Consider the following 72,089-nt stretch of genomic DNA (forward strand, 5'->3'; position numbering starts at 1 on the left):
ACTCACTCAAGTACAATATAAATGATCTTGGGCTGTCCACTCTTATGGTTAGAGCCGGTTGTTATTTTGGGCCCTGTTACTTCTACATGGGCCGGTTACAATAAGGGGGGCCGGTTACAATAGGTAATTTACTCACACCAAGGGATACGTGACTAGGTAGGCTACATATACCCATCTCCCTATCAGTTGCGTAGCACTCATAAGACACCCCAATATCTTGCAAACCCTACGGCAGCAAGATAACCATCATCTCACCGTCGCAAGTTCCTTTCCTCCCTCGAAACCCTACGATAAACCAGCCATCACCATCGTCTTCTCCAGCGAATTCAGTCTTCGCCGAACACCGGTAAGATCCCCTATTCCCCCACTCGCTCGTAATTCTAGTTATAAGATTCGTCACGGTTTCGGTTCGAGTTGTAGTTAATGTTCACATAATTCCCTGGTTATATGGATATGATGGTATATAAACAACAATGGATTGACAGGTTATGAAATTATGCATGAGGAATACCATACCTATATATGAATGTTTTTGTGAAATTGTTTAGAGAGTATGAATATAATTGTCTGAACGTGATCTGTGAACCTGTTGATATGGATTTTCTTTATGTAACCAAGCCGTAGGCGCGTAGACACGAAACGGGTTAACGATGTCGACATATATGAACGAACTAGGAATGTTATGTGTCCTTACTTGGGTGATTTCATGCAACCGTCGACATCATGCTCGGTCGATCGTTGAAAGTTATGGAGAGCTTGGGACCTTAAAAATTGAACAATATGTACAAACACATGTGAGGTGAATGATGTTTTGGGTCTAATTTGATTGATGTTCTCGGGTAGCTATTCAAAAGTCAATTGAGTACCTGTTATGTGGTTGAATTACTGATACATGGGACTTGTGTAAGATTATAAATAATAGTGAATATTATTCATGAGTTGCATGATGTGAGTTTTGTTTAGAACTGCATGATTATAACAGCAACGTGATACATGGTGATATATGTCTTGGGCCCTTGTTAATTGTATTTGAATTTTCACAAATATTATGGGTGGGTTGGGCCGCATTACACGCTGGATCACGAACTGGGTACAAGGACTTCATGTTCTTGGTTAGTTATATATTGCTTGTTGTGAACTTGTGTTGACCAAGCATGTACTACATGATTGGTATGGATGGATGGTACTGATTGAAATGATAATTTATGATGCTGATGATAACATAGGGATTGAACCGACATGATTTAATAATGTTCGAATTATTGTTTGGGATTATTAGAGGAACTGTTAGTTGGTTTAGTAGTTACCATGATCATAAAGCTTATAGAAGTGTCATGTATGACTTTGACTTCATGTTAATATGTTAATGATAAATTACCCAGTATGCTATATTTATGAATGTAAGGTGATGGATTTGTTGATGAACTGATTAGTAGATTGTGTTTACATGTGTATAACATGCATACTGTTGTAAGTTAGATTATATGTACGCGTTTTGTGAGCAATCTACATGTTTGGTGTAAATCATGAGTACATGGATTAGTCGTGACTAACTGTATCGATAACCCTTTTAGGGCGTGGTTGATCAAACGGTTAAACGAGTAAATAACCTTACCGAGCAAAATCAAGGTGAGTTCACTGCACTTTTCTCAAGCATGCGTCCCGGTGGTTTGGGACAACTGGTAAACATTTGGAAGGGAAACATTGGGTAAACAACTTAATCGGTTTTGGTTATTGCCTGGAGGGCAATGGAGGTATTTAGTTGATAGCGCTATTAGGTGGGAAACCTCACACCGGGCCGTAAGGACGGGCGTGAACTAATTATCTGGGTATGGCTATGGTTGTTAGAGGCACACTCCTCGGATACATATGGGCACTCTCCCTAGGGTATCTAACGAAGGCAACATAGCAAACGGTCGTTAAGGGGTACCCACTCCCCGGATACTTATGGGCACACTCCCTGGGGTATCTAACATGAGCAACATCGTAACGCAACATTAAATCGCATTAACATACATATGGTAACATAACTTGTTAACAAAACCTTGAACTCACCAGCGTAGTCTGACACACTTGTTGCATGCTTGTAGGTAATTACTGAAGGAACTTGGGAACTTGCTGTCTGATGCTGCTGGAGTGGTTATGGTCATGATAAACATTTATATTGATTGGGTTACGACACATTTATACATTTATACTTTTATGCTTCCGCTCAATACTTTGGTTTTGGTTAAACTTTTCAAACGTTATATTTATTCCAATTGGGTATTTCAATACATTATGACTTGTGTTTGATATGATTGGTGGCTCTTTGTTGGATCGTTGCACCTCCAATAGGGACATACCCTAGGTGGTAATTTGGGGGTGTGACAGTTTGGTATCAGAGCCACTGGTTATAGTGAACTTGGTTTTAAAACGTTTTCATAAAACCAGACTATAACCGAACAGTTCTGAAATCGACCATGACACTCAGCTTCAGATTGCAAGGTTCGTTTTTCATTTACCTTATGCATTACGTGCCTAGCGTACACCTACTTATGACATTGCATATGGCTACACACTCAGCACTATAGTATGATTGATTACATGTAATTATTTGTCTACCTTATGATGCATTGTTAGTATGGCATAACCTCTAGACTTTTGTGATCTTTACTATCTTGACAACGTTCGTTTTGCTACTCGAATCTAAGGAACCTTTTGACACAAGCTAAGAGGAACTGAGATAAACATGCAAATTACATTATCATTATGGGTGCACACATAATAATAATGTGGGGTGCATGTGAGTCCCAGTGAGGCTTAGCAAGTGTGAAAGGGATTCTGACTCATTAATCGACATAACTGGGGATTCAACAATCTGTTGGGGTTATGGCGATGATTGACTTCTATTCAATCTTGATCCTTATTCTTTCCACCATTCTTGTGGATGCATGTGAATCTTTGTGTAACCTGTGATATTTTTTTTATTTGCTTATAACTTCCGTAGCGCTAGTAGAAGTTCTCATAAACCACTCAACGACTAACTGGAACAGTTAAACCCATGCGGTAGTTGATAGGCGCAACTATTAGACCGAAGATGTTCTCGAACACAATGAGCTATCATCACGGGAATCCCTCATTATTTTTCTTTTACTCATGTAAGAAACTTGGTGAAACTAGGATTCTCATCAGAACCTGTTATCTCGATCTAAACCCTACAAGACTCTTAGTGTAAGCTCTTCGACATCAGCATATCAACATAGTATGAAGAATCCCTCGTACACTAATACTTTACCCCTTGCATTTAACTATAAAATTCCCTTTGGTCCCATTATACTGCCTTGTGACTTATCGTTAGTCTAACCTGGTTTTCATCCTAACATATCTAACTCTGCAAACGGATTTCCATAAGAACAGTTCCATCATTTCAATATTGAACTCTGAAAATGGTGATGTATTGTTATCATCACCATACCATTTTGAACGCCTTTACACACCTTTGTAATGAAACCTCTTGGCGACATATGTGATGTCCCCGGTACACCCGTCTTAGTTCAAACCTTCAAACTTGGTTGCATACATGTTCGACTAATTGCATACTCAATTACTTACATGGATCTTAGTGAATCTATTCTTATTCGCATACGAGCAGCTCGACGACTGTAGAGAACGCTCTGATTTAACCGAGATGCTACAGACTTAGCCAACTATCACCTTCATAGATAATTCTTCTTGCGCCAACACCCTCAAAGTAACGCTTCCATCGACTGGTACGTCACTTTATTTCCATTTATACTTCTTGTTTGCGACCAGCTACATCCTCATCATCGGATTTGCTACTTTACTCATGATTCTAAAACAATTAGATGGAACAGATTGATGATAACCGCGTTTTGGTATATTCTTCGCGTCTTATCTTGTTGTGCTAAAATGAATACCATAGTTCTTGCATAGCCCCGTTATACGCTAATCCTCGCTTGGCTAAATCACTCTCTACGAACGTCACTCGAGGAATGAGTCATACTTAAGATCATCAAGTGCAAGAACATAAAAATAAAATTATTACTTACGTAAGGTATGCCAAGGTCAAAATTCCCTCTTGTGTGAAAGCACCATACTCATGTATAGCTTCATCGACCTCTTTGTTCCATGCTTATCTCTCTTTGACCGAAGGCTGGTCATCTTCTACAACCAACTACGACCAAAATATCACGATCAATATCAACTGAAAATCTCTTTTCCCCTCTGAATGAGCGAGTCAAGACGATACCCGTCTGAATTAGGGATTAATGCCTAACTTGAGTTTTCATCCAATCGATTGATTGAATTGCTTGAATCACCTGTTCCAAGAAATTATAATTTGTTTCTCGAATTCTCACATACGATGGCATCACCTTTGATCTTCGATAGGGGTGACTACACCAGTTCTGATCGCCGGTAGCGATATCATATATAAACATATATCTTTTACACTCACTTTATCACCTTCACATACTTTGCTTCGAGTAAATCTTGGTGGTGCACCCAACACACGTGATTTTAAGGTTGAGCATTTTAGCCTGTAGCAAACTACCTTAACACATTTCCGGTTCGGTTTATTTCGTCGACCCTTCGTTTATGATGTACGACATTCGCCTCAATTCTGGTAAGCTCTAGATATACATTAGATACACTTGCTTCGTGAAGTGTTGGTTACTTAATATACAACATCCATGATAACTAAACATTGCCTTTTTGCAAGTCCCCAAATTCGAAGGCGTATAGCTCACCCAAGTTATATTTAGTGCAACAACCCCCCCCCCCCGGTCGCACATGTTAAATGCATCAGGCAATGCCATACAGATGTATGACACACTCGTATTTCAACTTTTGTGAGCATCTCTTGAGCTTAGCATAACTTGTCACAACATTCTTCATTATCAAGCTCCTATTAACTCAACTTGTGTTTCTTCTTAAGAGCAAGACATTTTTAGTTTAACACAATTAACACAAACTCTATTACCTCAAACACTCATTCATGCATAACACTCACATAACGGTAATTCGGGGAATTACGGAATTACACATGGGTTGTACTCGAACGTTGATGAACAATTAGAACACTATTCCTGAACACATAAAGAAATATAACTTATGTGAATTTATATGTTATCTGACTTTATATGCTATAGGACTTATATATTATTTAGTGAACTTTCGTGAAACCATATTTAACTACGTGTTTAGTGAATTATTGACAAACTCATAATTGGAGCCTAGAGTATAATATAGCCTAAATTTCGAGGACGAAATTTCTGTAACATGGGGAGGATGTGACACCCGAGCAGAATCCGCAACAATCTTGACTTCCTCACGTCACTGTTCAGTGCTGACTTGCCAAATTTCGGGACGAAATTTCTTCCAAGTTGGGGATGATGTGACAACTCGAACATTTCAGGTTAGTGTAGTTTAGTTAGCGATTCTAAAACTCTCATTGTTTTCCCTCTCTACGCAGTACGTGATTTTATAAGGTTATATCTTGTGTGTTAACTTTAAACGTGACTGCCAACCGAGTGCATGCGGGGTGCGAATAAATGGAGTCACATTGAGTAACATTCATTTGTACATATCATCTTAGGCAAACTCACTCAAGTACAATATAAATGATCTTGGGCTGTCCACTCTTATGGTTAGAGCCGGTTGTTATTTTGGGCCCTGTTACTTCTACATGGGCCGGTTACAATAAGGGGGGCCGGTTACAATAGGTAATTTACTCACACCAAGGGATACGTGACTAGGTAGGCTACATATACCCATCTCCCTATCAGTTGCGTAGCACTCATAAGACACCCCAATATCTTGCAAACCCTACGGCAGCAAGATAACCATCATCTCACCGTCGCAAGTTCCTTTCCTCCCTCGAAACCCTACGATAAACCAGCCATCACCATCGTCTTCTCCAGCGAATTCAGTCTTCGCCGAACACCGGTAAGATCCCCTATTCCCCCACTCGCTCGTAATTCTAGTTATAAGATTCGTCACGGTTTCGGTTCGAGTTGTAGTTAATGTTCACATAATTCCCTGGTTATATGGATATGATGGTATATAAACAACAATGGATTGACAGGTTATGAAATTATGCATGAGGAATACCATACCTATATATGAATGTTTTTGTGAAATTGTTTAAAGAGTATGAATATAATTGTCTGAACGTGATCTGTGAACCTGTTGATATGGATTTTCTTTATGTAACCAAGCCGTAGGCGCGTAGACACGAAACGGGTTAACGATGTCGACATATATGAACGAACTAGGAATGTTATGTGTCCTTACTTGGGTGATTTCATGCAACCGTCGACATCATGCTCGGTCGATCGTTGAAAGTTATGGAGAGCTTGGGACCTTAAAAATTGAACAATATATACAAACACATGTGAGGTGAATGATGTTTTGGGTCTAATTTGATTGATGTTCTCGGGTAGCTATTCAAAAGTCAATTGAGTACCTGTTATGTGGTTGAATTACTGATACATGGGACTTGTGTAAGATTATAAATAATAGTGAATATTATTCATGAGTTGCATGATGTGAGTTTTGTTTAGAACTGCATGATTATAACAGCAACGTGATACATGGTGATATATGTCTTGGGCCCTTGTTAATTGTATTTGAATTTTCACAAATATTATGGGTGGGTTGGGCCGCATTACACGCTGGATCACGAACTGGGTACAAGGACTTCATGTTCTTGGTTAGTTATATATTGCTTGTTGTGAACTTGTGTTGACCAAGCATGTACTACATGATTGGTATGGATGGATGGTACTGATTGAAATGATAATTTATGATGCTGATGATAACATAGGGATTGAACCGACATGATTTAATAATGTTCGAATTATTGTTTGGGATTATTAGAGGAACTGTTAGTTGGTTTAGTAGTTACCATGATCATAAAGCTTATAGAAGTGTCATGTATGACTTTGACTTCATGTTAATATGTTAATGATAAATTACCCAGTATGCTATATTTATGAATGTAAGGTGATGGATTTGTTGATGAACTGATTAGTAGATTGTGTTTACATGTGTATAACATGCATACTGTTGTAAGTTAGATTATATGTACGCGTTTTGTGAGCAATCTACATGTTTGGTGTAAATCATGAGTACATGGATTAGTCGTGACTAACTGTATCGATAACCCTTTTAGGGCGTGGTTGATCAAACGGTTAAACGAGTAAATAACCTTACCGAGCAAAATCAAGGTGAGTTCACTGCACTTTTCTCAAGCATACGTCCCGGTGGTTTGGGACAACTGGTAAACATTTGGAAGGGAAACATTGGGTAAACAACTTAATCGGTTTTGGTTATTGCCTGGAGGGCAATGGAGGTATTTAGTTGATAGCGCTATTAGGTGGGAAACCTCACACCGGGCCGTAAGGACGGGCGTGAACTAATTATCTGGGTATGGCTATGGTTGTTAGAGGCACACTCCTCGGATACATATGGGCACTCTCCCTAGGGTATCTAACGAAGGCAACATAGCAAACGGTCGTTAAGGGGTACCCACTCCCCGGATACTTATGGGCACACTCCCTGGGGTATCTAACATGAGCAACATCGTAACGCAACATTAAATCGCATTAACATACATATGGTAACATAACTTGTTAACAAAACCTTGAACTCACCAGCGTAGTCTGACACACTTGTTGCATGCTTGTAGGTAATTACTGAAGGAACTTGGGAACTTGCTGTCTGATGCTGCTGGAGTGGTTATGGTCATGATAAACATTTATATTGATTGGGTTTCGACACATTTATACATTTATACTTTTATGCTTCCGCTCAATACTTTGGTTTTGGTTAAACTTTTCAAACGTTATATTTATTCCAATTGGGTATTTCAATACATTATGACTTGTGTTTGATATGATTGGTGGCTCTTTGTTGGATCGTTGCACCTCCAATAGGGACATACCCTAGGTGGTAATTTGGGGGTGTGACAATGTTGATGATGAAGATAGAGATTGAGGATTCTTGCAATGACAAATACTTTAGAGGAAGATTGAAGACTGATAAAGACTGTAGAGTGACAATCAAAGACTCGACACTGAAGACTCCGTCAACATCCGAGGGGGAGTTTGTTTGCACTACGTCTGTCAACTACGTCTTATATCGAGTCTAGTGTTGTATAGATTAGACAAGGCACGAAATCCTAGAAACATGTGTTTGATAGGTTTCGCTTATATGTCCTTGGATAGTTTCGCTCATGTGTCATGTGAAGAGTTTCGCTTATCTGTCAAGTGACAGGTTTCGCTTATGTGAACATGTATGAATGAGCGAAACCTGCACACCTATAAATAGGTCATAAGAGCGAAACTAGAAGTAATAGCTGTAAGTGTTGTCTTCCGGTGAGCCACGAAGTGCTGCCGAAGTGCTGTCAGAGTATGTATACGTTATCAAGATGAATACAACAGCAATTAATAGTGAATCTGGCTGAAATCGCACCAAAACATTAGTTTCCGCCTCTTGTTTTGGATAGGAATTCTTCTGATCGACTCAATCAGGGCTGAAAACGATCCTACAGCCAGACTAAGATTCTGGAACATTACTCAAGATAGAAGCTGTTGATGCTGATAAGCTTAAGGAATCAAGAGACCTGATAAAGAGAATTAGAGAAAGATTGAAGGATGCTTACAGAGAGAGATACTTTGGAAAGAGCGAGAAGACCGATCAAGACTGAAGACTCAATACACTGAAGACTCGTCAACATCCAAGGGGGAGTTTGTTAGTGCATATGTCTGTTGACTTTGTCTTATGTCTTGTATCGAGTCATGTAAAAAGAATAGATAGACTAGAAAGCACGAAACTGCCAGAAAGCACGAACTGCTAGAAAGCACGAACTGCCAGAAAGCACGAGCTGGCCAGAAAGCATGAAAGTTCGTGGGACCTGGCCAGAAAGCATGAAAGTTCGTAGGGTCTGGCATTCCTATAAATAGGAGAGTCAAGGTCTTCATTTGTAACTTTTGGATTCCAGTAGCGAAGCTCTGCTGAAGTGTCGTCAGCTTGTGTAAACAGTTTCAAATCAATACAAATGACAGTTAAAGTTATTCTATGTGCAAATCAAGCTGCTATAACATCAACACGTTTGATTCCTCCTTTCGTATTGATCGAGATCTCTTCTGAACGACTTGTTTGATCGAATCCCCGATCCTACAAAAAGGCGTAAGGTTCACAATGCTGTAAAATTAAAATGGGATATACAGGGCTAGGATTCGAGTTACAGGAACAAGGGCCAAACCAACCACCCAAGAATGGAATCGTCGAGCGAAAACACTTGACAACCTCCTAGAAGCACCTTTTCTTGCCACCTGACCTTTCTCCATCAATTAGGAATCCGATGCCGTCACTAAACACATTCCATAAATTGTAGCAATTTGTTGAGTGTTTTTTTTGGTGTCTAATCCGCATATATATCACCATTGCCCTTGATTTTCTTGACTATATATCTCTTAAATGTCAATATATACACGTGTGGTTTACTTTATGAAGATTTTTTAAATGCCAAGAACCTCGATCAGAGAGTAAAAAAGGCGTAAGGTTCACAATGGTGTAAAATTAAAATGGGATATATCAGGCTAGGATTCGAGTTACAGGAACAAGGGCAAAACCAACCACCCAAGAATGGAATCGTCGAGCGAAAACACTTGACAACCTCCTAGAAGCAGCTTTTCTTGCCACCAGACTTTTCTCCATCAATTAGGAATCTGATGCCGTCACTAAACACATTTCTTAAATTGTAGCCATTTATTGAGTGTTTTTTTGGTGTTTAATTTGCATATATATCACCATTGCCCTTGATTTTCTATACTGTATATCTCTTAAATGTCAACATATACACATGTGATTTAGTTTACGAAGATTTTTCAATGCCGAGAACCTCGATCAGAGAGTAAAAAAGGCGTAAGGTTCATAATGGTGTAAAATTAAAATGGGATATATCGGGCTAGGATTCGAGTTACAGGAACAAGGGCCAAACCAACCACCCAAGAATGGAATCGTCGTGCGAAAACACTTGACAACCTACTAGAAGCAGCTTTTCTTGTCACCAGACCTTTCTCCATCAATTAGGAATCAGATGCCGTCACTAAACACATTTCTTAAATTGTAGCCATTTGTTGAGTGTTTTTTTTTTGGTGTCTAATCCGCATATATATCACCATTGCCCTTGATTTTCATGACTGTATATCTCTTAAATGTCAATATATACACGTGTGATTTAGTTTACGAAGATTTTTCAATGCCGAGAACCTCGATCAAAGAGTAAAAAAGGCGTAAGGTTCACAATGGTGTAAAATTAAAATGGGATATATCGGGCCAGGATTCAAGTTACAGGAACAAGGGCCAAACCAACCACCCAAGAATGGAATCGTCGAGCGAAAACACTTGACATCCTCCTAGAAGCAGCTTTTCTTGCCACTAGACCTTTCTCGATCAATTAGGAATCGGATGCCGTCACTAAACACATTCCTTAAATTGTAGCAATTTGTTGAGTGTTTTTTTTGGTGTCTAATCCGCATATATATCACCATTGCCCTTGATTTTCTTGACTATATATCTCTTAAATGTCCACATATACAGGTGGGATTTTGTTTACGAAGATTTTTCAATACCGAGAACCTTGATCAGAGAGTAAAAAAGGCGTAAGGTTCACAATGGTGTAAAATTTAAATGGGATACACCGGGCTAGGATTCGAGTTACAGGAACAAGGGCCAAACCAACCACCAAAGAATGGAATCGTCGAGCGAAAATACTTGACAACCTCCTAGAAGCAGCTTTTCTTGCCACTAGACCTTTCTCCATCAATTAGGAATCTGATGTCGTCACTATACACATTCCTTAAATTGTAGCCATTTGTTGGGTGTTTTTTGGTGTCTAATCCGCATATATATCACCATTGCCCTTGATTTTCATGACTGTATATCTCTTAAATGTCAATATATACACGTGTGATTTAGTTTACGAAGATTTTTCAATGCCGAGAACCTCGATCAAAGGGTAAAAAAGGCGTAAGGTTCACAATGGTGTAAAATTAAAATGGGATATATCGGGCCAGGATTCAAGTTACAGGAACAACGGCCAAACCAACCACCCAAGAATGGAATCGTCGAGCGAAAACACTTGACATCCTCCTAGAAGCAGCTTTTCTTGCCACCAGACCTTTCTCCATCAATTAGGAATCTAGTGCCATCACTAAACACATTCTTTAAATTGTAGCCATTTTTGAGTGTTTTTTTGGTGACTAATCCGCATATATATCACCATTGCCCTTGATTTTCTTGACTGTATATCTCTTAAATGTCAACATATACACGTGTGATTTAGTTTACGAAGATTTTTCAATGCCGAGAACCTCGATCAGAGAGTAAAAAAGGCGTAAGGTTTACAATGGTTTAAAATTAAAAGTTGATATACCGGGCTAGGATTCGAGTTACAAGAACAAGGGCCAAACCAACCACCCAAGAATGGAATTTTCGAGCGAAAACACTTGACAACCTCCTAGAAGCAGCTTTTCTTGCCACCAGACCTTTCTCCATCAATTAGGAATCTGATGTCGTCACTAAACGCATTCCTTAAATTGTAGCCGTCTTGAACTTGAGCATCACTTGTATGTTAAAACCCTTGAACAAAACAGAAAGTTTGTGAGGTTTATACCTCTGATTTTGAATGTCTCAACCTTATTTTTAAGCCTAACTAACCATAGAAGTGGTTATAAGCATAAGGACATAGGTTTGAGATGAGTTTCCTCAAGTTTAAACAAGTTTATCAAAGTTTAAACGAGAACAGAAAAATCAGTCCACTTTGGAGCCCTTTTGGCAACATTCCAGGCTCTGGTTTTCAAGGGAAAACCTATGGAAATGTAGCTAAGGTCAATACAAAGTAGTAGGAAAAAGAATCGAGTGAATCGGATAAGAATTGATTGAGTTATGCTCACTTTAGTGAGGTGGTATAAATTTGCTCGAACTTCTGCAATCAGCTTCAGTTTGGAGTGTTTGAGAGTGAATGGAGATTGTTTAGAAAGTGAAAAATGTTTGGAGGAGGCTTGGGTTATATAGGGGATGGATTAGGGTTTCATTGGGTTGGGCTTTGGAAGTGTTTAGTGGGCTAAATAACTCAAAACAAGGAAATTAAGTGGGTTGATGCAAGGCTGTTAACAGCCCTATAATTTTTATTTTATTTTATTTTATTGACATTAGAAGGTATATATTTGATGTTTAATAAAGTGTTACATGGTGTGTAGTATGTATGTAACTTGTAACAAAGTCCAAAATGCATAAATGACATGTTTTCATTTAGCAAAAAGTGTGATAACATAGGTGTGTATAACACATGAAATGTAACAAGTATGTATGGTTTATAGTTTGGTATAATCAAGTGAAAAAAAAACATACAACTTAATCTTATAATCGAATAACTAAGTGTTTAAATGTATGAAGATTTAAGGATTACGAATACACGATCATTGTTTACGAGTTAAGCTTACGTTTATACGAATTACGAACGATGTATCAAACGAGTGCACGTATCAATGTATAAACATGTATAAACGATGTATAAAAGATTCGTTTCATTAAGATCACAGTCTCGGATTTTACAACGATACAACGAAATACGATTACAAGGAATACAAGATTTCCAAAAAAAATAGAATTTCAAGCAATGTTTCTAAATATGGAAAGTATGAAAACGCAGGGCGTTACACTGCAGGCCAGATCATTTGTTATACATGGGATCGCCAGGCTTTCTTTGTTGAACCTGACGATGAAACTCTCCACCGTCTCATTGTCCCGCCTACGAATGTGGAGGAGTTTGTTGGTGCATATTTGTGACAACAGCTTAGATTTGGTCTTTGGATATTTTGTAATTAGTTAAACGATAAACAGTTAGCGGGTTTAGCTTTGTAATAGTTAGTTGTAATGTTTGGGCTAACTAAACCCAAAGGATTGGGTGATGGGGGGCGAATTGGGCCTGTCCAATTCGCAGCCCAGGAGTCTTTAACCTAGCCCAGTTGTGAACCTTGTGTTATATAAACAAGGTTAGACATTAGGGTTTAGGTTAATCAGCAAAAAAACAGTTGTGAGAGAGAAATTTCGTGAGAGCAAGTTCTTGGACGAAATTAGGGTTTGTGGTTAGGGTTTGATTGATTGTAATCAGTCTTGATAGATAATCAATAAAACCCAGTTTGAAAGTGATTTACTGTTTTCTGTTTCTACACGTTTTCTGCTAATTCTGATCAAAAGGATTCCGCACTCTTGATTGGAAAGACGATTTTGTGACGATCCATAAGACTCAAGGGGACCTACAATTGGTATCAGAGCTTTAGGCTCTTGATTGCTCGGTTCAGAATTGTTTGCTGCAGAAACAGGGAGTAAAATTTCGAAATTTTTGAAACCTGATAATTAGGGTTTTTAAAATTTTCGAAATTTTGGTGTGTTTTGATTCTGATTTTTGATTTTTGTTGGCTGTTTTGATATTCTGGTTTGTTTGATTGTTGTTTTGCAGGTTTTAGGGTTTGCAGGACTGTTTTTGGTTGATTGTTTGAAGGATTTTGGCTGGAAACACTTGAAGATTCGAAGACTGTTCTTCGTGTTCTTCGCGTTCTTCGTTCTGTTTCTTGTTGATTTTCGAAAATCACTGATAATTTGCTTGTTTTGATTTTGCAGAAAGTTGTTAGGAGAATCAGAAAATCATCAAGTATTTTGATCAGATTGAGTTTCCAAAGTTACCGGGCGAATTTGACTGTTTTTGGCGAATTTGATTAATTTTGCTGACTGACCAGCGAAATTAACACCTGGCGAATTTGGGACTAAATAACTCGGTCATCGGCGAACTTAAATCCAAAGGCGACTTTGGTAATCGTGTTAGTTTCCACAGCGAAATTATCACGGTTTCAGCGATTTTACCAGTCGTTATAATAGCGAAGTGGTTAACCGGCGAAATTAATCTGAGCAAAATTGATCAGCGAACTTGCCAGCAAATTTAACATATCAGCAAAATTGACCAGCAAAATTAAAGTCGTTGTCCAGCGAATTTAACTGTTGACTAGCGAATTTAGCTAAAACCAGCGAAATTAGTAGAGATTTTAAAGGGTGGAATTTCAGTTGGCAAGCGTCGGAAATTTTTCAGTGTTTTGCAAATAGAAATTGATCCGTAGCTAGTTTGACAGAACCGTTTGCACCGTTGAACTCGTGTGATTTTTAGGACAAAAAAATCCCGAATTCGGTTTTTGACATTATATATCATTGGATTCGTCTTTTCGAGACGATTCTAACGGTGTAATTTGGTAACCACTGTTTTCGGACAAATTTTGTACGGTTTTCTCAGTCTGTTAACGTTAAAATGTCAAACATGTCTACTTTGAACGAGTTGTTGAAGATGGAGCATGAGGTTGGTACTACCAACAAACCACCTAAGATGATGAAGGTGGAAAATTATCTGACATGGAAGGATCGTTTTCAGTCCTTCATTGAATATCAGGATACGCGCATGTGGATATGCATCGAAGATGGGTACGTGAATCCTACACACGACTTTGAGGGCAGACCACGTAGAACTGAATATGTGAACATGCAAGATAATGATAAAAAGATGTATGAGGCTGAAAAGAGAGCCTTGGCTGCAATCAAAATGTCGTTACCCGACAGCATCAAACATACCTTCAAGAAGTACACTAACTCAAAGGATATGTGGGATGCTTTGGAGAAAAGATACGCTGGAAATGCTGATGTCAAGAAGAACAAGATTGATCTACTGAAGAAGCAGTTTGCTGTTTTCAAGTACATGAAGCATGAGTCACTTGAAGACGTCATCACTCGTTACTACCATCTGATGTCAGAAATGGACAATTATGAGATCGATTGCTATTCTGACGTAGAGAAGAATGACAAGCTGCTAGATGCTTTGCCTACTAAGTGGGATATCTACACTTTAATGATCAAGGGTGAAGCAGATTATGAAACAAAAGAGCTTGAAGAGGTTGTAGGAAAGTTGAGAGCTTATGAGCTCAGCATGAAGAAGAAAGATACTGGATATGATCAGGTTCAAGATCCAGCAGTGTACAATGGGCTTACATCTTCTTCATCTCACAACGCTTCTAGCGACTCTGCTACTGCGTTTTTATCATGTGAGAATGAGCAGGTTATGGTGAATCAGGATGGTGATGTGTGTTTTGTTGCTGCTTCAGGAGGATCATCAGGAGTTAAGAAATCGTCAGCTTCTAAGCAGAGTACTAGTGCTAAATCAATGCCAATGAGTGTGAAGTCTGCTGAAGAGCATCTGGCTCTACTTGCTTCGTTTGTTGCTTCCTATGAAAACTATATTCAGGGAAAGATTTCTGATCCTGCTACTTTAGATGAAGACTATGATCAGATTGACCCTGATGATCTTGAAGAGATGGATTTGCAATGGCAAATGGCCATGATTTCTAGGCGTGTGAAGAGGTTTATGAATAGAACTGGGAGGAAGTTTGTTGGGAGGTCTGTTGGTTTCGACAAGGCCAAAGTGAGGTGCTTTAACTGTCAAAGTTATGGGCATTTTGCTAGGGAGTGTTAGAAACAAAAGCAAGAAAACTCGAGTCAGAGTTCAAACAACAGGAATGCATCAAGCAACTCTAGCTCAAAGGCGTTGATCTCTACTGCAAGAGAGGGTTCATATGATTGGAGCATTCACTTAGAAAATGATGGGGATGTCACTCAAGCATTCATGGCAGAGATTACTCCAGTCGATGATGGTGAAGCTAAAGTAGATGATGCTGAAGTGAAAGTGGATGCTGAGGTGAAGGTAGAGAATAGAGCTGAAGAAAAGAAGGTTGATCAGACAACAGGTGCTGAAGATGAAAAACAAAAGTCTGAATATGAAAAAGAAGCTGAGGAAAAGGATGCTAAGTATAAACAATTGGAAGCTCAGCTTGCAGCTCTAATGGCCAACCTTGACAAACAAACAGGAGAGGTAAAATCTAATTCTGTGTGTTTAAAATGTCGTGAACTACAGGGTGAGGTTGACAGGTTGTCTGCACAAAACAAAAGTTTGGTAAGCGAAATGTCTAACATTAAAGAATCAAACTTTTTTGCTAAAAGAAATGAAACGTCATACTTGAAGAAAATAAAAGGTTATGAAAGTGAAATTGAAGCCGTAACCTGCAAATTAAATGAAAAACTTCAAGTCATAGACTTAGCTCATGACATGATGGCTGAAAAACCAAAAGAGATTTCTGATAAAAACAAAGAGTTGTCAGATGCTCAACTCAGAATTGTTGAACTTGAAAAGAAATTGGGTCAATTCAGGGATTCTACTTTTGTTATGAAACATATGATGGGTGGGTTAAAGAAGAGTAATGACAAGACTAGTGTGGGATTCCAAGGCTATAATGAAGTCCCACCTCCTCTTAGTCATGATTATTCATTCCTACCTGATGAAGATGAGCTAACAAAGTTTATGTCAACAGTACCAAGTAGTTCCACAGCAAGTCGAGGTGATGAGTCTGAGAGAGGTGATGCTAAGAAGGATAATAACAGCAAACCAGCTTTGAAAAAGAACACTTCACAACCTAAGAATAAAAATTCGACTTTTGCTAAAAAGATAAATTTTGTTCAAGGAAGTGACATGAAAAATGAGACAGCTGTTATTGAAAATGAATCGAACGTAGAGTTTGCTAAAAATAAAAACAACGAAAATTCTGAAATTAAGCAAACTGAACCAGATTCTTCTAAAGCATCATCATCAAAGCCTGAATCTAGTTCAAAGGCTTCAGATAAGAAGTCTTCGAAAAAGATGTCGTGCTTCAAATGTCACACCAAAGGACATGTAGCTAGCTGTTGTCCTAACAAAAAGAATGAAGCACAGGTGGATGAGAGGAAGAGAGAGAAGTCACCAGAGAAGAATGGTGATAAGCAGGAGAGAGAGTCCAACTCTCCAAAGAAATCTGCTCCTAAGCAACCAGAGACGGTTGCTGTTGGTGTGGATAAGGCTGAAAAAGGAACTCCACAAGTTCCTCGTTTTCAAAGAAATCAACCTAGATTTCAGCCTAGATCTCCACCAGGCAGATTTGAGAGACCTAGAAGCAGTTCACCAAGAATGAACAATCAAAATACAAATAATTTCAGAAGTCAAGGTCAATATCAAAATCGATACCAAAATAATGGTGGTCGAAATTTTTATAACAATGGCTTTAGAAATTACAACAATAATGCTTCTTGGAATCAAAATCGAAATTTTCAAAGGTCAAATAGTCCAAATACACATAGGAACCCTCAGGACCAAAGACCTAGTGGAACTCAAAATCAAATTCCAACAGGTCTAAGATCCAAGACTCCAGTTAGGAGTAATGGATATTGGATGGATGTTCCGGTGGTTGGTGAATTTGGACGACCCAAGACCATTAAGGCTTGGGTCCCCCAATCTAACTAATCTTTTGGTTGGTGTGTGCAGGAGCTGCTAAGGAGGATTATCAACTTATGGTATGTTGATAGTGGCTGCTCCAGGCACATGACGGGGGATGCGAGGTTGTTAACTAAATTTGAAGATTATGATTGAGGACATGTGAATTTTGCGGGTGCGAAAGGTGGTAGAATTACTGGACGAGGAAAGGTGACCAATGGGAAGATCACACTGGACAAAGTGAACTATGTTGAGCAGCTTAAACACAATCTTATGAGCGTGTCACAAGTCTGCGACAAGGGTCACTTGGTCCATTTTACCAAGAATGAAGCTTTAGTGTTGAAACCAGGTTTGGAGATACCGGACGATTGGATAGTGATGTGAGCGCCAAGGAGAAATGACACTTATGTCATGGACATGGGTGCTAAGGATCCAACTGCAGTGGTGGCGTGTTTACTATCAAAAGCATCTGAAGCTGAATCGATGTTGTGGCACAGACGCATGGCCCATATTCACTATCGCAAAATGAACTATCTTGTTAAAAATGAGCTAGTGAAAGGGGTTCCATTGCGGAGGTTTCACGTGGAAGACAAATGTCTTCCATGTCAAAAAGGAAAACAACACAAGAAACCTCATAAATCAAAAACAGTAAATTCCATAGATGCCCCTTACGAATTACTTCACATGGATTTATTCGGTCCAGTGAACGTGAGGAGCATAGGTGGAAAGTACTATTGTTTAGTTGTCACTGATGATTACTCACGTTATTCATGGGTTTTCTTTTTAGGTACAAAAGATGAGACAGCAGAGATGTTGATAGATCTTTTTACAAAATTGGAAAACGTCCATGATGCAAAGATCAAGAGGATAAGGAGTGATAATGGCACGGAGTTCAAGAATCGTATTCTGGATCTCTACTGTCTTCGCAAAGGAATTGAACATCAATATTCTGCTCCTTATACGCCTCAACAGAATGGAGTTGCTGAGAGGAAAAACAGGACGTTGATTGAAGCCGCTAGGACAATGCTTTCAGATTCTAAGCTACCAGTTCTTTTCTGGGGAGAAGCTGTGAATACAGCTTGCTATGTCCTAAACAAAGTGTTGACTGTTAAACGTTTTAACAAAACTTGTCATGAATTAATGTTTAACAAGAAACCAAACTTAGAAGGCTTTGAACCATTTGGATTACCCTGCACCATTGTGCGAAATAAAGATAAACAAAAATTCGGTGAGGTGGCTGACGAGGGCTACTTTCTAGGTTATGTACCTGGCGCACCGAATAAAAGGGTTTTTAATCTAAAAACTGGTAAAATTGAGGTTGTGTTTAATGTTGAAATTACTTCTTACAAACCTCAACAGTCAACGAGTGGACCAGCTATATTATATGATTATGAAAGTGTTTTTAAATCATTTAATATTTCTGAGTTTTCCAATGCAGATGAGTCTCAGCTGATTCAAACAGTGATTGGTGCTGATGAAGGCGAGTTCATGCCTAGATCGAATGTTGATATGACAGATGCTCCGGAATCTTCCCAAGATGCTGTTGATACTAATTCAAGTGACGATGAACCTGAACCCAATCAGGGGGAGGATTTCATTAATCCGTTTGCGGATCAGCATATTCAGGGGGAGGTTGGATCAAACCTTGGTGACAATTTGGAAGTCGATGCTGTTGCAACTACACGAGCAAATAGGGATCATCCAGTTGACATGATACTTGGAGATCCTACTGCAGGTGTTCAGACGAGAAGAAGCATAGCAGCGAATACTGGTTTATTTGTGTCGATTGAGAAGACTGGGATAGTGAACGAGTGCTTGTATAGTTGCTTTATTTCCCAAGAGGAGCCGAAGAACATTCATATGGCTCTTAAAGACAATTCATGGGTTGAAGCTATGCAAGAGGAATTGGCCCAGTTTGCTAAGTTGAAAGTTTGGGAGTTGGTCGATCTTCCTAAAGGTGAAAGAGAGATTGGCACTAAATGGGTATTTAGGTGCAAGAAAGATGAAAGAGGTATAGTCACGCGAAACAAGGCTCGATTGGTGGTCAAAGGTTTCAATCAGCAAGAAGGGATAGATTACAATGAGGTGTTTGCACCAGTGGCAAGGTTGGAGGCAATTCGTTTGTTTCTGGCTTTCGCAACTTTCAAGGGCTTCAAAGTTTACCAACTAGACGTGAAGAGTGCGTTTCTTTACGGGAAAGTCCAAGAAGTGGTGTATGTCTCACAACCAGATGGGTTCGTTGATCCAGATTATCCAGATCGAGTGTACAAACTTGATAAGGCTTTGTATGGGTTACATCAAGCTCCCAGGGCGTGGTACGAGACACTGTCTACACATCTGATAAAGAATGGTTTTGAAAGAGGTCAGATTGACAGTACACTGTTCATCAAGAGGAAGAAGGAAGATTTTCTGCTGGTACAGGTGTACGTGGATGACATCATCTTTGGGTCATCTGATGAAAGCATGTGTAAAGAGTTCGAGCAGGTGATGAAGAGCAAGTTTGAAATGAATGCTATGGGTGAGCTGTCTTACTTTCTGGGATTACAAGTTGAACAGAAGGCGGATGGGATGTTTATTCATCAAACAAAGTATGTGTATGACATTTTGAGTCGGTTCAAAATGAATGATTGCACTACTTCCAACACACCCATATGTGAAAATCACAATCTTGGCCCAGATCATGAAAGTACTGAAGATGTTGATCCTACTCAATACAGGGCAATGATTGGTTCTCTAATGTACTTGACTGCTTCAAGACCCGACATCATGTTTGCCGTATGCTTGTGTGCCAGATATCAGGCGAATCCTAAAGAGTCACACATGAAAGCAGTGAAGCGGATTCTTCGTTACTTGAAGGGGAAACCTAAACTTGGGTTATGGTATCCAGCTGATAGTGATTTGACGTTTGTTGCTTACACTGACTCAGACTTTGGAGGATGCAAGTCGAACAGAAAGTCTACAACAGGTGGTTGTCAGTTCTTAGGAGGCAGGATCGTGTCTTGGCAATGCAAGAAGCAATCCTGTGTGTCTACCTCTACGTGTGAAGCTGAATATATTGCTGCTGGAAGCTGCTGCTCTCAGGTTCTCTGGATACAACAGCAGATGCGCGATTACGGTTTGGATTTCACTCGTACTCCTATTATGATAGACAATAATGCCACTATTTCAATAACTAATAATCCCGTGAACCACAGTCGTACAAAACATATTGACATACGTCATCATTTTATACGGGATTGTGCTGAAAAGAGACTAATTGAATTACATCGAGTCGACACAGAGGATAACCTGGCAGATCTTTATACTAAAGCATTTGACAGGGCTCGCTTTGAACATTTAGTCGAACTCAACGGGATGAGGAATCCTGAATACCTGGTTTTTCATAAGAATTTTTGTAAATAATTTATTGCTTTTCTTAAAAATCAAAAACACAAAAAAAAATTGAAAAATCAAAAACATAAAAAAAAATTAGAAAATAAAAAATGAGTTATCACTGTGTGAAAAGGAGAAATGATAGTACATCAGCAAGTTAGACTGTCACACTGAAACTGAATCATAAATTGCTTAAGTGTGATAGCAGCTTCATTATATGATGTACCAGTAGGCAAAAGCATGAAATAATCAACTTACCAATGTGATATAAACTTAAATGAACTGAATATGAGTGGGGAACACATCAGTGGTGTATGGTTTAATGACCTTAATTCTTGCGTTGATAGATTGCCAAAATCTGAAGTTTTGGGTCTTTATACTGTTGTTTCAACTAGGGATATCTTGGCTGTCTGTCTGTTAGAACTAAAATTGTACATGACCCCAGGAAAGATAGTCACTTGGAATTAGCTCATTTCTATTTGAATGTCTGTATATTTCCCGATACACACAATTTTGATCTGATTCTGAAATCTTCTCTGAAAAAAGTCGTGTACCTCCTCTGCTGCATCCAGATATATGCTGACCTGGAGGTGCTAGGCAACGACAGTTTCTGCTGCATCCAGATACATGCTGACCTAGCTGTTCGTTGTCGCGCTATAGATCTAATACACCCGAAAGAGGCCCTCTAGTGCCCAAAAGAAGCCCAAGAAACCTATATCAAACTGAGTAAAACTCATTTGATCTGTATATTATACCATCTCTACTAAAGATCTATTCTGTTCTCTTCTCAACCTATTCCCAGTTAAGATTTCAGAACTCTGGATTGGACTTGTGAAAATATGTGGTAGGGAAGATACTTGCATGATAGAGTGTGCTGTTTATATTTCCAGGATTTGATTAATATTTATTTGGGTGTTCATAGTTAAGCAATTACAACATGATAAAACAGGTTAAATGCAGAACTAGACACAGACAGGATATCTTAAAGGATGACATCAGTATACTCACCTACTACGATGAATCTTTGTGCATACCTTGATCGCGGGGGTATATCCTGAAGTGGGACACGCTAATATTTCAGTAAATAAAATTACCTTAAAGTATCATATGGTAATGGTACTTGAAATGTTCATGCATTTTGTTTAAGTGGACAAACATATTGGTAATCGTCTTGAACTGTTTTTCACGAGAAATTAAATAAAGATTTATCTAATAGTGTGAAACAGTTTGATTGAGCTGATATGATCTTCTTACCAGTGATTCTCACAAAAATAGAGTGTTTATTGCTTTTGTATTTAATTGCTTTCAGAAAAATATAAAAATCCAAAAATAGTGTCTTTTTCTGTTTAAAATTCTTAACGTACGGAAAACTGTTACTCTTGGAGGAATTGTTACTGATAGGGGGAGACAGTGTTAGAAAGTGAGTTCAAAATTTTTAACTTCTGCAGGTTCTTATGTGTTGAACAAAAAGTTTTGCGTGTTGGTGATAAGTTGAAAAAGCTTAATCTGTGATACAGTTTAACTGTCTCTTGAAAAATAATAATTTGTTTAACTTATGTTGAAAAATTCTTATGGTTTCTCGAGATGTTTGTTTTATAGTATACAGATTGAAGCGGGTTGTTGCTGAGAAGTTGCTGTGAAGCGTGAAGATGAGAGTTTGATTGGATGCATGGTAGAACCTCCTTTCTATATTGCAGACAAAGTTGAAGAGTTGAAGATTGTTGTGCAAATGCTGAACTGGAGTTTACTCAAACGCTAACGTGTTGAAGTTTTGGTGATTGGATGCATCAGCTTAGGGGGAGTCTGTTGCTGACAGAGGCTATTGAAGCTGAAGCTATCCAAAGACCAAAGACAGTGCAAGATTACTTGAAGATTGCAAGAAGACCGAAGACAAAGTTTTGACTCAAGACAAGTTTTATGAAGCTATTGTCAAGGGGGAGTTTGTTGGTGCATATTTGTGACAACAGCTTAGATTTGGTCTTTGGATATTTTGTAATTAGTTAAACGATAAACAGTTAGCAGGTTTAGCTTTGTAATAGTTAGTTGTAATATTTGGGCTAACTAAACCCAAAGGATTGGGTGATGGGGGGCGAATTGGGCCTGTCCAATTCGCAGCCCAGGAGTCTTTAACCTAGCCCAGTTGTGAACCTTGTGTTATATAAACAAGGTTAGACATTAGGGTTTAGGTTAATCAGCAAAAAAACAGTTGTGAGAGAGAAATTTCGTGAGAGCAAGTTCTTGGACGAAATTAGGGTTTGTGGTTAGGGTTTGATTGATTGTAATCAGTCTTGATAGATAATCAATAAAACCCAGTTTGAAAGTGATTTACTGTTTTCTGTTTCTACACGTTTTCTGCTAATTCTGATCAAAAGGATTCCGCACTCTTGATTGGAAAGACGATTCTGTGACGATCCATAAGACTCAAGGGGACCTACAGAGTTCGTTTCGGTCCTTTGTGTGTCGCCTTTGCTGACTGAACTGCAGCTGGAACTTGGCCACTAAATCTTCAAAACTGTCAATCTCCCCCACGGGCAGACTATCCCACCGTACACATGCCTCCCCTACCAGCGTTTGAACGAGAATCTTGCACCAGAGAGGCATGGGCCAGCAGGCTACCTCTCCTGCGCTTTTGAACAGACTGAGGTGATCATCAGGGTCACTCGAACCATCGTATTTGCCCACTGTCTGGGGCATCTTGGGTTTCTCCTTGATCGGCGCTTCAGCGATCCTCCTTGTGAATTTTGATTTGAATGTGGCATCTGCAGGCTTGTAAGGCCTGGTAAGGTCATCATCTTCCACATTGATGGGCTGTATTTGTTGAGTTGCCCCGCCCTGACTTGTTCCTTGGGTAACTAGGGGTTGTGATGTGGCGATATTGAGTATGGAGCTTGGACCCCCGTTTGGAGAGAAACGAGGCCTTGATGTGTTTCCCCTGTCATAAACAGGTTCCGTTGTTGGCGGGGTCTGTCTATAAGTTGGCTGTGATGTTAGAAAAGACCACCAGGGCGGCATATAGGCTGCGTATGGCGGTTGTTGAGTATAACTCTGTGCTGTCATCTAAGGTGAGTAAGTCTGGTTATTGTATGGGGGTAAGTACCCATAAGGAGGTGCATAGTAATACCTGGGGAAATAAGCTTGATTTCCAGGTGTTACTAGAGCGTTAGAATCCTGGCGGGCATGATTATCGGCTGATGGGGTGGCATGGACAACGCTGCTGTAAGCGCCGTTGAATACAACGGTGGCATAGCGTATGTGGCCGGCGGCTGATAGTACTGAGCCATGCTCATTTGTTGTGTGATGTTACTTGGGCCTGCGGATGTGATAACGGGCATAGTGATGTGACGTATAGTATGTCCACTTGTCGTTGATGCTGGGGTATAAACAATGGTGGTTGTCGTGGTTGGTGCCACCGGTCGTAGTTGCCATGAGGTGTATGAAAGAGGGTCTACAGCTGCCGTCCCAGGGGGGCGACTGAGGTGCTTGCAAACCACGGTGGTGCTACTGCTTCAAACTCCTGGTCCAGAGACCTGGTTATGGCGGGTGAGGCCGGCATGGTGGTAACCACAGAACTCGTCACCAGTAACGGATTACTGGTTATCACTGCTTGGTTTGGTGTTGTTACCGTGTTCTGATCGCTTGCCATTGGGTCTAAATTCACAGATGTTACCGAATGGTCCCACGGATGGCGCCAATGAAGAAACACTGACCTGAACGGTAAGCTCCGACTAGGACTTCAACTCTTGGCGATCCGAACCACTGACTGCAAAACAGAACACCGTTAGGACTCGTTACAGGAATGGGGTTATTCCTGTAACCACCCTCCGGCGTGAGAATAAGTCTCAGTTTTGGGAGTAAAAGAATACGTGAAGAGAGAGAGAGAGAGTAAACGAGAACAGAATTAATCATACCTTTGATGTTTACCTCTATTTATAATTTACCATTAGGGTTTCCTCTAACTTAGGATGGGCTCCGATAAGTTAGGGATTTGCATGATCTTCCCAAAAGATTTGGGATTTGGTTACGTGGTTTATCCATGCAGAATAGAATATTCTAGAATAAATATGTGTAATTAAATATTTATAGTAAAAAAATAGGTAATGACCGGGTCGGGTTGGCCGGTCTAGGTCATACCTCGTCATGTGTATAATTACTAAACGTATTATCAAACTCAGAATTAGAAGCTCGAACCTTCCACGTCTTCACTTTAACTTGAAATATTGATGAGTTTGGGTTGTTTTCACGATAAAGGGAAAAATAAATATTGAATATAATAATACCTAAAATGTCCATTTTTCTCCTGCTGGTTGAAATGGCAACAAAAAACCATGCCAGGGTTCTAGTGATATAAAACTTTTCTGTTTAAAATGACATATGTGGTTTGGCTGTTTTTCAACTTTCAAATTTCACTGCTTGTGCAATATATAATGTATGTATTTAACACGTTTAAAATTTTGTTTGCTTTTTTTTTTTGAGTAAATTACTCTTTTAGCCTTTATGATTTAGCCAGATTAACCATTTTAGCTTAAAAAGGAATCTTTTAACATAGAGTAAGTTGCACAAAACATCCTTTAAGTTTCCTCAAACTTGCAGGTTCCAGTGTTGGTGCATACATCTTCGACTTCTTCTTGTATCGAGTCTTGCATTACACAGGGCACGGAGTTCAAGAAAAAGGTCAAAACATGTAATTCCGCATGAAGATGTCTTATGTAATTCCGCACGGAATTACAAGGTGATTCCGTGTGAAATGTAATATTGCATGTAAGTAATATCGTTTGAGTCTGTTTCAAACGAAATTACCAGGTCTATAAATAGGTTTAGTTTCGTGTCATTCCATACAGAATTAGTTTGAGTGTTTCCGACGGCGAAGCTCTGTCGAAGTGTCTTCAGATCTGTAAAGTGTTTCAAAATCAATATACAAGACAGTTATTAGTGAATCTTGCTGAAATTCATGCATTATGTCTGTTTCTGCCATTCATAGTGTATAGAACACCTCTGATCGACTCATTTCGGGTCCGACAACGATTCTACAAGTGGTATCAGAGCACAGGAGGAGGAGTTCAATCGATTTCAGCCTGATTTCATCTCATTTTCTTACTTCTACACCTTCTTTTATCAATTGAACAAGTTTTAACAGTTAAAAAGTTCTGAATTTCACACATCTTAATCGGAATCATGTTTTAGCAAAGCCTTGAGAAAATTGGACCTAAATTCATTTAAAATCTGATAAAACAAATAATTCCGTTTCAAAAATGCTGACATCATCATTAATTCCGTTTGAAATTGAATTTTAATCTCGCACGGAATTAAAAATTTAGATAATTTCGTTTGAAAAGATTACTAATTCAGCACGGAATTAGTAATTTCGCTCCAAAGGTCTTAATTCCGTTTGAACTGATATCTAATTTCGCATGAAATTAGGTATTTTCGTTTGAAGTGTATAATTTCGTTTGAACCTTTAATTCCGTTTGAAAGTAGTGTGCAGGTAATTTCGCTTGAAAGCAGTAATTTCGTTTGAAAGTGTTGATTTTGGAAAACGTGTTACCGAATCATGGAAGAAGAGTTTTATAATGCGTTTGCTTCATCCCCGACTACTCCAGCTGCCATTGCTCAAAGTATGAACATGGAGAACGAAACCGGAACTTTGCAAAAGCCCCCGAAGCTTATGGGAATCGAGGAGTATTATGGATGGAAAGATCGGTTCGAAAACTGGGTACAAGCCAATCACTTGAGGTCTTGGGAATGCATTGAGAAGAAGTATGTTCGACCTCGTACAGATTTTGGTGTAACAAAAGCAATTTCTGAACTGAATGACAAAGAAAGAGACATGTATAAAGAAGAAAAGATGATGATCAGTCTTTTACAGCAAGCTGTGAAGGAAGACATTTTTATCTTGCTTCAACATGATAACACTGCTCGTTCAATCTGGGATGCATTGAAGGTTAAATTCGAGGGTAGTGAGAAAATGATCAAGAGCAAGAAAGCACTGCTAAAGAAAGAATTCGATTTGTTTTCAAGCTTGGCAAGAGAAACATCAAAGAAGTTGATTGAAAGATATTGCCACTTAGTTCGATCTATGTCTTTGTTGGGAATTGAGAAAAGCCACGATGAGTGGGTCGACAAATTAACTGACGCTTTACCTCAGAAAGAGTGGGGTACATTTTTAATGATTTTGAAAAACACCGGGGAATATGATGGATTGACTATTTCACAGTTCATTGAAAAGACTGAAAGTCAAGATCTTGAACAGCAAAAGATTGTGAGGATGAATTATCCGAGTGGTCAACAAGATATTAAGATGTATTACAAAGGAGGTGTTCAAGATGTTGAAATGAGTCCTAAAATCCAAACTGCTTTTAGTGCTGGAAATTCATCCGATTCAGTCAATCAAAGTCCTAACAGCAGCAGTGGAATTTCTTCGTATCCTAGTGTGAATCCAAAGAGTTCAACTACAAGCTTCCAACATCAAAGCTCAAAAAATGGAAATGGTTGTGTGATACAGTGCAACATTGCATTGAATCTTCCAAATGGTCAGAGTTTGTCCGAAGAAGTTGCAAGAGATCAAATGACATTACTTGCTACAGTTTTGGAGACCTATGAGGGATTGGTTGTTGGAAGAATTGGAAATCCTATGTTGACAAAAGAGGATTACGATCAGATAGACGCTAAAGAGATGGAGCTCATGGACATCAAATGGTGTCTAGCTAGTGTCTTGAGGAGAGCAGAAAAATTTAAAATGATTACATGGAGAAATGATTTCTTAGATGCACATGTGTCTACTTTGGGTTTTGATAAATCTAAAGTAACTTGTTTTCGATGCAGGGAGAAAGGTCATTTCAAAAGAGAATGCAAAAATCAAGAAGCTAGTGGAGCAAAGAATCCGTTTGGTAAAGATGATTACTATCGGAAAGCCATATATCAACAAGTTGCTCATCAACCACAACAACAACAAAAGGAGCCACAAACTGTTCATGCTAGAATGATCGAAGATGCAAACAAGAAAGCTTATTATGGTATCGTTGATCAAGATGATGAAAAAGTGGCAGAAGGTTTCAGCTGGGACAAATACATTCCATCTGATTCAAAAGTTGTTGCTCTCATTGCAAAAGTTATTCAAGAACCTGATCTGTTCACTGAATGGATGAATGTGATTGGTGTTAATGCAAAGAATCAAGAAGAAGAATCTGTTTCATCCGATGAAAGTTCAGAAAGAACAACGGTTTTTGATCAAACACCATCTGATTCTGGTTCTTCAGATGATAGCTCTGAAAAGACAATAGACTTTGATCAATCACCAACTGATGATAGTAGTGATGATGAAGAAGAAAAGCATATTAATGTTGCAAAAACTCAACTATCTCCTGAAAGTTTTCAATTTTATTTTATAGATCGCTTAGAGAAGTTGAAGAAGAAACGAGCAGCAAAAGAGTTGAAAAAGGAGAAAGTTGAAGAAGTTAAAATTGATGAAAAGGTAGGTAAAGAAGAAAAGGTGGTTGAAGTTGATAAAGCTGTTGAATTCAAGATCATTGAAGTAGAGAAGAAATGTGAAAGTGTTGATCAAGAAAGAAATTCTGAACATAGTGACAGAGTTCAATTTGCTAAAGAAGTGTTTCAAGTGATAAAAAATGTGGTTGAAGCAAATGAAAAAGTTGTTGAAGTTGAAAAGATTGTGGAAGTCATCAAGCCTTGCTTAAAGTGTTTAGAACCTTGCAAGCAGTGTGTAGAAAAATATGAGAAACTGAGTGAGAAAGACAAGATGATGGAAAAGTTACTGTTTGATCTGAATTACGTGAAAGAATCTTACGATCTGTTGAACCGGACAGTAACTGGTCTGCAAAAGACTAATTCTGAAAGAGAAGATGCACTGACAATGCTGAATGTTGTGATGATGTCGAAACAGAAAGCTATAAATTTCTACATTGAAGAAAGTGCAAAATGGAAGCAAGAGTTGGAAACTGAAAAGATAGAAAATGAGAGAATCAGATGATTATTACAGAGTTATTCTAGTTCTAATTATCTTATTGACCGAATTTATCCAACTGTTGCAGGTATGGAAGCATTTCAAGATGACAGCCAAAGAAGAAGGATACTGGTAAGAAACAGAGTGTTAGTTACAACAAGTGTCCGCCTCCGATCTGGGAAGGTTATTCTCCCAGAAAACCAAATGAGTAGCAAGTTCAAAAGGCAGTCAATATAAAACTGAAGTCTGATATAACTGATGAATTACCAGAAAACATTGACATCACTTTTACATCGTCTGACACTGATCACGAATCCGAGTTGATAAAAAAGGTGGTCGATCAGGTGTTGGATAAAGATGAGGAGTTTGAGTCTGGAAATTCGAGTTCGTCGGTCAACAGTCCAAAGACGTTGGTTAAACGGGCTTACAGTAAAGAGTTTTTGTTTTCAAAATCAAATTTTAATGATGAAACATTTGAAGTTGCTTATACTTTGAATGACTCTGACAAATTATATTCTGATAAAGAATTTCCAATAAGAGGTGTCAAAACTAATTTGATAAAAAAAGGTTTTCAAAATGACAGAAATTATATTTCTGAAATAAAAGATGTAAATCTTTCTGAAAAACCAAGACCTTACACCTCAAGAGTTAAACAAAGAGAAAACAAGAAAAAGGGTTACAGTTCTTGTTCTGGTTTTCACAAGAAACAAAATCATAACGGTAATTTCAAAAAGAAAGGATTGGGTTTTATTCCACCTAAGAATTATAAAAATGATAAAATTTCTAAAACAAACCCAAAATTTGTTTCAGGAGGAAGTGCTGAAGAAGAACAGAAGAAACCTTTCTGGAGACAATCAAACCAGGAGTTTCTTGCTGAAAAGAAGAGAATAGGGACTGCAGTTTTTCATCGAAAGGAGACTAGAACCTGTTTTAAATGCAATGAAGCTGGTCACATTGCATTAAATTGTCACTTGGATACAAAGACAAAACAGGGAGTTTCTGAAAAAATTAAAGGAAAAGTTGTTGAGAAAGATGAACCACCAACTGAAAAATTTAAAACTTTTGAAAATTCGACATATGAAGTTGGTGAGTGTTCAAAGAAAAAAATTTACAAAAAGAAAGCCAAAGACAACCAAATGTGGGTTGTTAAAAAGGTTGACGCTAAATCTGGCGATGAATCTGATTCCATAAAGTTAGAGGAGCCACAAGTTGAGATTAAAAATGAAAACTCAGTGCCTCAAATGGATGATGGGATTTTTCCACCATTGAGGACTGAAAATTTTAATTCAAAGATTGGGAAGGTTGAGATCTCAAATCAATTCTATTCTGAGAAGAAAGAATTTGATGTTGAGAAAGCTTTCAATGGAAATGTGAAAAAGATTTTTCGAAAAATGGTTGAAGGTAAAGTTCTAGGGGTTAAAGATATTTATGCAACAAAGAAAGCAACCTATAACCCTACTGAACAAGAGTTAAAAACACCCAAGGTTGGTCAGACTTGGGTGGATATTCTTTTTACTTGAAAAATCTGACTTGCCGGAGCTTCCAAGTTTGTAATCGTGGAGCAGGAATCGGCAGCATTCTTGATAAAAAAAAATTGATTTTGTGAATGAATTTTAAAGTTGATAAATTTATACAGGTTGTGGCTTTCCGGAACTCCCAGGTTGGTAAGTGTGGAGTAGGAATTGGCATCTTTCTTGAGAAATTCACGAAAAGTGATTTCGTCTTACAAGTGGTACAGAGGTTTGATTGGTTTGATTTACAAGTGATTCATCAAGGTCATTAGGTTGAACTTGATGTAATTCTCATACAAGTGGTTAAAAATGAACAAAGTGATGATCTTATCCCCTACCCTGCAAGTGGTAAAATCAACTAAACTAATTTTCCGGAAAAACCATTTTGATTAAAATAAACTTAAGTGTTTTGAAATCTAAATGGGAAAATAGTTTGTTGAAAGGGGGAGTTCTGATTGTTTATGCCAAGAGGATGGCGATTTGAAGCAATTCGTAATCAGTTGTCACTTTACTTGTTCAGTTTATTTTCAATTTTCTTTAGATGTTTTTGAATTTTAGGGGGAGTAAGAAAATTTCAGAAAATCCAAAAACATTAAAAATTTTGAAAAAGCCAAAAACATGATAAAATCAAAAACGAGTTTTGTTGTGAAAAGAGGAAATGATAGTACATCACTGGACTATCACAACATGCTAAAGATATGGAATGTTAAATGTGATAAACGATCTCACTGTGGATGTGCCAGTAGGTTTTACACATTCAGTAGATTGTATTCGAGATATAAACGTAAATTTCAAACTTGCTTATATCGTGGGGAACATTTCTTGGATATATGGGTAACCCCCGAAATCTTGTTTGAAAGGTCCCTCTTTCTGAGATACTAGGTCTTTATACTTAGTGATATATGGGGTATTATCCCGGTACTTCTGATTTTGCGGAAGTAATGGCCTAGTCCCCGTATAATACTTTGCAAAATGCTTGAAATATAGCGCAGCCCTCAGTACAAAAATGATGAAACATTGAAAAATGTTGATCATGTGTTGTTGAAGAAAAGATCCTCTAAAGGGGACACACCAAAAGTCGAGCCGTCATCTCTCTGCTGAACGGAAGTTCTGACCTGAGCTCTCACGGTTTCGCATTTACCCCTTACAGATATCATCTAGGTATATTCACCTGTAAGACTAAATATTGGGATCTGGATACGGGAGTATATTCAAGTAGTGGGACACATGAATAAGTTTAAGTTCTTAAGACATTAATATCGTATCTCGAAACAGTTGAACTTTGTATGAAAATTTAAGTGGATTAGTATACTGACAATCTAAGTGAATTGTTTAGAACTTAAAATGAAATGAAGCTTAACAGTGTTGATGATTTGTCTCATAAACTGATATGATCCTCTTACACAATCTCACAAAAATAGTGTCTGTAAATATTTCTTTACTGCATTTTTTTACATGAAAAATCCCAAAAAGATTTTGAGTGTGTTTTAGCATAAACTTTTGAAAAATCCAAAAAGATTTTCGACAGCTGGTGTTGAAGAGCTGATTTTCAAAATTCCAAGTGCTAAACATGATGACATTTCGTGAGGGAAAGTTTGTGTTTTAAAAAGTTTTTAAAATGATTAAATCATTCTTTCAAGTGGTTCATCAGAAAGAGAGCTACAAGTGGTGTCTGTGATTGTCAAATCTTAATATCATAAACTTATGTTTGTGGTAGAGACAATGCAGGTTTAAAATTTGAGAAGAGCCAGGTTCCGATACCTGAAGAATCTGTGGTTAGAGTGAGCCAGGTTTAGATTCTGGAACTAAAAGATCACGCACGCTGATGATGCTGATGAACTTAAGGAATCAAGAGATCTGATCAAGAGAATTGGGATTAGAAGATAGAACCAGTTCAGATCCTGATGAATGAAAGAAGGAAGATGAGATTTATTCGAAAGGGGAAGTCTGTTAATGCTATAAAGGAGAGTAAAAGCGTTACAGTGTCAGATACTTCAAAGAAATCAGACTGATAAAGACTGAAGATTCAAAGACTCGACACAGTAGACTCGTCAACATCTGAGGGGGAGTCTGTTGGTGCATACATCTGTCGACTTCGTCTTGTATCGAGTCTTGCATTACACAGGGCACGGAGTTCAAGAAAAAGGTCAAAACATGTAATACCGCATGAATTGGCTAATTCCGCATGAAGATGTCTTATGTAATTCCGCACGGAATTACAAGGTGATTCCATGTGAAATGTAATATCGCATGTAAGTAATATTGTTTGAGTCTGTTTCAAACGAAATTACCAGGTCTATAAATAGGTTTAGTTTCGTGTCATTCCATAGGGAATTAGTTTGAGTGTTTCTGACGGCGAAGCTCTGTCGAAGTGTCTTCAGATCTGTAAAGTGTTTTAAAATCAATATAGAAGACATTTATTAGTGAATCTTGCTGAAATTCATGCATTATGTCTGTTTCCGCCTTTCATAGTGTATAGAACACCTCTGATCGACTCATTTCGGGTCCGACAACGATTCTACATCCAGCCTTTATGTTTAAAACTTGCTAAAAACATCTTTTAAGTTTATTTTTGTTACTAGTTCAATCCTTTACGACTAACCAAGTTAATTTCATCAGTTATCTTCCCTCATATGCATAACATGTGAGGGTATATTCATAATTTTGGTTGATATTCGTACTCTAACTCTGCCTGTCTGCATTCTCCTCATCTCTTGTGGATATTCAGGAGGCGGAATCCCCTGATGTTGATTTGGGTTCTGATGATAATGATTTTCCATTTCCACTTGATTAACTGGATCTTGCTCTCCTCCAATTGGTGGTGGAGGTAAATTATCATGTGGAACAGGACCTTGACCTTGACCTTGACTTTGAGCCTGAACCGGAATTGGAATTTAATTTGGATTCATATTCGAATTCTCTATAACTCTTACCTCCTCCACCTTCCTCTCCTCCCGTTACGGTTGTTACATAGATTCCGGTGGCGGAGCATTTTTATGCACTTGATCGAAGTTCATTTCAATAAAATCATAATATAATAAATCCTTAACCCAATCTCGCCTCGAATCCAGCTAAAAACACTCTTCTTCTCCAGCTGAAAATAGATCAAACCCGCATTTTCTCTCTTTGCAAACTGGGTACCGTACAACTTCACTCTCCCCAGAAAATGATTCTTTCTAGCACTTCCATTACTCATGTGTTTATCCTTAAACGATTCGATTTCCAACTCTGCATATTGCATTGTACTCGGATCAGAGACTACAAATTCTAAAGTCTCGTTGCATACTGGATTCAGGCTTCTGGAAATTGCTGATGTTCTTTTCTTCTGGCCGTCGAAATCTGCAACTACGTAGGCACTTGAGCTGCCTAATCCGTCTTTTGGGAGGAGGTCGCGTGCGTCGGCTACCTCGATGACTAGTTTTCTGATGGGTTTTGAGGGTGGTGGTGGTGGTTGATCCGGTGCCATGGTGTCATCTGTGGTGGTGGAGGTTAGGGATGACTTTTTTGACCCTCTTGTTTGTTTAGAGAAAAGAGGAAGCAGATAAGGCCAGAGGTAGAATACATACATAAAGAGGATTTTATAAGAATATCAACCAAAACTACGAATATACCCTCACATGTTATGCATGTAAAGGAATATAACTGATGAAATTAACTTAGTTAGTCGTAAAGGAATGAATCAGCAACAAAAATAAACTTAAAGGATGTATTTAGCAAGTTTTAAACATAAAGGCTGGAACTTGCAAGTTTGAGGAAACTTAAAGGATGTTTTTTTCAATTTACTCTTTAACATATCATACCCTGAGGTTGCATTTTACAACCGTTTTGGCCCCTAACACTAGCTTTGTTACTTTTTTTATGGAGTTTAAGTGTTAGGTTAATTAGATAATTAAAAAGTTCTTTTAATATTTAAGAGATTATTAATTTAATTATTCATGTTTTTTTATTATTTTGTTATTTTAACGATTATTATTTAACAAAATATGTTTCATATATACAAATAAATATTTATTTTCATTAAGCGTATAAACGTCGTTTTTAAAAACATTTGTTTTTTAACCTTTTTTTAAACCGTCTATGATTTTTAAAATTATTCATTTTTAAACCACTTGTTAATTAAAATCGTTATTTTTAAAGTGGTTTAACTTTTATAGTTTTTTAAATTATTCATTTTATACTGTTCTTTTTAAAATCATTATTTTAACTTTTTTAAACAGTTCATTATTGTAAGTTGTTAATTTTTAAAAGTGTGTCTTTTTAAACCGTTCCTTTTAGAACCGTTTTTGAAGTCATTTATTTTATTTATAGCCGTTAGAGAAAAAGAACTTCAGAAAATGAACGACTCCAAAATCCAAGGAAATTAAAAACGATCGATTTTAAAAGAACGAGAGATTTAAAAAACGAAGATGAAAAAATGGTGTTTATAAAAAAGCAAAACCTTAAAAAAATAATTTAACAAGTGTAAGGCACCAAAAAACACACGAATTTAATAAACAAAAGGTTAAAAAAATAACAAATTTTGAATAAACAAACGGTCCAAAGAAATGGAAGATTTGAAAAAGAAATAAATCATTAGAAAAAAAGTTTGAAAAATGAATAGACTTTTCACTACAAAAAAAAGCCATATAGTGACATACAAAAAGTGCCACAACAAAACAAAAAAGTGCCACTAAAGACCTATGTAGCAATGCGCGGCACACAAAAAAAGTGCCACTAGAAGCGCTGACGCTAAAGGCTTTTAGGGGCACTTTTTCGATTTGTCACACAAAAGTTTTGGGCTTTTAGCAGAACTTTTTTTGCCACAATATAAATAAAGGACTTTAGTGGCACATGTTTATGCTCTAAAAAGTAATCATATATATCCATATACTAGTTTTAGTGGCACAAATTTTGTGTCGTAAAATTGTTTTCAGTTAATTTAATATATTATTTCAGTGGCAAATAATTTTGTCACAAACCACATATTCGATATAAAATACTTAATAAAAGTTCTATAAATGTAAATGTAGAAATCATAATATTATAACTTCAATAATAAGTTTGATTCGAAACACATTCCAAATGTTAGTAAAACATTGTGTAACAAGCAACATATTCCAAATTCTAAATGTTTACAACATTGGCCTAAACCTTCTTTTGAGTGAGGAATTGACTATCATAAAACTTAACTCAAAAGCTTCTCTTCATAGATTGATATCTACCCTGCCATCATCAACCACATAAACATTCGTTAGTATTAGTTGATAAAAAATAATCTAAAAGTTCTTTAATTTATAAACTCAGTATTCTTGATTCAAAACAAAACGTGTATAAGAAAATGGGCTGAACATCTAACAATTAGACAAAAACCAACATATTACCTTAACTGCAATGTCAACAAAAAAATTTGAAGATCAATTATCCAAACATCTTTCTTGCCCTGTAAAATGAAAAGTTTATTAGTTTCATACTAAGTTTACAACATAAGCATATCCATTTAATATTGCAAAATAGTTAAAGGTAATTACCATCATTATGTCTTCTTGAAAATGCTAAGGTAAATAGTTGTTAGAGACCAAAGTACCAATACAAGGGACCTACAATATATAAATATAAGAAACGCTAGTACAGAAATACGTAATCGTAAAAGAAAAAAAATGGTTCATTCGTGTAGTTAAATATATGTAAAAATGTTAACAAGATATATGAACATACACATTTTAAGGTTGCTAACATCCTTGCTTAGAAAAAGAATCGTAAAAGAAAAAAAATGGTTCATTCGTGTAGTTAAATATATGTAAAAATGTTAACAAGATATATGAACATACACATTTTAAGGTTGCTAACATCCTTTCTTAGAAAAAGACTAACAATCTTACATCACCAAGCAAATACTTCATAGTAGTCTTAATTTGGTGGGTACAAATTCAAAAGACATTTTCAGAAAAATAATTGTATGCAAATCTTGCACCCTACATATTAGGTCCTCAAAAACAGTACTTTTCTGTGAAAGAAGTTAAGGGTTTTAAGTGATTCTAGAAAATCATTACTACCTAGAGATTACAAGTTCTTAGAGCATCCATAAGACTGCCCCCAACGCTTGTTGTTGGAGGGTTGCACTTGATGATGTGGAGGATGCACTTGTAAATGAAGCATTGGGGTAGGTGGCATTTAAGGGGGTTTGCATGTAGGGAAGTGCACCCACATGCAGGAGAGAGAAGATTTAGGTGGGCCCTTTAAAGTTGTCAACTAAATAATTAAATACAACTATGCATGTGAACGGCTATTTTTTTAAAATGGTTTTTTTTTTCCAACAGCTATATTTAAAAAAACGGCTAGTTTTTCCCCCTATAAATACCCATTAAAACTAACTCATTTTTCACCCCAAAATCTTACAAACTCTCAATTTTTTTATCACACTCTGAAAATGGATCCAAGACGTCAATTTTCTTTCACTGGTTTGTTAAACGATGATGATAATGATCAGCAAAACCCACAAAAACAACCATCATTCCCTCTTTTCTCATCACAACCACAAAACTTTTCTCAGTTGTTCACAAGCACATTCATATCCCCAGTTTCAACAAGGATTTTCATTCCCCCAATTTGGACAATTTCCAGTCATGCCACAGTTTCAACAACCTGCTTTTGATCCTCAACAATTTCTTCAATGGCAACAGCTTCAACAAACCTCTCAAATGCAACAACCTCAGTTTCAACAAACTCAAGAAGATCTTGTGGAATCACCATCAAAAGCAAAGCCGCAAAAAAAGAAGCCAAGCAAGATGATGACTCAGAAGAATGACGAAATTTCAACACCAACGAGTCGTCAAAAGTGGCCTCAAAGTGATGAGGTTTTGCTAGCCCAAGGTGTGATTTCAACTTCTATGAATCCAATCATTGGCAACAACCAAAATGCGGAGGCCTATTGGGGTAAGATTGAAAAATACTACAATGAAAATGAACCTGTAGTTCCACGAGATGCTCACAATCTACGAACTCATTGGCATATGTTTAAATGTAAGGTGAATAGATTTAATGAGTTGTATTTACAAGTCAAGTCTCGTTACAAAAGCGGTTGGTCAGATGACAAGTACATCCAAGAGGCTAGACAATTGTATATCAATGATCCATCTAACAAGACTTCTGCTACTTTCACATACGAACACGTATGGAATGTTGTAAAAGAGCATGGTAAGTACAACTCTGCTACGCATGTTCATGGCTTTCAACCCCCTAAAAGAACAAAATCTAATAGCTCGAGGGGGTATACGCGTTCTGCTTCTGATGCCAACTTTGGTCAAGCTTCTGAATTCACAATATCACTTAAAGATGTTGATAATGAAGACTCTGAAGTTCAAGTTCAGCAGGTTGCTCCAACATGTCCAACTGGGAGGAACAAGGCCAAAGCCAAGCTAAAAGGCAAAGCAGGAATAGAGTCGTCTGAATACGACATGAGGAAGCTAAAGCTTATTGATGAGATATCCTCGACCAATCGTGCTAAGAATGAAGCGATCACCAAATTCGAGCATAGAATCGATAAATTCTATGAAATTGAGCAAAAGAAGCTCGAGATGAAACAGAAAAAAATGCTCTTACTTGACACCACTAACATGAATCCAGATCAACAAGCCGAACACGAGGCAATGTGCGCTGAAATCCGTGAGAAATACGGCTACAATCGTATTTAACGGCTAGCTTATTTATGTATTTTAATTTTTAGGAAAATGTAATTTCTTTTTATGCAATGTAAGTTTAATTTTTAGGAAAATGTAATTTCTTTTTATGCAATGTAAGTTCAAATTCCCAACGGCTAGTTTAATTTTAAAAAAAAAAAATTCAAATTCCCAACGGGTAGTTTAATTTAAAAAAAAATCAAATTCCAACGGCTAGTTTATTTAAAAAAAGTTCAAATTCCCAACGGCTAGTTAAACGGCTAGTTTAATTTTAAAAGGATTCAAATTCCCAACGGCTAGTTTAACGGGTAGTTTAATTAAAAATAATTCGAATTCCCAACGGCTAGTTTAATTTTAAAAAAAAATCAAATTCCAACGGCTAGTTTATTTAAAAAAAAAGTTCAAATTCCCAACGGCTAGTTTAATTAAAAAAAATTCCCAATGGCTAGTTTTTCCCCATCACTATATATACCTATCTAGACCAACCATTTTCACATGCACATTCCCTTTCCCTCAAAGACTTCTCTCTACAATTCAAAATGAGTTCAGATGATGAACAAGTCCCACAAAACATCCGGATGATGTTGACTCAACACTTTCAACATCTCATTTCCGACGATTTTGAAGAATTAGCAATGCAGCTGTTTGAGCTTGATGCTCAATATGAGGCTGATTCACAAGAGGGAAGTTCTTCTAGACAGAAGGGGAAACGGAAATACATAAATAGAGGCCGAAAGGATGGAGATGCCCGTTTGTGGAACGATTACTTTGCTCCAGAGCCGGTATACGAGGAAAGCTTCTTTAGACGAAGGTTCCAATGAGCATACGTCTTTTTAATCGCATTGTTGAAGAAATCTCGAAACCAGGTAGCTGTCAACATTTTAAGTATTTCACACAAAGATACGATGCTCTTGGTGCCATTCGTCAGTTGGCTTATGGTGCATCAGCTGACTAATGCGATGAGTACATACGCATTGGTGAAAGCACTTCTATTGAATGTCTACACAAGTTCTGTAGGTCTATTGTTGAGGTTTTTGGACCTCGATATCTTAGAAGGCCCAACCAAGATGACATTCAACGATTGCTACAACTGCATTCTGAAAAACATGGGTTTGTCGGAATGCTTAGAAGCATAGATTGTATGCATTGGGGTTGGAAAAACTGCCCCACGGCTTAGAAAGGACAATACACTCGAGGTGATCATGGTGTTGGTACATTAATGTCTATCGCCTCCGTCATCTCAGTTCGTAGCTGAAACAGAAGAACTATAGTGTTTACAATGTAATATCTTGTTACTAAAGGCAAGGTGGCATTATTGTAAATAAGGAAAGATTCCTTATCACCTTTGGCCTATAAATAGAAGCCTTAGGCTTTTAGTTAGAAACTTTTGCCATTTTGATCTTTGGAGCTTAGAGGTTAGAGAGAGAAGCTAGAGAGAGAAAGTAGAGAGAGAAAGGCAAAAGGTGATTCACGGTTCTTGTATCTTTTCAAATCTATCAAAGAATCACGTTAATAGTACGTCTCGTGTGTTTCAGTTATTCACGTTCACGGTTTCCGCACGTCGAACGTGTCATACGCAATCGTTTCGGAGTCAAACCGGTCCTAACAAGTGGTATCAGAGCGGGAGCTCGATTGCACAGATCAAACGCACGAATTCGCACAGAAATCCTTCAGATTCAGAGTCGAATTTACTCAGATTTGTCAAATTTCTTCATACTTTCTTGTTCTTCACGTTTTTATCTGAAAATCGCAAAATTAACAGTGTTTTTATGGTTAAAATTGGATGAAAGTTTGATATGTTGTGCGCCTATATCTGATCTATGATCCTACAAATTTTCAGGTCAAAATTCCAAGCCGTTTGAGAGAAATCAGTGATTTTGTGTTCGTTTGAGCTGAAACTGTTCGTCATGTTGATGTCAAACTCTGTTCGATCGAACAGCAGAAGTCCTACTTGAATCGAGTAGACCAACCGTACGGTTAGGCTAGTCGAACGGCTAGCAAAGTGCTAACCGTTCGAACAGGAAGTTATCACTCGAACAGGAATTTTGGATCGAACAGGAATTTTGGATCGAACAGGAATTTTGGATCGAACAGGAATTTTGAATCGAACAGCTGTTCGATCGGTTGGCCTAATCGAACGGCTAGCACCTCCTGTTCGATCGAATAGAAACCTCAGACATTCATTAAAACGTTGACTTGTTGACCTAGCCGAACGACTAGGACTCACCTCCTTTTTCTCCCAATCGAACAGCATCCATTCCCAACCGATCGGCTAGCAAAGTGCTAACCGATCGGCTAGAAACTCTTGATCGAACAGCATATTAGTGCACTTCAATCGAACAGCTGTTCGATCGGCTAGAAAGTCATTCAATCGAACAGCTGGTTAAAAATTGGTTCGAACAGCTATTCGATCGAATAGCAGGTCTTTGAGAAGTGTTAAAGCTTTTAGTAATAATCCTAACCGATCGGCTAGCAAGTGCTAACCGAACGGCCAGCATTTGTCCCTAACCGAGTGAACACTACTTCCTACTCGATCGAACAGAAGGTTGTGTGAATCGAGTAGGTAACTCGATCGAACAGCTGTTCGATCGGCTAGCAAAGTCCCACTCGAACAACAATACCTTTCTACTCGATCGGCTAGCACTACCTCCTAACCGATCGGCTAGCATCCATTTCTTATCCGATCGGCTAGCATCCCTCCCTACTCGATTGGCTAGCATCCATTACTACTCGATCGGCTAGTAACCATCCCCATCCATTCGGTTGACAAAAATCAAATTGAATAAATATTCTAGAATTGATTTGAATCATAAAATTTTTTAAATCATATCAAATCAATTAGTTTCCAAAATCAAGTTTGTTAAAAGTCTTTGAACTAATCGATTGTTTACGTAATTCATTCAGGTGATTCAAGGTAATTCAGAAGATCAAACCATGGCAGAGGAATTTTATAACACGTTTTTCAACGCATTCACATCTGAATCATCCGAAGTTACAACTGTAACACCAAAAACTATCACGAAGGCAATCAATGAGAACATCAAGCATGATAATTTCTACGGAACGCATTCTAAACCACCAACGCTTGAAAGCATTGAAGATTACACTTGGTGGAAAGAAAGATTCATCAATTGGGCAAAAGCATATGCGCATGAAAGTTGGTTTTGTCTAGAATACGGATACGAAAAGCCAAAAGATGATAAAGGTGAAGATCTACAGTTCAAGAAATTCTCCAGAGATGACAGAGCAGAATTTGCCGCCGAACAAAGGATGATCGCATTGATACAGTCAGCAATTAGAAACGATATATTTGCATTATTAAATCATAGCGGGACATCCAAATCGGTTTGGGAAGCTCTACGTATTAAAGCTGAGGGTGGCAAACAAATTAAAAAGAACAAAATCGCGCTAATTAAAAAGGAATTTGATCTTTTTGATAGTTTAAAAGGAGAATCGGTGAGACAAATGATAGAAAGATTCTGTCACCTAAAAATCGAACTCGAAAGATTTGAAATTGCTAAAACAAGAGAAGAAATCATCGATAAAGTGATTGAAGCGTTACCACGAGTTGATCAGTGGCAAACGTTTGTGTTTATTTTGAAAAATGATGATTCATATGATACAATTTCTCTTGATGCATTGTTTGAAAAGATTGAGAGTCATGATCTAGAGCTGCAGAAGCAAAGCAAGATGACAGAGTCTTCACGACAACAGAATGTCGGCTTGTATTACAAAAGTAGTGTACTTTCAGAGAAAGGCGTTGGTTCACCAAAGACAGCATTCATTGGTGAAAAGATGAATGAATCTCAAACAACGTCAACAAGTCATCAGTCTGGATATCATTCATCTTCAAAAACAAATTCTGAAGACACAGATGAAATTTTGTGCAACATTGCTCTTAAACTGAAGAATTCTCCAGCAATGAGTATCAATGCAGCGAAGCAGCAAATGAGCTTTCTTGCATCTATCCTGGAATCATATGAAGGTCTGGTAGCTGGAAAAATCGGTAATTCTGAACTGACGAAAGAAGACTACGACCAGATTGATCCAGAGGAGATGGAACTTATTGATATTCGTTGGTGTTTAGCAAGCTGCATTCGGAGAGCTCAAAGATACATGGAAATTACTGGGAAACAATCTCTTGGTGGTCCATCAACAAAGCTCGGTTTTGACAAGTCAAAAGTGACCTGTTTCAAATGCAAGCAAAAGGGTCATTTCAAAAGAGAGTGTAAGAATGCAGAAGTTGCTGAAAGAAATGAACGTCCTTTCAATGATGATTATTATCAAAAGGCGATCTACCATCGAAGCAGAGAAGAGCCAAAGTTGATTGAAGATAGACCAAAAACAACTTCAAGAGCTTGTCCTGTCATATATCCTGATGAAGGATATGATTGGTCTCAAATTTGTCCAGAAGAAGATCGTAATGATATTGTTCGCAAAACAGCTCATGGGAAAGCTACGACAGCACCAAGAAAGTTTGCGAATGTTGCTGAAATTAAAGAAGAAAAAGAACCTGCTAAAAACCATGAAGAAAAGATTGAGAACAAAGAGAAAACTCGAGAAGAGATCTTGAGTGAGAAAACACATAAAGAAAGAGATGTGGTTTACAGAAGAATGGATGAGATGCAGGAAGAATATGAGAATGCTGTCAGCAACAAACGATGGGACAAGAAGAGAGAGTGTTATTACAACAGAGAAGGAGAACCAGTTGTTCCAAAGAAAGATATAATCTTTGATGATGTTCTTCTTGCTGTCCCGTTGAGAGCTGAATATTACAGAAGAGTGACGAAAGATGATGCATACGTTAAACAATACGAAAGAGATATCCGATATGCTATGCTGTCATGCTTGAGAAAAAGGGATGAAGAGAAAATGAAGAAGAGTGTTGAAGAAATGGTGGTTAATCTGAAGAAAGTTGCTGAAGAGGTTAAAACAGAAGTTGTGAAATTTGAAGCTGTGAAAGAAGTTGAAGAACAGCAAATTGAAGAAGAAGAAATGAAGGATGTCAAGACAGATGCTGGTGATGTTGGTGAGGAAGTCAGTGTTGAACAAAAGCTAAATGATGCTGAGATAAAGCAGCCAGAGGCAGCTGAAAACACCAAGGTGCCTATCACTAAGGTAAATTCTGATTCTGAAGTCTTAAAACCAGCTGAACAGTGCAAGAAATGCATGGAACAGTGCAGAGCTTGTACTGAAAAAGATGAGCAATTCAGAACAAAAGAACTTGAATTCACAAAAATCGAAAACATTTTCAAAAATAAATGCAAAGAAATGTTAGAAAAAGAAAAGGTTTTTAAAGAAAATGATGAAAAACTTTCTGAAAGATGTAACAAATTGGAAAAAGAAAATAAAGTTTTGAAAGAAAACGTTTTGAAAATAACAAATGAATGTGAACAAAAAGAAATTGCTTGTCAAGAAATGAAAAAGGAATATGATTCAATGAAATTATCATATGAGGTTATAAAAGAGTCATATGAAAAAGTGAAAGATGAAATGAAATATGCTCAATCAAGAATGAATTATTTGTCTGAAACAACAAAAGAGCTTAAACGAATGTATGCTATAAAACAAGATGTTGTTAATTCCTATATTGAGGATGTTGCTAAGCTAAAGCAACAGATTGTTGATTTAGAACAGGAAAACAACAAGTTAAAAAGTTACCATGTGTCGTCATATGTGCTTGAACGAATTTTCAATATAAAACCGGGAGATGGTGAGTCTGAGCAGAACAAGAAAGGCATTGGCTCAGAGTTTCATCAAGTTCCACCACCGGAAAAGTTTGCATTTTATGATGAGGAAAAGGTCGAAAAAGCTTTCAACATGGTAGACAAATTGCCAGACAACATTGACATAACCTATTCCAAATCTGATGATATTCATGATTCAGAGGTGGTAGGTAAAGTCGTTGAAAGTGTCTTGAACGAAGAGTCGGTTCATACAGGTAAATCTGAATCACATGATGAAGATGAAGGAAATCTTCATGATGCATATCTGAAGAACACAAAATCTGAGAAAAGTTTGAATGATGATTCAAAGGGATTGGTTTATACCATGATTGGATCGGACAAATTATTCTTAGACGTTGTATTCCCGATTCAGAATGTGATTTCAGAAAAGATTGACAAAGTTTTCAAGATGGTTGAGATTGAAAAATCTGAAATTCCAAAATTTGCTGGTAAAGGTCACAAAACTTTTTATAACAAACCTGGTTACAAGAAGAAAAACATGAAGGCTGGGTTGGGTTATAAGAAGAAACAAAATTGGAATAAAAATAAAACTCCGAATTTTCAGGCAAAAATGAACTTCGTTCACGGAACAAGTTCAGAAGAAGAGAAAGAACTCAAATTTAGACAACAGTCAAATGAAGAGTTTCAGGCACAGAAAAAGCAACAACAACAGGTCAAAGATGTTTCAAAGAGAACATGTTTTAAATGTGATGAAACAGGACATCTTGCTCGCAAATGTCCAAATCTGAAACCTGTTGGTGTTGAGATGGAAAAGAAGTCTGTTTATGTTCAAAAACAGAAATCTGAAGTTGTGAATCAAAAGTCGACCAAGTTTGAATCAAAGCAAACTTGGAAGCCGAAATTGTCAAAGGCTGACTCACAACAAACATGGAAACCAGTGACACTCGAACTTAGAACAACACAAAGATGGAAAACAACTGTTGATGCAACAAAACCAAACCAATTTTGGAAACCAAAAGATGTTGTTCAGAGTCCAAATGTTCAAAAAGAGTCACATTTTTACAAACGTGGGACTCCAAAAGGTCAAACATGGAGTGTTAAGAAACATGTTGATTTGGTTAAAAATGAGAAACAAAAACAAATCTGGAAATCGAAAACAGAAACAGAAAGTTCAACTTATGAGGTGAAAAAGGCTGAGGAGTCAATTTCGATTGATTATGATGCAAATTTTCCACCACTTAAGGCTGAAAACTTTAAGATTCAGATTGCTAAAGTCAAGGTTACACCCAAGGCTGGTGAGGCTTGGGTGGATACAATGTTTGATTAAACAATTTGATTTGCCGGAGCTTCCTTTATCGCGAAGCATGAATCGGCATCCATCTTTAATAAAAAAAAATTATTGGGTCGTATTTGATAAAATTTGAATGTGCAGGTGTTTCTGAAGAAAACTGAATGTCAACCAAAGGAGAAACGAAGCAGCCTGGCACCGGAGGCTGCTGATCCCTGCAACGGTTAAAACAGGGAGTTTGTTTGATTTCTGTACATAAATAAACAATATTTTCCAAAACCCTAAAAATTTAAAAATTTAAAAACCAAAAATATGTTTTCATTTTGTCAAAAATTTGAAAATCAAAAATATGTTTGTTTTTTAAATTTGTCAAAAATGCAAAAATTCAAAAATATGTTACTTGAATTTGCCGGAACTCCCAGGTTGGTAATTGAGGAGTAGGAATCGGCATCTTTCTTGAGAAATGTTTTATCAAGGACATTAAGTTGTACTTGATTTAACTTTCAAATCAATTGATGAAAGAACAAGGTGATGAATAAACCCCGTGTCTGAATTAAACAAAACTTATTTTCCGGAAAAACCATTTTGATTAAAACAAACTTAAGTGTTTTGAAATCATAATGGGAAAATAGTTTGTTATCAGGGGAAGTTCTGATTGAATACGCCGAAACCCTCACGGCTGAACAAACATAATTAATTTCACTAGATTGAAAAACGGTTTTCAAACTGTAAAAGATCAATGTGTTGTAAATCATGGGGGTACATCTGCAAATCTATGCATGAGATGCAGAAAATGGATGGCGAGACAAAGCTATCAGTATCAGGTTGTCAAATTTTCTTTAAATGGTTTTGAATTTTAGGGGGAGTAAGAGATATTATTGTCAGAAAATCCAAAAACATTTGAAAATTTGATAAAGCGAAAAACATGATAAAATTCAATATTTGAGTTTTTGTTGATAAAAGAGGAAATGATAGTACATCAGTGGACTATCACAGCACGCTAAAGAAATGTAATGTCAAATGTGATAAATGGTCTCACTGATGATGTGACGATAGGTTTTCGTACATTTAGTAGATTTATTCGGGATATAAACCTAAAATTTCAAACTTGCGAAATTTGTGGGGAACACTACTTGGATATATAGGTAACCCCTGAAATCTCGTTTGAAAGGTCTCGTATTCTGATATACTAGGTATTAATACTCTATGATGTCTGGGGTATTATTCCGGGACTTCTGCTGAACGGTAGTTCTGACCTAGTCCTTGGATAATGCTTTGCTGTAAATGCTTGAAACATAGCATTCTAGCCCTCAGTGATTAGACAATAAAATTGATAATCATCTGTTGAAGCTAAAAGATTCTCTAAAGGGGACACACCGCAAAGTCGAAATTGATATCTCTCTGCTGAACGGAAGTTCTGACCTGAGATCCCTCAATTCTCGCATTTAACCCCTAATTTATGTACAGACATCATTGTAGTACTCTTGCCTGTAAGACTGAATATTGAGATTCTGGATACGGGAGTATATTCAAGAGGTGGGACACATAAATCGAGCTAAGTTCCTAAAACATCTAAAGCGTATCCTGAATGGATTGAAAATTGTGTGAAAATTTAAGAGGACAACTATATCGTCAATCGAGGTGAATCGTTTAGAACTTAAAATGATTAAAGCTTAACGGTGCTAGTGATTTGTTTCAAAAAACTGATATGATCCTCTTACACGAACTCAAACAAAAATATTGTCTGTAAATATGTTTGTACATATTTCTTTACTGCTTTATATTTTCAGAAAAATACAAAAAGATTTTGATTTCTGCTTTATTTTCGACAACCGATGTCTGAGTGCTAAGTTTCAAGATCTAAGTATGCAAATCATGTTTCTGGAAATAAATCAAGTTCATTAATTTGAAACTTGAAGTTTTTAAAATTAAAATCAAAATTTAAAAAAAAAAAATTTAAAAACAGTTTGTGATATCTCCAAGGTCATTAATTTGGACTTGGATGATCAATCGTGAAAGATTTGAAAGCTCATATTGTTAAAATCTTAAAAGAGTCAGTTTTTCGATTTGGATTCTTTAACACTGTCAAATTTATAAAGCATTTTGATAGGGGGAGAGTGTCAAGATAATCCTGGATATTTTCATATTATTATATCTTAAAGCCAGAATCTTGATTTAGAAAGTTAAAGAGCCAGATTACGATTTCTGGACAATTTCAAAACACTGTCACTTATAGACGTATGAGTGTTGCAGATGTTATTCCAGACTACGATCCCGACAGCCGAGTCTGAGGGGGAGTCTGAAGACGAGCTCAATACTAACGGAAGCGTGTAAGGAGCCAGGTATCGTTCCTGGAAGAGTTTGTAACTGGAAAGCCAGGTGTCGATCCCAAAGCACGGAAGCTTGTCGAAAGGAGGAGCCTGAAGAGTTTACCGAAAGTGGGAGTTGAAGCTGAAGACAGATCCATCGGGATTATATTCAGGCTAAAGTGAGAGAAAGAAAAGAAAAGAAGCTACAAGTCTGAAGATTTGAGATTGACTACGGCAATATCCAAGGGGGAGTCTGTTGGTACATTAATGTCTATCGCCTCCGTCATCTCAGTTCGTAGCTGAAACAGAAGAACTATAGTGTTTACAATGTAATATCTTGTTACTAAAGGCAAGGTGGCATTATTGTAAATAAGGAAAGATTCCTTATCACCTTTGGCCTATAAATAGAAGCCTTAGGCTTTTAGTTAGAAACTTTTGCCATTTTGATCTTTGGAGCTTAGAGGTTAGAGAGAGAAGCTAGAGAGAGAAAGTAGAGAGAGAAAGGCAAAAGGTGATTCACGGTTCTTGTATCTTTTCAAATCTATCAAAGAATCACGTTAATAGTACGTCTCGTGTGTTTCGGTTATTCACGTTCACGGTTTCCGCACGTCGAACGTGTCATACGCAATCGTTTCGGAGTCAAACCGGTCCTAACACATGGTCATCCAACCATTATGCTAGAGGCTGTGGCATCACACGACCTTTGGATTTGGCATGCATTCTTTGGAGTGGCAGGTTCAAACAATGATATCAATGTTCTTAATCAATCACCAGTATTCAATCAAATCTTAGAAGGGAATGCACCACATTGCAACTTTATTGTGAATGGGAATGAGTACACGCAAGGATACTATCTTGCAGATGGCATCTACCCAGAATGATCAACACTGGTAAAGAGTTTCGTTTATCCTCGCGACGATAAGAGTCTTGTAGAAAGGATGTTGAAAGAGCATTTGGTGTCCTCCAAGCAAGGTGGGCAATGATACGAGGCCCTGGAAGATCCACAAGCATACCAGTGTTAGGTGATATAATGCATGCATGTATCATTCTACATAATATGATTGTAGAAGATGAAGGTCATACTATAACTGATTGGTCCCGTGAAGAAGATGAGCCTGAGCCAACAACTTATAATGGAGGTGCACCCACCGAGTTTGCACACTATCTGCAGAGGTTTAGATCCTTACGAAGCAAAGATACTCACATCGCACTACGCAACGATCTAATGGAACATCTTTGGAATCTTAAGCAAGCTAATCAAGCTGATGAAGTTTAGATTTGTTTTCTTTTTAAGTTTTGTTTTCATTTTTAAATTAAGTTCTAGTTTAATTTGAGTATTTGTATTTTATTTTTTAGGAAAATGTATTTTCTTTTTTATGTAATGCAATTTTAATTTTTATTTATTTTTAGCTTCTTTTTTTTATTTTATATTATTTAAATATATTTTTACAATTATTTATTAAATATTTTTTAAGATTACAAATTAAATGTTTTTAAAAGAAAAATAGAAAAAGAAATGGTGATGTGGAAGAGAGAGGATGCATGTGAGAATGATGGGCTGGAGTTAGAAAGAGGAGAGAGAATGCATGTGGGAAGAATGGGTTAAAAGCTGATGTGGCAGTGATGACTAGGATGCATGTAGTAAATGCAGTCTTTTGCATTGCGGACAGTCTAATAGGATGTATGTTGATGTTTTTAAGAAGAGAGAAATGTGAGATGGATGAGAGAGGGTGTGAGGTGGAGGAGAGAAGGTGTGGTGGTGTATGTAGACAAAAAGATGTATTTGAGGGGAGAGAAAGGTGTTGCGAGAGGGAAGGAGGAAAGAGGAGAGAGGAGAGAGAGAGTGTTGTTTTTGAATGATAATATGGGGCAAGAGAGAGAATGTGTGTGATTAGTGGGGCAATGCCACCTTGGCACAATAAAAATATAAAAAAAAACACCCCTTATTGGAAATGCTCTTAGTATACTTACTTCAACTAGAAGTACAGTATATTTTATACTTTGGATGTTTGAATCACCACTAATAAACTAATTAAAATATCTACCCTGCAATCATTAAACATACAAAACAAACATTAGTATTGATTTAAATAAAATCCAAAAGTTCTTTATTTAATAAAATTAATTATTCTTAATTCAAAAGAAAAACATGTAAAAGAAAATAACCCGAACACCTAACAATTAGAGAAAAAAAAACAACATATAATGTGCAACCATTGATAATTGATAACTGATCCGGACATCTAACAATTAACCAAAAAAGCCTACATATTACCTTAACTGCAACATCAACAAAAATTTAGAGATCAATTGTCCAAACGTATTTCTAACCCTGTAAAATAGAAAGTATTTTTTATCAATTTCATACCAAGGTTGCAATATAAGCACATTCATTTAATGATCTATGGCAGATTCTAACAAATCAAGGGTGAGCACAGCACCTTCAATGATCAATTTCATACCAACGTTGCAATATAAGCACATTCATTTCATGATTTTATAAATAGTCATTTGAGTAAACTGTCATTTTGGTTCCTGTGGTTTGGGCACTTTTGCCATTTTAGTCCAAATCTCAAACTTTTTAAATCTGGGTCCCTGTGGTTTCACTTTTATTGCCATTTTAATCCAAATTAAGAGTAAACTGCCATTTTGGTCCCTGTGGTTTCACTTTTATTGCCATTTTAGTCCAAATCTCAAACTTTTTGGAACAGTAAAAAATGAGGTTTTTGAATTTTGGACTAAAATGGCAATAAAGATGAAACCACAGGGACCCAGATTTAAAAAGTTTGAGATTTGGACTAAAATGACAAAAATGCCCAAACCACAGGGACCAAAATGGCAGTTTACTCTAGAATTATTTAAATATATTAATTAAAAATTTTATAGCCAGTGGGTTTGTTAAGGCACGCACCTTCTCGGGTCAGCAACAAGCAGAATAAGGACAATCCTAACTCCCAGCAGCTTTGCCTTCTGCATTGTCTCCTATAAAAATAAAGATATAGTATCACTTGCCAACTATGTGTAATTTATACAATCATGTGATGTTAAAAGATAAATGCCAGCTTAAATATCTGACCTTAATGTGAAGAACTCCATTGAACTGAAACGCATTTTATCTTAATATCCGCTCAAATCTTTAGAGAACGAAGAGTCATCTTTCTTCTAATGTTCTTTACTAATGCATCTTTGACCTCCTAAGTCATAGAAAGAGACACTTTCGTAACCTAGCAACGAGAATACATGGGGTGATTATTGGCTTGTATCACAACCAGTTGACCAAAAATAAACCTTTGGATCTCAAAGCATGCAAAGCTACCACCATTCCATTAGAACTAACATATTTAACTTCACGTGTATAAGAATTAAGAATGGAATTAGGATGTTCACAAGTCACAACTTAAATGCCTGATACCATTCAGTAGAATTATGAGATGTATTGTATATGATAAAAAGTAAAAATAATTTCAACAATGTAGCTTCAACATGTTAGACTAATCTTGCATATTACGCGTAAGTTCGGGTTAAAAGTGACCGACTTACAAAGTTCGGGTATAAAGTGACCTGGTTATAAACTTGGGGTTTTTTTTGAGATAGTTTTTTTTAATCCTAGTTTGAGTCAAATAGGTTTACTTGTTGAACAAGTTATTAGGCTTATAAATAAAAGGATTTATTTGTAACCCTAATAGTATCAATTATCAATAAACGACTTTTGATTCAATATGTTCTTTGGTATCCAATTCTAACAAATTGGTATCAGAGCTCTAAGGAGTTCGATCCACGTTCAAGACTATCGATCTTGGAGTCCGGCAAGAGAAAAGCAACCGTCGAAGGGCTGCGGTTGAGAAGATCTTGCGACGGGTTCCGGTGATCATAGAAGGCGGCGACAGAAGAACACTTGACGTCCAAGTCTGTGACGTATTAATCGAAGAACGGTCAGAATCACAGGTTACCGGTACAAAGGAGGCGGTTGGAATTCTCGTGAAGAAGAAATCGAAACTGTTGCTGAAACGTTTTGGTGAAGGTATCGATTGGATTAAAAAAAAAGGATAATTGGTTTTTTTTTCACGGCTGCCATTGCTTCCAAAAGTCAAAAGGTTTCTTTTATTTGTTTTGGTTTCTTTCGAAGACAATTTAAAAGAAAAAGGAAGATAAGAACATGCAATCAATTTTCTTTGAGGAAGGCTGTACGTTGACTTTTGGGTTATTTAAAATTCAAAGTGGTGGTTGTTTTTTTTTTTTAAGCAATCAGGAAGAGACAAGAATTAATTGAAGGTTGTTGTTTTTTGTTTACTTCCTACTTACCAATCGGAAAAAAAAAAAAACAACATAATAAGCAAACATCGTTAAAAAGAAAGGAAAAAGAGTTTTTTTTAGAAAATTGATTCAAGTCCGAGCACTCCGTTAACGTACAGTAGAAGAAACCAAAGGATGGGTGATAACGCGAACCGGGTACCTCCAGCGAAGGAACCGATGCCTAGTCTTCCATGTCCAATGCTTACGGATACAAACTACACCGTTTGGGCTATGAAGATGAAGGTAATCTTCAAGGTTTACAAGGTATGGGATGTGATTGACCCAAGAACGACCATCGATACTCACAAAGATTCTATAGCAATCGCTTTGCTATTCCAAGGGTTACCCGAAGAGCTAGTGTTGCAGATTGGGAACAATGATTCAGCAAAAGAGATGTGAGAAGCGGTAAAATCTCGCAATCAAGGTGCTGAACGTGTGAAAGAAGCAAGACTTCAAACCTTAATGTCGGAATTTGAGGGTTTGAAGATGAAGGAACCAAGTATGATCGCTGAGTTCGCAGGAAAGATTTCAGGGATTGCTTCTAGATCTGCTTCTCTTGGAACAGTGATTAAAGAAGAGAAACTGGTTAAAAGGTTTCTACATAGTTTGCCGAAAAGGTTTATTCACATGGTTGCCCCTCTTGAGCAATCCATTGACCTTAAGACAGTTGGATTTGATGATGTCGTAGGTCGTCTTATAGCCTATGAGGAACGCGTCAACCATGAAGATAAGGAACAACCGGTTAGAAGTGATCAATTACTGTTGACTTATGAGGAGTGGGAAGCTAGAAAAAAGGAAGGGTACGATCGAGGCAAAGGAACGGCCGAGTCTAGTCAAAGAGGTCGGGATCGCGGTCGAGGAAAAACCGGGGCTCAAGATAAAGACAAGGAACCAGATCAAAAACCAAAGAAGGACCGTTCTAAGATAAGGTGTTTTCGATGTGATGAATTAGGACATTTTTCTTCGGATTGTCCTACACGTAAAAAGGACGAGGACGAGGAAAACAATCTTATTCAAAGGGTTGAACCGGTTCTTTACTTGCAAACACACGTTGAAGAGGCTAATGATGTGTTTCTAAACGAGGAAAGGATTATTCCAAGGATGTATGCTTCGAGCCCAAGTGAACTCAATACATGGTTTCTTGACAACGGGGCGAGTAACCACATGACGGGTAAAAAAGAATGGTTCACTAACCTCGATCAGAACATCAAGGGAAAAGTGAAGTTTGGAGACGGGTCATGTGTAGAGATTAAAGGACAAGGGATGGTCGTCTTGGAAGGAAAATCTGGGGAACAAAGGGTGTTGCGCGATGTTTATTATATACCTGCACTTGAAAGTAATATAATAAGCATTGGTCAGTTGGACGAGAGAGGGTACAAGATCGCAATCCAAGATAGTATACTTTGGATGTTTGAGCAAGACGGAACTTTGCTAATGAAGGTACCTCGTTCACCTAATCGCATTTACAAGATTAATCTTGAGGTTGTATCTCCAGTTTGCATACAGACTAAAGATGACAAGGCTGAATATAGCGACCAACCAGTCTCCATTGTGACAGAAGTTAGCGACCAAACAGATCAGTCAGCAACAGGAATTAGCGACCAATCTGGGCAGTCAGCGACACAGCAGACATATAGCGACCAGACTGACCAGTTAGCGACAGAATCTGACCAGTCAGCGACAAAATCTGATCAGCCAGTGACAGCTTTTAGCGACGAGTCTGCGACAGATCAGTTTTTCAGCACTTCAATAGTTAAATGGATGCTTGGTTTATCAAATGAAGAGATAAGTTTAAAAGTCGAGAACTTATTGCAAGAGCAAGTTAAAGTGGAACGTGTTAGCAGGGATTTGCAACGGACCGACATCCTTATAAAAGCCATGCCACGACTGAAGATTATCGAGATGAGATATCTTCTCGGTATTGCAAGATTAGGGGGGTGATTGTTAGACTAATCTTGCATATTATGCGTAAGTTCTGGTTAAAAGTGACCGACTTACAAAGTTCGGGTAAAAAGTGACTGGGTTATAAACTTGGGGTTTTTTTTGAGATAGTTTTTTTTAATCCTAGTTTGAGTCAAATAGGTTTACTTGTTGAACAAGTTATTAGGCTTATAAATAGAAGGATTTATTTGTAACCCTAATAGTATCAATTATCAATAAACGAGTTTTGATTCAATACGTTCTTTGGTATCCAATTCTAACACAACACACCTCGAATGCATGACCATGCTTCTGATTAGACCTGGCAAACAGGTCGGGTCGGGTAATGGGTCGAAACGGGTTCGGGTCAAAACGGGTCAACTAAAAAAAGGGTTGTTTTCGTTCGGGTTGAAACGGGTTCGGGTCAGAACGGGTTTCGGGTCGAGTCGGGTCGGGTTGGTTAATAAAAAAAAATTTTTTAAGTGATTGTACATCAAGGGGCAATTTTGTCGGGTTAAAACGGGTCCGAGTTGGTAACCTTCGAATAATGTACCTACTTTGTCCAAAAAAAATTAGGGGGGGCAATTCTGACCCAAATAGCAAACAATGGGTCAGTATGGGTCTTTTTTAAATCAGATTGGGTGAATTTGGGTGAGGAAATTTAGTTAAGGGGGTCAAATTGGGTTATTTAAAAAATAAAAAGATTTATCTACGGGTCAGACCGGGTTGAAAAATTAGGACGGGTCAGTTAGGGTTGAAAAGAAAGAAAGCACGGGTTAAACAATGGGTTATCTTCTTCATTCTTCAATCTAATTGAATCAAACCGACAGCTGCCAGGAGAAATCAAAAAAAGAAGAACTACCGCTGACAGATCAAGCTGTCATGGGTTAAATTCGAGGCCCCAATACCTCTTAATTCCGTATAATTCTGTTTCGCTAGTTGCTGAATATCCAAATTACAACCTAATTTAAGTTTTCCGGTAAGTTTGTTCAATTGTTGATCACTTGTTTGGAGTTTTAGGTGCCGATCAGTGAAGATTTATCGGTTTTTTAGGTTAATTATGTTGTGTTCATGATCGATCGGAATAGAAGCTTTGGATCTTGTGTTTTAGGGTTTGTAGTTTTGTACAGAGGTTAGTGAAATGTTTTCCTATAATATAATATTTGAATTTGAACACAAACAGTTAGCAGGTATCTAAGCTTTCTATGGATTTTAAACAGGTTTTAAAAATGCAGCTCTAAATTGGCGCAAGTGGAAGGTTTTAATGTGTATTTGTAGCTGTTTGTTTTCTGGTGTTGCTTCTTTTGCCTGTTTTGTTTGCTAGTGGCTTGCTAGCTGTTCTTGAGTTCAGTTAAATTTTGTTTGTTGTTTGTTCATGTTCTTGAAGAATGCAGTTGACTGGCATTCTTTGTGTTTGATCCGAGTTGAGATCATAACATAATTTCTAGTTTCCTAAGCTTCTTGTTGTATATACTAGTAATTAAATTGTTTATTGAGATTATTGTCTGTTAGGCCCTATAGGTTTATGGATTAGTAGGTTTATAGGCTAATGGACCAAGATTCTAGAAAGTGGGGGTATTAGAGTGGGCTTAGGAATATGGGCCTAGGGTTTTGGGGGAAACCCCTTACTATAAATAGTTAATGGAAATTAGGAGTTGGGGTTGGTTGATTAATTTTTGAATCTTGTATTAGACAAATCATTTTGTATGCAAGATTAAGCTTTCAATTCAACAATCTTTCATCATCTTGTTCTTGATTTCTTGAAGATCATCAAGGTTGGATTCCGCCCATCCTTGTTGATCGTTTGATATCGTTGTTTGATCCGTATTTTCGGGACTTACAATTGGTATCAGAGCCAATTAGATATCAAACATCAAGAAATTCTGCATTTTGGTTAAAGATCTTCATAGTGTTCATCGCGTTCTTCGTTTGTTTAAAAAATTCATCATATTTTGCTTTAGTGATTTGGTTAAAAGGTGTTAATATTCTTTAAATCTTTAAATATTTAAAATATTACAATATCAGTCATCATCTCATCAATATCATTTCATCATCATCGTCTGACATCATTAAAAATCATCAAAACAATACATTTTGTTTCGTCTGAGATTCAGCCATCATCATCTGTCATCATCCTTACCATTATCTTTTTATATGCCTATTCAATCGTTTTGACATCATCCGCAATCAAACATTATCATCATCCAACTTTCATCAGAGATCATCCGGAACCGTCATCTCGGACCGTATTCATCATATAGCTTTCATCCGAAATTGATTACAAATCATCACGGATCAAACACTTTCATCCGTAATCATTCAAATTCAATCCGTGATCATCCGCAATCAAATATCATTCGTCCGAGATCAAGTTCATCTTTCATCCGAAACCGTATATCATCTAATCCGGAATAATTCAAGGTCTCTCATCCGTAATCCTCCACCTTCATCATAATCTTCGTCCGGTCATCATCTTCATTCATCCATCCCGTTCATCTCCTTTGTCTTCTCCGATCACCGACAACCGTAAACACGATCTGCAAACTCCGATCACCGTTCCCGTCCTTCACCATTTATCATCATCATCTTTTATCAATCCGTGACTCATCCGAAACCGATCCGAACAACCTCCACCTTCATTGTAGTCGATACATAACAACCAGAAACCATCGCTCCTCCGGTCACCACTTTTTCTTCTCCGACGACGTACAATCAACCTCCTTCGTTTCCGACGCATCATCATCATCGTCACCCGCTTCTCCACCATCATCTTATCCGGTCATTGAAGACTCAAGAACCAGGCGATACGACCTGGTCAGAGTAAAGCTTCAGATGACCCGGCAAAGAACCTGCAAGATCACTAGAGACAAAGCACACCGTTAGCCTCGTCACAGGGAGGGGGGCCTCTCTGTGACCAAGCTCGGGCGTGGGAATAAGTATTCGGGAGGAGAAAATAGGTCAGGGAGAGAGAGAGGAGAGTTTAGAGAGAGAAGTAGCGATTACCCATTTTTGGAGGCTTGAGTGGAGTATTTATAGTCTTTGGGTGGGCTGATGTGGCAAGTTAGTTAAGGTCGGACCAGTCATTATCATGACGGTTATGCCCAGTGGGGCCCAGTTTGTTAGGTCGTGCCACTGCACTCGTTCGTTCCGTTTGTAGCTTGGGATCGGTCCGACATGGTGTACCGCGGTTCGGCCCTAAGCCTCAGGATGATTCGGTCCGACTAAGGACATATCCTCATCAAGTCCCCCTAGTTCGTAGTGTTTGTTTAGCAAAAACTTCGAACTACTTGCCGGAGTGTTTTGAAGTCCACGGTTTGTTATTGGCGGTTTTTGTCGATTTCAAAGTTTGAATTTGGGCGGTGACCTAAGATTGGTGACCGACAGTCACCTTATGTTTCCCGCCTGATGTGACGGTTGGTGTGTGTCAGCTGTCATGACGTGTCACCATTTGATTGGGAGTTTTAAGGTGGTTCCATATCCCTATAAAAGGGGGAGGAACAATCTTCCGATTTCACTTTTCGCCTTTTATCCTCTTCATCTCCTTCATCTTCTTCACTCCTTGTTGGTGCGAGTCGACTCGTCTATTCAGGTTAGTAAACTGTTTCCTTGCTATGGCGATTAAGAGTAATCTTTCTGGTTGCTTTAATGTCTTGACCCAGAAGGGGTTAGACTGGTATGTGGAAAGCTATGCGATTCCCAAATCGCTACACCCTGTTCTTCCGAAAAAGGACACGCCCATCTATCCCTTTGTTTCGGGAAAAATAGGGATTTACACTCGCTTTTTCGACTATTGTAACTTTCGTCTTCCTTTGACGAAGTTCTTGGTTGGGGTTTTGCTGTTTCACGAGGTACACTTGACTCAGATGAACCCTTTTGGCCTTGCCAAGGTGTGCCATTTCGAGTTGGCTTGTCGTGGTCTAGGGTCCGACCCGGATTTGGATGTGTTCCAGGCTTTTTATAAATTGAACCAGTCCGGCAATTGGTATACTTTTGAAGTCAGGGACAAGAACTCTTGCTGCTACACATGGATTACCACGAGCATAAAGGATTGGAAAGATCACTTCTTTCTAGTTGATGATCGGTGCGTTCCGGAGTTCATGACATGGAGGCTAAAAAAGTCGAAACTCCCGTCTCCTCTTCCTGAAGACTTTGAGTATAACAAGAAACTTTATGCTGATTTGATTAAGGAGGCCGGACGTATACAGAAATATCCGAAACACATTCTTGTCATGGGGAGGATTAACACGATATGGGCCGAGCCAGAGTGGTATCCTACCCTCCGATGGAATAAAGAGGGTCAGTTGTGCGGTGCTCTCCGTATTTTCATTGTTTTGTTTCATATATTTTTTTTGTTTTTGTTCGGCGTTTCTGTTCGGCGATTGATATTACTTATCGTTTGTCTTTTGGTACAGTTATGGGTTTAAAAGAAGCATTGCGGTTGAAGTCCTTCGACTCCAAAGAGCTGGATATCCGGGCCACCAAGACTCCGGAAGGCGATACCCCGTACTTGCAACTTGTGCACCAAAATCTTTATCAGATTCGTGCGCCCGATGCTCCTGATGGTCAAGGTGGTTCGGTGGTTCAAACTGACTTAGCAGCTCAAGGCGCTTCCGGTTCTATCCCCGTAGGAGAGGGGTTACCTGTTGCTCCGGTTCAGACGGTAGCTACGGTAGATGCTACTGAAAGTCGAAAAGGTGGTTCGATTGGGACGAAGGGCTCCGGTTCTAAATTTGTGATTGAGGACGAGGGGATTCATCTTTCTGTTGGGGAAACTGAGGTGCGTGCCGGCGGAGAAAAAGGGGGAAGTGGCCAGAATGAAGACGAAGATGATGCAGAAGATGAGGAAGGGCAGCCCCAAATTAGTTTGAAAAGGAAACGGGCTGCTTCGACCAAGAATGACCCAAAGTCTAAACAGCTGAAGAGAAAGAAGCCAGGGTTTAAAGCCATTACTCTTGATGACGATGACCAGGTTACCGAGTTTTCTACTGCCGGGGGGTATTGGAGAATTTAGACGATCATCTTCATGGAGGCCGTACCCCTCGGGATCATTTAAAAACTCCGTTAAGCCCGTTGTCCTTTGGTGGAGGTGGTGTTAAGGTTGTGACGGATTTTCGTACATCCGACCTCAAAAAGACTGAGCCGTCTCCTTCGGGTAAGTTCACTACGGGAGTCGCATATAACGTGTCTAGGCCGAGCCTTTCGCCGTTTGATGGTGGGGACAGTGCCTCTTCTTCTCCCCTATGGTATGACACTGAAGTTGTGTTCTTGTCGCGGGAGTTAGGTTCGGGTGGTTTTGAAGATATGGATGCAGCTCATGCTCTGGAGAAATATGTGCCGGAATGGTCACTGGTGAACAAAGATAGGATTGTGGATGCTCTTTCAGCTAAGATGTATTTATTTCATTTAGGGGCCCCTGCTGAACATTCCCATTACCGCAAGATGAGCGGACCAGAGCTTGGGAATGCCCTGATGCTGAATCAAGCTCAGTCGAACTCTCTAGTGGTGGAGACGTACAAACGTTGGGTTGAATCGGAATCGTCATGTCATAAACTTAGACGCGAAGTTGCTAACTTGAAGAACGAGGGTGATGTCCGATCAAAAACGAAACAAGAGCTGATATCCCTGCGGTCCCAGGTTGATCGATTAAAGGGACAAGTGTCGGAAGCCAAGGAAGTCACCAAGTCTTCTCAGGCTTCGGCTGCGGCAGCCCACGAAGCTCGAGACAAGGCTCTCCAGGACTTGGAGGTTTTTAAAGAAAGATTTGGTGTCCTGGAGAAAAAGCAAGTTAGCTTGGAGGAAAGGCATGCGACGGAATTAAAGGAGATGCAGAAGTCGTATGACCAACTCTTGGCCGACTACCACCGTATGATAACTGGTACGTCTTTTTGATTAGTCTTTGTGTGTGTATTTTTTTTTTTTTTGCCTTACTGACTTTTATTTTTCTTCAGCAAAAGGCGAGCTCGAGAGATCTCGTGATAGGGCTGTCGAGTCTCATAACGCTTTGATTGACGAAGCAAAGGGTATGCTATCCCGCTGCGATACTGAGATGGTTGAGCTTTATGCCCAGACGTCGGAGCTGATGCTTATGAAACAATGGTTCTTGACGGAGGGGGTTGCTTGGGTCGTCAAGCTAGTTCAGCAAAGCCCCGAGCTGGAGAAGGTTGTTGCTGATTTGGGCAATAGCGTTAATGCTGTAGGAGAGAATGAAGGAATAAAGCAAGGTTTCAAGGCCGCACATGACTCGGTTCGTTCTGCTGAAGAGGTTTCGGGCTATGATGTGGGAGCTCAAGACGCATTGGATGCTTTCTATGAACTTTAAATCTCCGTGCTTGACAAGGTAGCAGATTTAATAGATAAGCCGTTATCAGTCATTCAACAAAGGAGCAAACTTCCTATTGTTGGAGAGGATGATGACGTAGTTCAGATTTGATGTTTGTCTTTGTAACCGTACAAACTTCCTACTGCTTGACAATATGTTCGTTTGAAATATTTTGGTGACACATGATGCATGATTTTATGATTTTTTGTTAAATCAGTCATTTAACCTTAGCTACTTAGTACTTAGTTTGCGTCCAAACTTTTTACTGTTCGCTTCGGGATTTGTTTCTCGGTTTAGCAATCGCACCAGAAAGGGGTGCTTCGCCTGCTTAATAGATTTTTATGTTTTGGAACTATTTAAGCCTTCTCGATCGGCGCGAGGCATGGGTCGAGGCCCGTTTGTGCACGTTTTAGGGAATTTGTTCGAACTTATACATATGTTATTTTTATACTTGTAAAAGTACGGATCGCTTTATTTATTGCTTCGCTAATTATCAGTCCGGGGAAAAAACATCCCGGTTACAAATGAAGTAGGAAATTATCGGGGCATTACCCTCCCGAATTACATATGGAAACTGGAAATAACAAACATAAAATAGCGATCTTCTTTAGCCGTATCAGGCTGTTCACATAAAGCATTTCTTTAAATGCACCCCGTTCCAAGTCCGGGGTATGGGAGTCCCATCGATCTTTTCCAACACATACGAGCCCTTGTCGCTAGCCTCTTTGACTCGGTACGGTCCCTCCCACTTGGGGGTTAACTTGCCCGGGGCCTCGACGCGGCTCGCATCATTGTTCCGGAGTACATAGTCTCCGACTTTAAACTTGTAGAGTTTTGCCCGAGCATTATAGTACTTCTCAATCTTCTTTTTGTATCGGGCTTCTTTGATGGCCGCGATGTTTCGGCGCTCTTCCAACAAGTCGAGGTTGGATCGGAGTTCATGTTCATTTTCCTTCCAGTCTTTGCATCTCTGGTTCGGGAGTCCGATCTCAGCGGGAATTACTGCTTCGGTGCCGTAGGTAAGACTGAACGGCGTTTCTCCGTTGCTTGTTTTGTGCAATGTCCGGTGCGCCCATAAGACGTTTGGCAACTCGTCCGCCCAGCCTTTTCCCTCGTAACCGAGTCTCCTCTTTATCCCGTCGACAATTCGCCGATTGATTTGTTCGACCTGCCCATTGCCCTGAGGGTGGGCTACCGAAGAAAAGACTTGGTTTATTTTCAGACTTTCACACCAGCACTTAAATGGGTTTTCTGCAAACTGCTTCGCGTTATCGCTTATGATGTAGACCGGAAGACCGAATCGGCATACAATTTGTTCCCAGAAGAAACGTGTTACGTTGTAGCCAGAGATAACTGTAAATGGTCGGGCTTCCACCCATTTGGTGAAATAATCTACCGCGACTAGCAGATATTGAGCGCTTCCGCTCGATCTTGGAAAAGGTCCGACGATATCAACGCCCCACTTTTGAAAGGGCCATGCTGCGGTTACGGGTATCATTTCGTTCTTGGCTCGGAAGCTGACTGGCGCGTGCCTTTGGCATTCTTCACACTGTTGGAGCTCTTTTACGGCGCTTTCATGCATCCCCGGCCAGTAGTATCCTGCGTTCTTGACTTTCGTAACAATCATTTTAGGCCCGGCATGAATACCACAGATGCCGTAGTGTACTTCCCTGATGATATAACTGGCTTGCTCCGGGTCCAAGCACTTTAGCAGAGGTCCGAGAAAAGTCTTTCGGTATAAGCCTCCTTCCTGCATCTGATACTGGAGGGAATTGATCTGTATTTTCCTCGCTTCGGCCTTATCGACTGGCAAAACATCGTGTACCAAGTAGTTAATTATTGGCGTCATCCATGTTTGCGATGGTGCTTCGACCTGCATTACTTGCGGAGCTGCGATTGAATGCGTAGTTAGAACTTCCACTCTCACTTCCTTGGCCAGGTGACTGAACGACACCGATGCCAACTTGCTTAAAGCATCAGCCTTCTTGTTCTTGCTACGGGGAATATGTTCGACCTTACATGCTTCAAACAATGCCATTGCTTGCTTTACCTGTTCGAGATATTCGACCATGTTTGCTTCCCTCGCCTCATATTCTCCATTTACCTGATTTGCTACAAGTAACGAATCTACATGGGCTATGACATTTTTTTGCTCCAACTCTCAGCGCTAGACGTAGGCCAGCTAAGAGGGCCTCGTACTCAGCTTCGTTATTCGAACTCTTGAACTCTAGCCGGAGTGCATACGTCATATCCGTTCCGTCTGGATCGGTGAGGATTAGGCCCGCCCCTGCTCCTTCGGAACTAGAAGCTCCGTCGGTATACAAGGACCACGGCTTTTCTGGAGCTTTTTCAACGTCTTCCGTTCCTTTTTCTTCCGGTATTTCGACTAAGAAATCCGCTATTACCTGTCCTTTCAACGGACCTTTAGTTCGGAAGGTGATGTTGAATGCTCCCAATTTAATCGCCCACTTTGCCATTTGACCCGAGACCTCAGGTCGTCGGAGAACATGTTGGATCCTTTGGTCTGTTCGTACCTCAATTGGATGGGCCTGAAAGTATCGGCGAAGTCTTCTTGAAGCATGGACTAGAGCCAGGGCTAATTTTTCCAAGTTTGAATATCTTGTTTTGTAATCTTTTAGCGTTCGGCTTACGTAATAAATGGGGATTTGTTTCCCAGTACGGTGAGCGACTAATACTGCACTGATAGCTCCGAACGATGCGGCTAAGTATACCGTTAATACCTCATCTTCTTCCGGTACGGTGAGAGTTGGCAAGGTGCCCAAACACGTTTTAAGCTCTTCGAAAGCTCGTGCGGCCTCTTCCGTCCATCTGAACTCCGATCTAAAGCTTTTTCTGAGAACATCCATGAACGGGAGTGATCGGTCTGCTGCTTTTGACAAGAACCGATGGAGAGCAGCCAATCGTCCGTTTAAGGACTGAATTTCTTTAACCGACGTCGGAGGCTTCATTGTAAGAACAGCATCAATCTTATCGGGGTTGGCTCGCAAGCCTTTCGACCCGACCATGACTCCCAGAAACTTACCTTCCTCTACCCCGAACGTACATTTTTTTGGATTTAGCTTCATGTTGATGCTTCGGAGTCGGGTAAACGTTTCGAGTATGTCTTTTAGCATGGCGACCTCATCGTGACTTTTATCATGATGTCATCAACGTATACCTCTACGTTTCGCTCGATCTGATCCTTAAAAGCTTTGTTCATCAGTCGCTGGTACGTAGCGCCGGCGTTTTTCAAACCGAACGGCATTTTAGTAAAGCAATATACTCCTTCATTGGTGACAAAGGCCGTCTTATCCTCATCTTCAACCGCCATTTGTATTTGATGATATCCCTTGTAAGCATCCAAAAAACATTTTAACCTGAACGTAGCGACGGAGTCAATCTTCTCATCAATCTCTGGTAGAGGAAAACAATCTTTCGGGCACGCATTGTTTAAATCGGTGAAATCGATGCACATTCTCCATGAATTATCTTTCTTCCGCACCATAACGGGGTTTGATACCCATGTTTGATACCGAACCTCTCGAATGATTCTTGCGTCTAGGAGGCTTTTAGCATCTTTTGCGATGGCTTTGGCTCGATCCGGCGCCATGTGCCTTTTCCTTTGTGCTATTGGTTTGATTGATTCTTTTACGTTCAGGTGATGTTGTGCCATAGATCTGGGGACTCCCTGCATATCGGAGTGCTTCCACGCAAAGACGTCTATCGAGTTGCTTAACAACTCCCATAAAAGCTTCTTCGTTCGTTTTGGGAGCTGGGCACCAACAGCTACTTGTTGTTCGGGAAAATCCGGGTTGATTGCCCAAAGTTCCGTAGGTACTTCGGACTTTTTGGAGCTTGTTTCTGCTGCGTGTCTCACTTCGGCGACAAACGAATTCGATTCTGAGCAGATAGTGGCAACTCCGGCCTCGGTAGGGAATTTAATAGCTCCGTGTATTGTCGAGCTGATTGCTCCGAGAGCTCGCAATCCTGGTCGCCCAAGTATTATGTTGTGTGAAGAATGAGTTTGAACAACCAAGAAAGTTAGCGGTACTGTTCTACTCTTGTTACCGTCTTTGAATGTGGTCAGGAGAGTAATCTGTCCTATCGGACGGACTACCTCTCCTGAGAAACTTATCAAAGGGGTAGATACTTCGATCAACTTCCTTTTTGTTTGGGGATTCAGCTGCTGGAAACATTGGATATACATGATCTCAAAGGCGCTTCCTCCATCCACATAAATTCGTCGGACCAGGTGTCCGGCGACAACAGCTGAAATTGTGATCGGTCCGTCCCGAGCGTCATCAGGATCGACCGGAGGGAAGTACGTTGGTTGGTGCATCCATGCCGCCATATGCTGATTCGACCGATTTACCCCTCTTGGTTCGGCTGGCCGGATCATATTGATTCCGGGCTCGGTGTTCGGATTATCGACTGCTGTTGCTGGCTTCTTTCCATCTTTTACTTCTTTTACAAGATGTGAGAGTTTACCGGATTGAACGCCCTTTTCGATTTCTTGCTTTAGGGCCCAACATTCATCAATTGTATGGCCCTTGTCTCGGTGATATTCACAATATTTCTTGGAGTGCTTATCCGAGGTGGGTCGTTGCTTCGATGGCGTAGGGAAACGAGTAGTTTCCGTGCTGAGGATTTCGCTCGGCGACTTTGTTAACTCGGAGAAACTGTTGAATCATACGTTTCCTGTCCGAAAACTGCTTTGATCGGACTTTTGATACGGGCCACGGTTTCTGTTCCAGTTATTGCTCCTATCTTTTGGTGGTGATGCGTTCCGTCTCCATGATGTGGTTCGTGCTTTGGAATTCCTGGCAGTTGTTTCGTTCGGTTAGCCGCAAGCACTCTTCCCTCGAACAAAAGCTCGAGCCCTTTCCATGAGTGTCTCCATGGTTTTTGGGAGATCTTCGTGAAGCTTTTCCACCAACTGATTGTTCCGTACCCCGTGACAGAATCCTGATACTCAGAGCTGATCAACCGCCCCGCTTATCTGCATGCTTTCTCGGTTGAAACGGTCAATGAAATCTTCCACAGATTCTCCATCGCGGCGCTTTATATGGTGTACCTCAGTAATATCTTTTTTGCAGCGACGCTGCTGACAAAAGTTTTGCAAGAATATACGTCGGAAATCCTCAAAGTGGTCGATCGACCCCTCTGGCAACCCATCGAACCATACTCTAGCTGATCCGGTGAGAGTTTGGGCGAACATAAGACACCAAGCCGGCATTGGCCACTGCTCGACCTTAGCTGCTCCGGCAAACGCGAACATGTGGTCGTCCGGGTCAGACGTACCATCGTAAAATTTCAACGTGGGAGGCATCTTGAACTTAGCTGGGAGTGGGGCATTGACAATCCGTAACGTAAACTTTGATTGTGAAGTCATAGACGTGGGATGGTATGGCATGAGTAGCTCTTGGTCTTGGGGGTTTAAACCCAAAGATCCCTGGAGAAACAGGTCGTTTAGACCGTTATTCATCAGAGCACTTGTTACCGAGGAAAATTGTGTAACGTGTGGTATAGGAGTAGAGATCATAGAACTTACCAGAGATCCGGAAACGAAAGGTCCGACGGAGACAGGGTTTCCACCTGAGTAGGCGTTGGTAAACAAGTTTGTTCGGAGACTTTGCAGCATCTCATCTCGCTGTTGCTGCTGCTGTAACTGTCGCAACAGATCGGCGTTCCTCAAAAGAAAAGCGTTGTCGAAACTAGGTAACGGCGTGACAACTGGGGCAGTAACAGACAGCGTGGTGACAGAACTTCCTCCTACAGGATTTGCAGCTGGAGGAACCGACGCAGAGCCTATCGAGGCTACTGAGGCGACAACTGCTGCTGGAGCAATTGTGGAGTTAGCGTTTCCTTCCCATATATCATTGTAAGATGGGAAAGTACTGGCGGAGACTACTGTCGGTAATTCTGCCATGACTTCGAAAAAACGAGAACAAGGAAACGAATGATGTGAATTCGAGGGGATGGCGCCACTGAAGACTCAAGAACCAGTCGATACGACCTGGTCAGAGTAAAGCTTCAGATGACCCGGCAAAGAACCTGCAAGATCACTAGAGACAAAGCACACCGTTAGCCTCGTCACAGGGAGGGGGGCCTCTCTGTGACCAAGCTCGGGCGTGAGAATAAGTATTCGGGAGGAGAAAATAGGTCAGGGAGAGAGAGAGGAGAGTTTAGAGAGAGAAGTAGCGATTACCCATTTTTGGAGGCTTGAGTGGAGTATTTATAGTCTTTGGGTGGGCTGATGTGGCAAGTTAGTTAAGGTCGGACCAGTCATTATCATGACGGTTATGCCCAGTGGGGCCCAGTTTGTTAGGTCGTGCCACTGCACTCGTTCGTTCTGTTTGTAGCTTGGGATCGGTCCGACATGGTGTACCGCGGTTCGGCCCTAAGCCTCAGGATGATTCGGTCCGACTAAGGACATATCCTCATCAGTCATCGTCGTCGTTTTGCGTTTCATCTTCTTCTCCGTTCATCTCTTTCGTTTTCTGTTTCATCGTTATCTGTTTCATCGTTTTCTTCTCCGTTCATCTCTTTCGTTTTCTGTTTCATCTTCTTCTTCGTTCCATCGTCAAACACAGAGATTTGTTTAATCTCCTCCGGCATCCATCATCGGTATTCATCATCATCATCCATCGTTACTACTGTCAGCGGCTGAATCTAGGGTTTGGTGTGTTTGAACGAAGAAGAAGGTCGTCGGCGGCTGGAAACGATTAGGGTTTTGTCATTTTTAGTTTTTATTATAATTATAATATAATAATATAATAATATTAATTAGGTAATCATGACTTAATGATTAAAAGTTATTATATTAGTTTTATTAATATATATAATAATAGTTTATTTTAAATTTAAATTATATTAAAAGGTTTTATATATAATATATTAAAAATCATTAATTATTATATTTTAAAAGTTAAGTTTAAAAAAAACTAAAAATTAAAAAAGGGGTTATAAAATTAAATAAAAAAAGGTTTGTTCGTTTTGATAAGTCTTGACAAGTTTTTGACGAGCGATACAGGAAGCGAGTTCATACGTTTGCGACGTGCTTGAGTCAGCGAGTTTGCAGATTATTGCTTGATTCAACGATGAACTCTCCAAGCAGTGTTTCTCAACGTGAGTTGGTCTGGAAACAACTCGATAGTTTCAGATATATTGAGGGTGAAAGCGTAGAAGACGTGATCAGTAGGTTTACCCAGCTGCTTTCTGAAATTGAGAAAAGCGGATTAAATGTGACACTTGGTAAGATCAACAGGGCTTTTCTGTATGGTTTGCCACGTAGCAAGACATGGGACTATCGCGTTGCAGTTATCATGGGGACATACAATCATGCTACAACGGAAACAAAAGATGTGATCTCCTTAGTCAATAAATATGTCCAGGAAGACAAGCAGAGGAGTCAGAATCACGCAAACACATCGTCGTCTATGTCTAACTGTCAAAAGGCCGTTGGTACTTCGCCACTTGCTACTAATCCCAACGTTGCTCAGATTCCCTCACTTTCACCTATGGCTGCTGCACCATCTGATAAGAAGGCCCCGCAATCGACAGGATCTCATCCCGATGAAGTGGCTCAAACTGAAGAACCGAAATCACTTTCTGAAACGCTAAATTCTCTTTTATGTTCCGAGCACTGTAGAAAGAAAGTTGCATTTCTGAGATCACAAAACTCAGCATTGATCACTGAGTACAACACTGTGATGGGAAAGTACATCAGTCTTCGAGAGAATAATAAAATTCTCTATGAAAAGATTGAGGCACTTAAGAAGGACATAGCTCAACTTCACAGAGACGTGAATCAACAGCAATGTTGGGTTCACGACTACAAACATAGACTCATAGTTAAAACTCTTGAGTGTGACTCTGTGAAGGGTGAGCTAGAGCTCCTCACTGGAAAGTACAAACAGAACGAGTTAAACATCAAAAAGTTTGACACTTCCAGTGCCACAGTTCAAAATCTGTGTAATGTGCAACTTGCTTATCAAGAAAACAAGGGAAGGGGTTTAGGGTATAAACAGGTTCCGCCACCATACAATCATAATTATTCCAGATTACCAATCACTGAGCAGGAAATGGAAAATTATGACACTATGATGTATGGCAAACCTAGTGATTATGTTGAATATGATCCATCTAAGTTTAAAAGGAATTCACATGCTGATTTCAGAAAACCAATGAGTTTTGTCAAGAATGAAAATGTTCAAAATAATTTAGCAGATAAGTCCGATCAGATAAATGAAACTGTAATAAATACAGAAGCCGAAACTGAAACAAAAACAGAACCAGTTAACACATCCGCAGAAGAGATGAAGGAAAGTTCACAAAATTCTGATTCTGTTGAAAATACTAATTGTTCTAGTTCATGTGCAGAGTCAGTAAGAACAGAAGAGAAGTCTATAGAGGATGATGAATCACATCAATGTGTTGCTGATAATGTTATTTCTAATAAAGATGGCCTTTATGCTTGGAATTGTGTTTTTTCTTGGTTTGCTGAGACTTGGGGTGTTCCCACTAAGACTGATGAATCTGGTGCTATTATTCTAGATAATGCTTGTGAAAAAAATGACCATGTTGAAAATGTTGAAGATGTTTTGACAGGAGAGCCTGATGTGTTAACTGAGGAACCTGAGACATCTGTTTCAAGTAACTCAGAAATCAATTCTGATGATTCAGGAAATTGTGATTGTATGCCTGAAACATCGATTGATACATTAGAAGCTCCCTACAATGATAAAAAATTTGATGATTTTGTTTGGGATAATGAAGAAATTGTTGTTGAACAGGGATCATCTGACGATCTTGGTAGTCAAACAGAGAATTCAGGAATCTTAAATAATGAGCTCAAATCTTCCACGGATTCCGGTTGTGATGAACAATCAGAATCTAGCAGTGTTGCAAAAGAAGATAGTCAAACTGTTTTAGACACAGACTACTCATCATCTGACTTACCGGAATCATCTAATGTCGAGAACTCAGAGGTTGATCGGGCTGAAGAAGAGACATCCATAGAATCCAATTCTGCAGAAACCCATGGAAACATGAAACCTATGGAGAAGGAATTCATAGATATTAATTCCACAGCTGAATCAGACGATGAAACTGTAGAAGAAATTATTATGGAAACCTTCTCTGGAGAATCTCCTGAAAACATGGTCTCTGAGGGAAAAGGATCTGAGAAAGTCACTTCCACAGACAGTTCAACTGTTGATCCCAAAGGTGACCTTAACAAAACAGAATCAACTGAATCTGTTCCCTCTAAAAAGAAGCGGTCGCGTAGAAACAGAAGGCCAAAGAGAAAGAATGTTAAAAGGGAAAACTCAAATCTCAAGCAAACAGAAACCAAGCTCAAGGGTAAGGTATCGGATAGTTACTCTTGTGCCGACAGCTGTGAGTCGGGTTTATCCAAGATCAAGCATCCTCGAAAGCACTCAGCGTCAAATGAAAAGAAAAGACGTGATCAGTTCTCGAGAATAACACAAGCTGAACTAGATATCTTTTTCTCAAAAAGGCAGACATGTTTTAATTGTGGAATTCCAGGACACATTGCAAGAAATTGTGTTCATCGTCCCTATTACTCTAGGAACATGTACCATCAGAAGGCTATGCACTCTCACTTTACCAAACATGGTCCTCCCAAAGCAAGGCCTTCTGACAGAGACTGGAATCTTGCGAAACAGGAGAATCTAAAATTTTCAAACATAAACAGGTTTCAAAGAAAAACAAAAGTTTTTCCATCAAATGAAAGTGTTTCAGACACTAGGAATTGGAAACCTAAAACTCCTGTTGGATCCCAGTCTCCGTGTTCGCAACCATCAACATCCACTCCATCGCCAAAAACCACCGGCGATGTTAAGAGTTATATGATTTTTCGTTTGGTTTCATACACTGATAGCAATGGTCAACTCAGGTCAACAATGGCCTGGGTTCCAGTTTCTAATTAATCCCGCTAAGTGTGTAGGAACGGCTATGGAGGGCGATCGTTAGACTTCGGTTTATCGATAGTAGTTGTTCCAGACACGTGACAAAAGACTTAACCCAGTTGAATTACAAAAAAATATTCGATGGTGGATTTGTCAACTTCACGGGAAGGGAAACTGGAAAAATAACCATGAAGGGCATTGTCAGAAACGGTGTTCACACCTTCTCAGATGTCAATTATGTCCCTGATCTGTAGCACAACCTTTCGAATGTATCTCAGATGCACGGCATAGGAATGGAGGTTTTTCTTCACCGAGAGTGACTCGCAATTTCGTTCTTCGACCGATTCAGAAGCCGATTTCTGAACCTGCTGTAGCTATCCCTGATGGTGTAGTCCGTGACATTGAAGTCTCGCCCGGACCCTCAAATGCTTAAGGAACTTCTCTGTTTCTGGGAGCAATTCCCTCCACTGTAGATCCACCGGTGATCAACAACGCTACTGCATCAAGTGAGGGGGAGCAATCTGGTATAATATCTAGAAGTTTCTTAATCTCAAGCTACTGGTGTGCGATCCCACAGCAAAATCAAGGGGCATCAACTTATGACTATTCAAAATCAAACAAGATGATCCCGACGTGATAGTGAGAAACAAGGCACGATCGGCAGTTCAAGGTTTCGAACAAGGTGAAGGTCTGGATTATGATGAGATATGCACACCGGTGGCACGTCTGGAGGCCATTAGTATTTTCGTATGATGAGAAATAAGTTCGAAAGGCGCTCGTTGAGAGAAGTGAAAATGTTTTTGGGCTTACAAGTTCATCAAAACAGGGATATGAAGTGTACATCAGCTGGATACCAATTCTTGGGGGACAGTCTCATCTCATAGCAGTGCAAGAAGCAACAACTCACTTTTGTAGCGGAAGCAAAGTGCGTTACAGCATCTGCTGTCTGCTGCTCTCAGGTTCTTTGGATACAACACCAGCTCAAGGATTACGGTTTGACTTATCTAAACTCTACTACTTATTTTGATAAGGTTGCCGTTATCCAGATTATCAAAAACCCTGTTTTTCACTCTAAAACCAAACACATTGATATCAAGGTGCGTTTTATTCGCTATTGCTATGACAGAGGATTGTTTAAACTCAAACAGATCCACACTGATGCTAATTCAGCGGATCTTTTTACAAAACCTGTCAGCATCTCGAGATTCAATGTGCTTGTAGATCTTTTGAAAATGACACGTATCACCGACTGAGCGACAAAAAAAAATCGGTTTCATACTAATGTAAATAAATAAGTAAATTTGCGCATAAAGTGTGATGCACAAATTTAGGGGAGAAGAGGGACATATATGTACATATGCATAGTTTGAGGGGGAGAAAAGCAAAAAAAAAACATATATGTACATACGCATCATTTGAGGGGGAGAAAAAGTTGCTGGGAAATGAAATGAATTTTCGTGATAAAGAACTTGATTAACACACGTAAGGTTTCAATCTTAAACAGGTTAGGCTCCACTGCGATGTGTTGATAGGTCTGCCGCTCGAAAAGCAAAAGAAGCAAAAGTGATACAAACATAATGGACTGGACATCTCGTGGGTAACAGACCAACGGTGTATGATTTCATGGTCTTAAATCTTGCGTTGATAGATAGCCAACATCTGAAGTTTCGGGTCTTTATACTGATGATTCATCCAGAATATCAGGGCTGTCCCTCTACTGTACGGATGTACTGACCTGGACACAGTCAGGATATCTTGCTAAAAGAGCCCTCGTCAGATCTTCCTTGGTCTCTCTGCTGTACGGAAGTACTGACCTGTTCACCAGGAAGTCTGGCGTTGTAAAAAATAAAAAATATAAAAAATAGAATAAAAGGGCTCTCGTCAGATCTTCCTTGGTCTCTCTGCTGTACGGAAGTACTGACCTGTTCACCAGGAAGTCTGGCGTTAAAAAAATAGAATAAAAGGATGATCTCAGTATACTCACCTGCTACGATGAACCGTTGTGCTTACCTTGATCGCGGGGGTATGCCTTGGAATGGGACACACAGATGTCACAGTATAAAACTACCTAAAAGCATATCACAAAGCAAAAAGTTGAAGTTTGAGCGATGGATTTAAGAGGACAAACATATCAACAATTGCGTGGACCAGCCTAAGTAAACAAAGAGCTGAAAAGTGTCCCTTAATCAGTTCGAAAACGATTTTGATCCCATGGCAGGCTCTCCCTATATTACTCCTCCATTAGTTTTCTATTATTAATTTGTTTTTTTTTATTATCTCTTTGCTAAAAAAAAAAGGTTGCTCGGTTGGTTGGATCGTTGATTTTGAGAAAGACGTTTTCTGTCATGAAAAAGCACATCACTAAAGTAATAGTCTGGCCCACTGTTTCGGATTGGGGACCACTGTCGTGAAAACACGAATCAGATCCGGCTCATTGCT

At 39.0% G+C, this 72,089-nt stretch overlaps 2 protein-coding genes and 1 long non-coding RNA gene across 3 annotated transcripts; 2 read left to right on the forward strand and 1 right to left on the reverse strand.

The window, feature by feature from the left end:
• The first annotated feature begins 26,327 nt into the window (after positions 1–26,327).
• LOC118479627 lies at positions 26,328–32,043 on the forward strand. The gene is made up of 6 exons (XM_035974255.1): positions 26,328–26,648; positions 27,027–27,312; positions 28,165–28,391; positions 29,069–29,172; positions 30,373–30,396; positions 31,965–32,043. Exons 1-6 carry the CDS (start codon positions 26,328–26,330, stop codon positions 32,041–32,043), a joined length of 1,041 nt encoding a protein of 346 aa, XP_035830148.1.
• Positions 32,044–35,369: 3,326 nt separating this feature from the next.
• On the reverse strand, positions 35,370–35,838 carry LOC110921029. The gene is made up of 3 exons (XR_002582104.2): positions 35,755–35,838; positions 35,608–35,666; positions 35,370–35,449 (listed from the first exon to the last, which is right to left on the reverse strand). It is a non-coding gene; the product is annotated as an uncharacterized LOC110921029 (long non-coding RNA).
• Positions 35,839–36,849: 1,011 nt separating this feature from the next.
• LOC110925349 (glutathione S-transferase T3-like) lies at positions 36,850–37,917 on the forward strand. The gene has a single exon (XM_022169304.1). It carries the CDS (start codon positions 36,850–36,852, stop codon positions 37,915–37,917), a length of 1,068 nt encoding a protein of 355 aa, XP_022024996.1.
• The last annotated feature ends 34,172 nt before the right edge of the window (positions 37,918–72,089 follow it).

Source organism: Helianthus annuus, chromosome 6 (assembly GCF_002127325.2).
Source record: "Helianthus annuus cultivar XRQ/B chromosome 6, HanXRQr2.0-SUNRISE, whole genome shotgun sequence".
NCBI classification, from domain to species: domain Eukaryota; kingdom Viridiplantae; phylum Streptophyta; class Magnoliopsida; order Asterales; family Asteraceae; genus Helianthus; species Helianthus annuus.

Bases quoted from the DNA above. Each gene is read 5' to 3' on its own strand.
- LOC118479627 (XM_035974255.1), top strand. From the start codon at position 26,328: ATGGAAGAAGAGTTTTATAATGCGTTTGCTTCATCCCCGACTACTCCA. The intron at 26,649-27,026 runs GTGAAGGAAGAC...GATCTTGAACAG, and splicing joins TCAGTCTTTTACAGCAAGCT to CAAAAGATTGTGAGGATGAA. The intron at 30,397-31,964 runs GTTGGTAAGTGT...TGTTTGTGGTAG, and splicing joins TGGCTTTCCGGAACTCCCAG to AGACAATGCAGGTTTAAAAT.
- LOC110925349 (XM_022169304.1), top strand. From the start codon at position 36,850: ATGCCACAGTTTCAACAACCTGCTTTTGATCCTCAACAATTTCTTCAA.